Raw genomic sequence first — 67,483 nt, 5'->3', positions numbered from 1 at the left:
TCGTAATGCTGATGTCTTTTATTTCTAATCTTTGTAATTGTTATCAAGACATTTCTTTTTCATTTATACCAATACTGTTGTCATGTTATTGGGCGTGCTTTTAAACTGAGCCAAGTATTGCGAAAACGGGTCTTTGTCTTAGGAGTTCCGAGTTCCAACTTGTTCTCTTATTTTTCATAATCTTTGTAATGGATATCAAGACTTTTTTTCATTTATGCCAATACTTTCGTCATGTTATTGGACGTGCTTTTAAACTGAGCCACGTATTGCGAAAACGGGTCTTATGTCTTAGGAGATCCGACAAGCCTGCCATTCGACTTATGAAATTTAAAATTACACAACTTTGAAACTATAATTAATTTTGATGTTATTGTGTTATATATATGGGCACAAACTCTTAAATTGTATTGCATTATGGTCATTATGCTATGTATTATGGGCCGGAGGCCTTGATTTACTCCATTAACTGGTCTGTTCTGTTCTGTCAAGTCCTGAAGATCAAGGTCCAATGGTGTTTTTGCACTGTGACAAACCATAACTAATAAGTCCGAATCAACACCGGGGTTCAGTCCGCAAAATAACAACCACCATACATGGTCGGGATTTTAATAATACTTGGCGAGAGTAATCCCACAAGTGAATAATATGTCTCGTGAAAGACGCATGATGATACAGATAAACGTTGCTTTTGAACTTTGACAAAAATCGATGTAAAATTAAATGTCATCATCAGTGGTTTTGTCCACCATATAGCGTCGCTATACATGGTCGTATTTTAATCCTCCTTGATATAAATAACAACCACAGTAGTATTGTGTGTCGCATGTGATAATCGAGGTGCTGATATCAAGATAAAAAAAAGTATTTTTATAACGTTGACAATTCAATGAAAAAAAATTATTACAATGTTTTTGGTTCACGCAGTGATATCGTCATTCTTAACTTGATTTTCAAATTAACTTATGTTACGGGTGCCAGGCCCGTGTATCGTTTTTTTTTCATCTTAATGTAATTAATTGTGATATGTTGTATTTTCTGATCGCACTCATTCGCGAATCATCATACTCGCCCTGGGAGAGGCAACGTCGCACATTGCGTATAATTTTTACACTTACACACCTCTAGATTCAAACAAGCGTATTGCAATTATCAGCTTATTTTACAGAACAGTCCATGGAAAAGCACAAAAACGTAAAAACAGTATTAACAACTCTAGTAGTAGCAATGGACCAATCAAAGCGCCGAAGGCACTGAAATAGTTCGCTGTTGTCGTCCTTGATTAGCTTGTGCGCATTCCACAGGCTCATCAGTGTGCACAGGCTAATCTTGTTTACATGCATTAAGCACCGTTTTCCCTGAAAGCAGCCGATATGTACAGATTTCAATGGTAACCACTAGACTGGCCAATTACATCTTACAAAGCTGGTAAATACAGTCACTGCAGTTTAGTAGAACAGACGCTCCTTAGCATATGTCGTCTGCAGTGCAGATAGGCAGCTGTAATCGTTCCTAGCATAGTGAGTTGCGCTTCTTAGCGTTAGCTTAGCTTAGGCTTCCAAGCACATACTGATTGCAAAACATGGTCTGTAAATCATTCGGCCGCTAACGCGACCAACTAAAAGGAACAGAGATAGCTGCCAAAACAAGGGTATTGCCAAAAACAGGGTATTTCTGGTGGTCGACGATGAGTCACAAAGAGTGTAGTGAGGGAAATAGGCAGTGTTAATTGCAAAGTGAGTGACGCTATCCATGGTGCTCATTCCGTGTTATTCAGTGACCCTGTCATGGATAACTCGGTGTTCGCACCAAGTGCAGGAGAGGCCGAAATGGAACAGAGAGACGCATCATATCACAGGTCAGCCACCCACCAACTCTGTAATAAGAGTTTCATAGTATCCATGGAAAAGGCGATGAACATTTAATTTTCGGTCATAAACAAAAAGTAAGAAAATTAGAGAAACTTGAGAAAAGTAAATGGTGTAAGAGTCAGATCTGTGCAAACTTTGGAATGTTGTACCAGACACCAACACAATTCTGACTGAAAGCTGCATAAGAGCGCGGACAACGTTTTCGCTGCTTAACTCGCAGTGGTCAGAATCAACAGTAGCGCCATTCCAAACTAACAACATAATCAGAATTCACGCAGTCCTTAAAATTACATGCAGGCGCATCAATGCGGAACAATTTAAGTAGTCATCGGCATAAGTTACCCGTCCGTCTGAACACACCCGACGATACTTAACGAAACTTCGTTCTTTTATGCCTGAAAACCTACAAAAATTATTTGAGCATGGTAGGTATATAGTATATTATCATACTGGTTTTTGCGCGAGTACCTCGTATTGGCGGAACCGATCACATCACGTTCAATTGCGCCAAACTCTCACTAGTTCAATGACCGAGAAAACTGCGAAAATCTAGCCAGGAACCTTAGGGAAACCAATTACTATGTGAGTGAACAGTTTCCAAGGACGTTGCCGACCGACGCAGAAGCTTAATGCCTGCCTTCCGGAAAGCTCCGCGCTGATGGCAAGAAGATGCTTGTCTCAGCTATGACACCCTGTGCTAGACGGTGTTCCGGTGCGGCCTGACAGCGCAACAACGAATAATAGCAGCGGTAGCACCAAGTAGGGGCTTTCCGGAGGCTAACATAAAATTACTCTCTTGGAACGTTCAAGAACTTACAAATATTTAACTAGTGATGACGACTTTGTAAACTATATTCGTAATTTTATAATTATTTTATTGTTTGAAACATGGCCCAAATAACTATTCTTCTTATGACATCGTTGGTCATGAATGTTAACTTTTTAACAGGGAATTTCAGAAATAAAAAATCTAAACGATGTAGTGGCGGAATAGCAATTAATGTTTAGCAATCCTTTGCGAGGGAATTTCTTTTGTAAAAAGTTATCATGATGCTATTGCGTGGTTTAAATTAGATAGGTATTTTTTTAGTTTAACGGACGATATTTCCCTGGCTAGTGTGTACATCTGGCATTAGCTATTCCCTATTAATAATATTTGAAATGTTAATTTATTTGATATTTCACAAAAATATAAATCAATTTCAAACAAATGGCAAAGTTTTTTAGCCGGCGATTGGAACGCTCGAGTAGGAAATAAGCGAGATTTATTGTTTGGGACCTCACAATTAATCCCATAAATGACCAGTCTTACGCAAGTGACTCTCAACTTACCCGGAATTCAATGGAATCAAAAACTAATTATTTTGGAAAGAAGCTTGACATGTGCATATCGCTCTCATCGAGAATAGCTAACGGTAGGTTAAACAATGGTAGTTTAGGAGCTTTTAAGTTCATGGATCCACGTGGTTCTAGTGTCATTGAATACGTGTTACCACGTGAAGAAAACTTTAATCTGATAACACGTTTTAACGTTGACTCTTATTCAGTATGGTCAGATCATGGTCCACTGCTATTTAATATCAAGTGTAATACTGCATTATCGAGAAGTGTTAAATGAATCTAGTACAACACGTATTAGTGGTTGGATCAGAATCGTGACGAATTTCGACAAAATTAATCTCAAATTCACATAGGTTAAACAGTATTATCGATGATATCGATTGTAATAGCTTTGACAGTAATGATTATTGCGTGGCGAGATTCTCAAAAGTACTCAGCGAATCTGGTGAGCCTAGCATATGTCCGATACACCCTGTTCAGGAAATCCCAACTAGATTATGCACATTCTGTGCCTTTCACCCGTGCAATTGAAATAGTACTCCAAATAGATATTACACGTGCGTTGTTTTTGCGCCAAGGCGTGTTGTGTGAGTTATTTACAAGCCTTTAACTTTACAGTGGTAAATACTGGCAGAGAGCAAGACATCGTTGGACATCGAAGCAAAATATGTACATATGCATTGCCTTTGCACCATGGTTATATAATTCCAACTAGATATTGCACATTGCGCGCTATATATATCGCAACATATAACACCAAAAAGATGTTGCCCATATTCTGTTAATGCCCCGCAGCGTATTGTTGCACTCATTCACATGCCTCAGACTGCATGATGGTTTATACCCGCTCGTGGACAGACACCGTTGCGCGTTTGAGGATAAATAGAACTCAAAATAGATATAGCACTTTCTGTACTATGGAAAAAATCAAGTCCAATCCGATTAGAGCACAGGTGGTGTGAATGGTCCGAAATGAAATATTTTACGGAATCACACGCCTAGCATATGTCCGATACACCCTGGTCAGGAAATCCCAACTAGATTATGCACATTCTGTGCCATTCACCCGTGCAATTGAAAATAGTACTCCAAATAGATATTACACGTGCGTTGTTTTTGCGCCAAGGCGTGTTGTGTGAGTTATTTACAAGCCTTTAACTTTACAGTGGTAAATACTGGCAGAGAGCAAGACATCGTTGGACATCGAAGCAAAATATGTACATATGCATTGCCTTTGCACCATGGTTATATAATTCCAACTAGATATTGCACATTGCGCGCTATATATATCGCAACATATAACACCAAAAAGATGTTGCCCATATTCTGTTAATGCCCCGCAGCGTATTGTTGCACTCATTCACATGCCTCAGACTGCATGATGGTTTATACCCGCTCGTGGACAGACACCGTTGCGCGTTTGAGGATAAATAGAACTCAAAATAGATATAGCACTTTCTGTACTATGGAAAAAATCAAGTCCAATCCGATAGAGCACAGGTGGTGTGAATGGTCCGAAATGAAATATTTTACGGAATCACACGCCTAGCATATGTCCGATACACCCTGGTCAGGAAATCCCAACTAGATTATGCACATTCTGTGCCATTCACCCGTGCAATTGAAAATAGTACTCCAAATAGATATTACACGTGCGTTGTTTTTGCGCCAAGGCGTGTTGTGTGAGTTATTTACAAGCCTTTAACTTACAGTGGTAAATACTGGCAGAGAGCAAGACATCGTTGGACATCGAAGCAAAATATGTACATATGCATTGCCTTTGCACCATGGTTATATAATTCCAACTAGATATTGCACATTGCGCGCTATATATATCGCAACATATAACACCAAAAAGATGTTGCCCATATTCTGTTAATGCCCCGCAGCGTATTGTTGCACTCATTCACATGCCTCAGACTGCATGATGGTTTATACCCGCTCGTGGACAGACACCGTTGCGCGTTTGAGGATAAATAGAACTCAAAATAGATATAGCACTTTCTGTACTATGGAAAAAATCAAGTCCAATCCGATAGAGCACAGGTGGTGTGAATGGTCCGAAATGAAATATTTTACGGAATCACACGCCTAGCATATGTCCGATACACCCTGGTCAGGAAATCACAACTAGATTATGCACATTCTGTGCCATTCACCCGTGCAATTGAAAATAGTACTCCAAATAGATATTACACGTGCGTTGTTTTTGCGCCAAGGCGTGTTGTGTGAGTTATTTACAAGCCTTTAACTTTACAGTGGTAAATACTGGCAGAGAGCAAGACATCGTTGGACATCGAAGCAAAATATGTACATATGCATTGCCTTTGCACCATGGTTATATAATTCCAACTAGATATTGCACATTGCGCGCTATATATATCGCAACATATAACACCAAAAAGATGTTGCCCATATTCTGTTAATGCCCCGCAGCGTATTGTTGCACTCATTCACATGCCTCAGACTGCATGATGGTTTATACCCGCTCGTGGACAGACACCGTTGCGCGTTTGAGGATAATAGAACTCAAAATAGATATAGCACTTTCTGTACTATGGAAAAAATCAAGTCCAATTCGATAGAGCACAGGTGGTGTGAATGGTCCGAAATGAAATATTTTACGGAATCACACGCCTAGCATATGTCCGATACACCCTGGTCAGGAAATCCCAACTAGATTATGCACATTCTGTGCTATTCACCCGTGCAATTGAAAATAGTACTCAAAATAGATATAACACGTGCGTTGTTTTTGCGCCAAGGCGTGTTGTGTGAGTTATTTACAAGCCTTTAACTTTACAGTGGTAAATACTGGCAGAGAGCAAGACATCGTTGGACATCGAAGCAAAATGTGTACATATGCATTGCCTTTGCACCATGGTCATGTAATTCCAACTAGATATTGCACATTGCGCGCTATATATACCGCAACATATAACACCAAAAAAGATGCTGCCCATATTCTGTTAATGCCCCGCAGCGTATTGTTGCACTTATTCACATGCCTCAGACTGCACGATGGTTTATACCCGCTCGTGGACAGACACCGTTGCGCGTTTGAGGATAAATAGAACTCAAAATAGATATAGCACTTTCTGTACTATGGAAACAATCAAGTCCAATCCGATAGAGCACAGGTGATGTGAATGGTCCGAAAGGAAATATTTTACGGAATCACACGCCTAGCATATGTCCGATACACCCTGGTCAGGAAATCCCAACTATATTATGCACATTCTGTGCCATTCACCCGTGCAATTGAAAATAGTACTCCAAATAGATATTACACGTGCGTTGTTTTTGCGCCAAGGCGTGTTGTGTGAGTTATTTACAAGCCTTTAACTTTACAGTGGTAAATACTGGCAGAGAGCAAGACATCGTTGGACATCGAAGCAAAATATGTACATATGCATTGCCTTTGCACCATGGTTATATAATTCCAACTAGATATTGCACATTGCGCGCTATATATATCGCAACATATAACACCAAAAAGATGTTGCCCATATTCTGTTAATGCCCCGCAGCGTATTGTTGCACTCATTCACATGCCTCAGACAGCATGATGGTTTATACCCGCTCGTGGTAAGACACCGTTGCGCGTTTGAGGATAAATAGAACTCAAAATAGATATAGCACGTTCTGTACTATGGAAAAAATCAAGTCCAATCCGATAGAGCACAGGTGGTGTGAATGGTCCGAAATGAAATATTTTACGGAATCACACGCCTAGCATATGTCCGATACACCCTGGTCAGGAAATCCCAACTAGTTTATGCACATTCTGTGCCATTCACCCGTGCAATTGAAAATAGTACTCCAAATAGATATAACACGTGCGTTGTTTTTGCACCGAGGCGTGTTGTGTGAGTTATTTACAAGCCTTTAACTTAACAGTGGTAAATACTGGCAGAGAGCAAGACATCGTTGGACATCGAAGCAAAATGTGTACATATGCATTGCCTTTGCACCATGGTCATGTAATTCCAACTAGATATTGCACATTGCGCGCTATATATACCGCAACATATAACACCAAAAAAGATGCTGCCCATATTCTGTTAATGCCCCGCAGCGTATTGTTGCACTCATTCACATGCCTCAGACTGCATGATGGTTTATACCCGCTCGTGGACAGACACCGTTGCGCGTTTGAGGATAAAAAGAACTCAAAATAGATATAGCACTTTCTGTACTATGGAAAAAATCAAGTCCAATTCGATAGAGCACAGGTGGTGTGAATGGTCCGAAATGAAATATTTTACGGAATCACACGCCTAGCATATGTCCGATACACCCTGGTCAGGAAATCACAACTAGATTATGCACATTCTGTGCCATTCACCCGTGCAATTGAAAATAGTACTCCAAATAGATATAGCACGTGCGTTGTTTTTGCACCGAGGCGTGTTGTGTGAGTTATTTACAAGCCTTTTACTTAACAGTGGTAAATACTGGCAGAGAGCAAGACATCGTTGGACATCGAAGCAAAATGTGTACATATGCATTGCCTTTGCACCATGGTCATGTAATTCCAACTAGATATTGCACATTGCGCGCTATATATACCGCAACATATAACACCAAAAAAGATGCTGCCCATATTCTGTTAATGCCCCGCAGCGTATTGTTGCACTTATTCACATGCCTCAGACTGCACGATGGTTTATACCCGCTCGTGGACAGACACCGTTGCGCGTTTGAGGATAAATAGAACTCAAAATAGATATAGCACTTTCTGTACTATGGAAACAATCAAGTCCAATCCGATAGAGCACAGGTGATGTGAATGGTCCGAAAGGAAATATTTTACGGAATCACACGCCTAGCATATGTCCGATACACCCTGGTCAGGAAATCCCAACTATATTATGCACATTCTGTGCCATTATAAAGTGCCACCATGATCACGTAATTCCAACTAGATATTGCACATTGCGCGCTATATATACCTCAACATATAACACCAAAAAGATGTTGCCCATATTCTGTTAATGCCCCGCAGCGTATTGTTGCACTTATTCACATGCCTCAGACTGCACGATGGTTTATACCCGCTCGTGGACAGACACCGTTGCGCGTTTGAGGATAAATAGAACTCAAAATAGATATAGCACTTTCTGTACTATGGAAACAATCAAGTCCAATCCGATAGAGCACAGGTGGTGTGAATGGTCCGAAATGAAATATTTTACGGAATCACACGCCTAGTATATGTCCGATACACCCTGGTCAGGAAATCCCAACTAGATTATGCACATTCTGTGCCATTCACCCGTGCAATTGAAAATAGTACTCCAAATAGATATTACACGTGCGTTGTTTTTGCGCCAAGGCGTGTTGTGTGAGTTATTTACAAGCCTTTAACTTTACAGTGGTAAATGCTGGCAGAGAGCAAGACATCGTTGGACATCGAAGCAAAATGTGTACATATGCACTGCCTTTGCAGCATGGTCATGTCATTCCAACTAGATATTGCAGATTGCGCGCCATATATATAATGCAACATATAACACCAAAAAGATGTTGCCCATATTCTGTTAATGCCCCGCAGCGTATTGTTGCACTCATTCACGTGCCTCAGACTGCACGATGGTTTGTACCCGCTCGTGGACAGACACCGTTGCGCGTTTGAGGATAAATAGAACTCAAAATAGATATAGCACTTTCTGTACTATGGAAAAAATCAAGTCTAGTCCGATAGAGCACAGGTGGTGTGAATGGTCCGAAATGAAATATTTTACGGAATCACACGCCTAGCATATGTCCGATACACCCTGGTTAGGAAATCCCAACTAGATTATGCACATTCTGTGCCTTTCACCCGTGCAATTGAAAATAGTACTCCAAATAGATATTACACGTGCGTTGTTTTTGTGCCGAGGCGTGTTGTGTGAGTTATTTACAAGCCTTTAACTTTACAGTGGTAAATACTGGCAGAGGGTAAGACATCGTTGCACATCGTTGGTCATGTAACTCCAACTAGATATTGTACATTGCGCTATCGGAAAATATAACACCAAAAGATGTTGCACATATTCTGCTAATGCCCCGTTGTGTATTGTTGCACTCAATCACATGCCTCAGACTTGACAATGGATTATACCCGCTCGGGGACAGACAACGTTGCGCGTTTTAGTATAATTTATACACATATATTGCCATAAACGCTGTTCAATTATTTCCAAAAAGTGCACGATTCATGGTTTCGGCACATATAACTCCAAATAGACATGGCGCATGTGTTGTTTTTGCTCTGAAGCGCATTGTATAGCTCCTTCACATACCTTTAACTTTAACGGAAATCATATCCTTCTGCTAACGTTAACCGGTAATTAAGCGTCCATAGACCGTTTGTACCTGTGGCCTTCTCGACTCGTGTTTGAAGCAAACGCAAAATAGTTCCCGTAATAGATTAAAAACTTGAGATTTAAATTTTTAAACGCATACATATGGTAACTAATTTCATCATAATATCTGATTTTTAATAAGAATCCTTCATCCGTATACAATATCTTTGTAAACAATATTTATTGTATCAATCCTCATTTGATTGACGTGTAATATCTATTGGTACCGTTATTTGTGTCATATCTATATTGAATACAATGACACCCAAACACTTGTGGAATGTTCATCTATGTGAAACAGAGCTTGAAACAGAGTCTATTTCGATAAGGCGCTTTCGTAGACATGGTTACACACTACTATAACAAGTGTCATAGACCTTAATGTGTCACAACGCACACCTGACGTGTCTTTGGTAAGTTAATTTGATGAACTGTGCGAGATTAGATGCGGCAATCGGAATATTTAGTCAGAGAATAATTCGTTGCAATTCTGAAAACACGTATTTTGTATATAATTGAACACAGTTCAAGGGTGAAGGTTAATGATGCATTCGTTGGGTTCAGACGAGATTGTGATGGCTACTGTATGCAGAAAAGATTACGGGGTTTTATTGACACGTTTTTACAAGCGATATATTTGCATTCACGCGAGTCTTCAATTGTTCTATACACGAATTTATACTATCACCACTGTATAAACTCATTCCACTTTGTGCATGTGGACACAGGACTTTTGACTTCGATAACATAAAAAACGCACGCACAAAAGTTATCGAAGGGAAAATTTGTGGTCACGAAATTCGTATGGACGGTTTCACACACACACACACACGCACGCACGCACGCACGCACGCACGCACGCACGCACGCACACACGCACACACACACACACACACACACACACACACACACACACACACACACACACACACACACACACACACACACACACACACACACACACACACACACACACACACATAAACACAATTTCTCTGAACAAATCCATTCACTATCACGAACAGTACATAACCATTGTGTATGTTTATGTGTTTGAACGCTTCGAATGCTAAAATCTCTTTTCCATAACAGTGAGAAATAATATTCACATAACTATTTTTAGTCAATTAAATGTATATTGACTATGTAAGTCGTAATTAAATGCAAGCGTAGTAACACTCGTTATTTGTTTTCACATTCGCGTTGATTTCTACAGAACTCTGCGCATACAAACTATGTTTTTAACAATCGTTTATGGAAAATGTTTTAATATTGAAAACTAATAATTTTGAGTTGAAATAATTGTTAATGGGTCCCGTTATTTGAAGTAGTCGCAGTTGCTGTTTTCCTCGTTGCTCTATTATTTTTTATCTGAACAACCGGTGTGTTCATAAAGGTGAAAATTTGGTTATTGAATGGTCAATATCCGTGCATCCCCAAAACAAATTTCAATGGTGGCGACGGTATACCAAGTTTTGGGGTGTTTGAATATATAACGCCCTTCCATTCGCCATGTAGTAGTAGTAGTAGTAGTGGTAGTGGTTGTGGTAGTGGTAGTGGTAGTGGTAGCGGCAGTAGCAGTAGTAGTAGCATCAGCAGTAGCAGTAGTAGTAGTAGTAGTGAAAAAGAAGAAATCAAACTCATGACAGATTTTTATCTTCTACCTAAAATGCATCTATGCATATAACGGCTGTTCTTACCGAACATTTTGATGTACGAATCAATGTGCATAGTCAAGCGCGATATCGGGAATCTATGCATAACTTATTACAAACACACGTGAAACATAACCAAGGGCGTTGTTCGTTTTTAAAAATCACATTACTATTAATTCATACTATTAATATTATAATTGCATTTTTCTATAACATTAAAATGATTTTTTCTGAAGAAATATATTTTAAGTGACGGCCGGAAATAATTGTCTACATAGTGAACTAGTTTTTAAGTGGTAACTTGAGATTCAGAGAGATGAAAATACAACGGATTATGTTGATCAACACGATCGTGTTTAATGTTTCTTATAGCAGGGCTCTAAATAACGGAAGCGAAGGGGTCTTTAAGAGGCAAATACACCTTTGTTCTTCTTAAAATCCGATGTCGTTGGAGCTCATTAGAATCGCATCACCAAGACGATACTAATGCGTAGCCACACAATTAATAAGAGAATGAAAATCTACCTTTACAGGGGGGACATGCGTATACTGGAGCATACCGGCTTTAAATGAGGTTAGTTGGAATTTACTTCCAAGATGGCGTCGTTTTTGTGTTTTTCGTGAAGGATTAGCGGATATTTTCACCCGGTAGGCCACTTTGTATTTATATATATTTTATATGAATACGCCCTTTCGACTCTACGGTGTTTTTTGTTTCAAGATCGTAGACGTAGACGTCGAGATAAAGAGTTATTGAAGGAAATTAGATGTACAAATATCACGTTCTCTTATAATACACAATATTGACACACGTGAACAGTAAAATATAATTAAAATCACGATTTTTTTCATTTTCCCGTCGCCGTTTAATCTCTAATAATTAATTTATTGGCACAAATTATTGGTTTGACCCCCCTTTTCGAGCTGACTTCCTTTTAAGCACATTTTGGGTCCTGACTTCCAAATGGCAAACAGCTCTTTCATATGTTCAAGAGCTTGACAGGAAATACCTACCCATCTTTAAAGGGATCTTTTCAAGGTTTGGTAAATTGACAAAATTGAAAAAAGTTGTTTCAGATGCGCAATTTTTCGTTTTAGTTATGATATTTGTGAGGAAACAGTATTACTGAACATTTACCATAGTCCAATATAGCCATTATATGTATCTTTTGACGATTTGAAAACCTAAAAAATATAAAGCGTTGCAACGCGAAACGATTAAATAATTTGGACAGTTCTGTTGTTTTCGTTTAAATTTACGAAACTACGAAGATTGCTTATATAAGGTATAAACTACTTAAATTGTGTATACCTGGCGGAATAGCCGAGAGGGCGTATGCTTTTTTTACATAAGACTAACTCCAGGACTTCTGGGGTCACTGGTTCGAGCCCTGGTACCGGCTACTTTTTTTTCCTTTTTTTAATTTTATTCTTGATTTTTTACTGGAGCTTTTAAGATCCAATGTTTACATTTATCAATATAAAGCATTTAATGACAAACTTTAAAATATGCCAAAATCTGTGAAAAGACCCCTTTAATAAAGTGTATATGTGTACTTTAATATTATAGTTGTATAGGATGTTATGTGGTGCAATATAAGTGTTTTCTTAATCACGTTACTAACTGTAGAATTATATAAATGCTGTACGAAAAACCTGCCGACCAATTAAATCAATTCACCTATTTTCAAGAAGATGGGTTGTGGGGTAGCTGATGTACAAGACAATAGAACGTTTATCAGCCCTTTCAGTAATATTATAATTAATTTAATTAATGTATTTTATGGCGTGTCGACCTTATTCGGATATAAACTTTTGTTTAACCATTCTTTTACTGTCTTTTCAGATGATGCAGGTTAAAGGACGAAAAAGTGCATCTTTCGTTGCAGTATATGTAATGAGGAATTTTACATCAGGAGAGGATCGAGATACCATGCCTCATTCATGGACCACATGAGTTTAAATGTAGAATATGCAAGAAAGAATCCTTCAACAGAGCCGGACTAAAACAGCAAATAAAAAACACGAACCAAATAAAAACATGTACAGCTGATGTTTGTAGTGTGTTTTTATAAAGTCTACATAGACACGCCTGACATATAATTGCTATGAGTGCTACTTAATTGCACGTTTTGTTCCGTATATGTAATGATGCTAGTTTCTCACGTTGTTTTTTTTTAATTAAAGTAATTGTTAACCATTATATGTGTTACGTCATTTCTTCCCACGATGTCTCTGCATACATTTTAACGTGTATTCAGCACTTGTGTACATGATAAAAAACATTTGGGTCGGAATGAATTCGTTATACATTTGACATATTAACATGACTTTAGATTTGAAGGCACTGTTAGGAATAAACGAAATAAAGTGTCTAAGTGAACCAATACTTTATTTCCTCAACACAACAGTCTCACATAATATGTATTCACAAAAGAATAAAAGAGAAAAAAATATACATGATCACTTCTACTGAAATCATATCGTGTATTGCAATAATATATTCACCAACTCAGAACTTGTTTAAAAGAAGGTCGTCCAAAATGTGTCACATCAGTCACCTAAATATATCAGTAACGTTATGGAAAACTCGTCAAATATCATTGTATTAAAGAAACAGTTAATATTAAAAACATCCACTAATATGCATCTTCTAAGCAATTAGCGTCAGGTATTCCAAATTGCTTCAGGCATTCGAATCGCAATAATGGTAGTATTTGGTTACACCAACCTTATATTAGTATCGAACCGGCTTAAAGGGGCCTTTTCACAGATTTTGGCATTTTTTTTAACATATTCATTAAATGCTTTATATTGATAAATGTAAACATTGGATCGTAAAAGCTCCAGTAAAAAATCAAGAAAAAAAATTAAAAAAGGAAAAGAACATTGCCCGGAGCAGGTTTCGAACCAGTGACCCCTGGAGTCCTGCCAGAGTCCTGAAGTAAAAACGCTTTTGCCTACTGAGCTATTCCGCCGAGTACACATTCTTGATGTATTTTATACCTTATATAAGCAATCTTCGTAGTTTCACAAAATTTAACGACAAAAACAGAACTCTCCAAATTATTCAATCGTTTCGCGTTGCAACGCTTTATAATTTTTAGGTTTTAAAATCGTCAAAAGATGCATATAATGGCTATATTAGAGCATGGTTAATGTTCAGTATTACTGTTTCCTCACAAATATCATAACTAAAACGAAAACTTACGAATCTGAAACAACTTTTTTCAATTTTGTCAATTTACCAAAGCGTGAAAAGATCCCTTTAACCCTTTTCTGTTTTTCATTACACTAATATTGCATTTATATGTTATTGTTGTGTGTGTTTAATTGGCGTGGTACTTCGACGTAATCTTTTTTGTTTGATTAGTGGGTTTTCATGTTTCTTTCTCTTTCTAGAGCGGTACGCACTTCGTAACGCCTTCTTTTTATACGCCCGTTTTGAAAAAAACGGGACATATTATAGTTTCACCCTTGGCGGACGGGCGGGCGGGCGGTGGGCGGCGGGCGGCGGCGTCCACAGCAGTGTCCGCTCTCTAATTCAAATGGTTTTCATCCGATCTTAACCAAACTTGGTCAGAAGTTGTATCTAGACAATATATAGGTCAAGTTCGAATATGGGTTTTGCCGGGTCAAAAACTAGGTCACGGGGTCATAGTGCATTTCAAGGATTTAGCATGGTGTCCGCTCTCTAATTGAAGTAGTTTTCATCTGATCTTCACCAAATTTGGTCAGAAGTTGTATCTAGACAATATCTAGGTCAAGTTCAAATATGGGTCATGCCGGGTCAAAAACTAGGTCACGGGGTCACTTAGTGCATTTCAAGGATTTAGCATGGTGTCGGCTCTCTAACTGAAGTACCATATGGCCGTTTTCGACCGTTTTTACGCACAGTATATATGTTAAGCAGTGTGCTCGGACAATGGCTTTTAACCGAAGTCCCGAGGGTAAACAACCCCATTAGTTAGATAGTAATTGTAGTAGTTTTCATCCGATCTTCACCAAATTTGGTCAGAAGTTGTGTATAAATAATATCTAAGTCAAGTTCAAATATGGTTCATGCCGGGTCAAAAACTTTGTCACAGGGTCACTTTGTACATTTCAAGCATTTAGCATGGTGTCCGCTCTCTAATTGAAGTAATTTTCATCAGATCTTCACCAAATTTTGTCAGAAGTTGTATCTAGACAGTATCTAGGTCAAGTTCAAATATGGGTCATGTCCGGTCAAAAACTAGGTCACGGGGTCACTTAGTGCATTTCAAGGATTAAGCATGGTGTCCGCTCTCTAATTGAAGTAGTTTTCATCCGATCTTCACCAAATTGGGTCAGAAGTTGTGTCTAAATGATATCTAGGTCAAGTTCAGATATGGGTAATGCCGGGTCAAAAACTAGGTCACTAGGTCACTTAGTGCATTTCAAGCATTTAGCATGGTGTCCAAAACCTTCAAACGGGCTAATCTTGTGACAGTTTGGCACTCTTGTTTAATCTTGGCATCCTCAACGTCTTTAACTGGCGTCTTGATACCCGGAAATAGTAAGCATAGTATTCCGTGTAGTAAGTATAGTATATTCCGTTTGAGGCATATTCAAACGTAAGTATGTTCATATGTGTTAAAATAAACAGGTAAAAATTACACTATGTAAACAATACCGTCAAATGCCTTATATAACGCACACATAAGGTCTGTGTTTAGTTTATGAGAAAACATATAAAAAATAATAAATAATAATAGAATTCATACAAATATTAAAAAATGATAACTCTTGATCTCTAAAGAGAAAATATCCTCCAAAATATTCGCACCAAATCATTCACGACAGTTATTTCGTTTAAAACCTTCTAACATAGGAAAGAACTGTTTGTCATTTGGAAGTCAAGTCCCAAAATATGCTTTAAAGGAAGTCAGTTCTAAAAAGGGGGGTTAAACCGTTATAATTCGGCATGAAATGAATTAATACACTTAAAAAACGCGTCGAGATAATAACATAATCGTGATTTATGTTATATTTTACCGTAAACATGCACAAATACTTTTTATGAGAGAAACTGATATTCGAGCATCCAAAATATCGAAGGTCAAGAAATTAAACGACAAATTGGGACGGTTTTGCTTCAATAACTTTTTTATTCCGACGTCAACGGCATTGAAACAAAAAATCGAAGGGAGCACAAACACCGTAGAGCCGAAAGGGTGTGTGTGTTATAAGGATAACTCACAATTCCAGTTAATAACTGTCAAGGTGAGGGGTCATTTACAATATTATCACTAGTGAACAACTATCTGAGGAACACCACGAGTCAGAAAAGGTTGACGGCATTGGGGCTACTGTCTATTGAATGTCAAGTCCTCCGAGAGCTAGACTTCACACAGCTGATCGATGACATCGGCCAGCTGAAGTGTCGTAAAAGAGATGTATAGGCTGGAATCTGTTACATGTAACATGTGTTTTAAGTTTAGTTAACAAAATAGTTATAGATTGTTTAACTTTTTTTGGCTACAGTTATAATGTCATTGTCAACAGTGTATTAATACATGTTTTCTGATCAGTGTAGTTGTAGTATCAAGTATGATTCTCAGTAGGGGACCAGAGGTTATGGGGTCCCCGTTATATGTGCAGCTTTGGGCCCCAAAACAGCTTAATCCGGCCCTGACAACATATCAGAGTGCTTAATTTGTTAAAAGTCAACAGTATCCGACGTGTCCGTTCGTCGCGTCAATTCCAGACTCCCGTAAGTCATTTTTTCTCATTTCGAGAAAACTGAATTTGAAAAATTGGATTCGAATAACTTTTTTTCTGTAATAGCTACAGCGTTTGAATTTGGCATATGTAGTCAAACTACGATTAGCTTTAGGCAGTTAAATTTTCATGAACATATGTCTCTTAAGTAGTAAATGATAGGTGTTTATATTTTGGTTAGAAGTGTAGAAATTTATAAAATATAAGAAGTTATTTAAATCCAGACACCTGTAAGAAGTTACGTGGTTTTGATCATCAAAATCATGATCACATACCGACTTACGGGTTTTAGTTTTTTAATTGTGCAAACAAAAAGGTCAGATTATGAAGATTTTTCACGTTAAATAAATTAAATTAAAATGTTTTTATGCATTTAAAATAACACAAATATTAATAGAAGATTACTGTCGGCTTACTTCCCGAAAGTTCATGGTTTTAAGCGTCAGTGGCCAATTAGGTCTTACGATGATAAATCACTATTATTTTGATTAAACTCCTTTAGAACACTGTATACTATTCTTCTAAAGCTTTATTATCATACCGTCCATTTGGCTTCATTAGGCACTGAATATAATTATTAAACATGTTAAGAAGAAAAAGATAATTGAAAAAAAAATGAACATGTACCTTTCACTAAAATACTGATAATTGTAAAGTCCTAAACAAGTTTACTTCAGCAAAATTTGTCGTAATGTATAAGTACACTTAAAATGCTTACACGTCTGTTAAATTCCCTTCTTTTGACTGACGGAGATAACGATATATGCATTGATATTAATGTTCCAACGATGTTGCTTAAAATGTTCTCACAATGATCTATTTGTAATTGTACATAACAGGCATCCAAAATATTCAATGATTTTATATTACAAATGCATTTAAGTGTTTCTGATGATATGCTTGTGAAGCTTATATACAGTTTTTATAGTTTTGAAAAATCAACAAGAACTTTAAACACATTCAATTTTTATGGAATCAATTGACAACCTTTGTAGAGAAACAACAATTAAATGTTAAACTATCCCTCTTTGACATCAGTTTGGGAGTAAATACCTTCAAAATACAAGATGTAAATAATGCTGTGAATTACATAATTATATTAATGCAAATTTTATATTCAGCTTGAAAAACAGAAAACAACCCCCCTCAATGAACTGTTTTAATAATAATTTAAAACTGAAAATTCAAATTTAAAAAGAAATTGCCATAAACAATGATACACTTCATATATTTGAACAAAAATAGAAACACAAAAAATTTTGATAAACAAGTCCAGTATGCGTTTACCCACTTTATGCAACTCATCCTTATTCATAACTATTCTGTTGTTTTTCCTTTTTTTTAAACACCGATCACAAACAACCAAAGAAAAAAATACATATTTACCTTTTTTTAATCAAAAGAAACCACAAGGTCAAAAAAAAATATATAAGCATATCTTGTATAACATGTTTTTTAACACTACTGCTGCTACGTGGTATCACTTTGTTTTAAAATCGTATACATGTATACTTTATATGTGTTATATTGAATTAAAAAAAAGAACTTCAAAGTCTCTGTCACATAAGTTTGAACAGCCTGATTCATCAACCACTTTCAACCACTTTAAGATTTGTAGAACTGTGAATAAAACACAGCGTCGAAAGCGGGGCCTCTGCTATGTTTAAACAGGGAAGTAACTGTGAGCCAGTACACAATCTAATTCAAATGTTTACATCGACCAGATAGAGTACGGCAATAATAGTTTTTCCATGTTTCTGGATTTCTTCTTAATCGATTTTAATATAATTTCATCGAATATTACGATTTTAATACAGTTGAGTCAACGCGAACGAAATGGTTTAACTGTATATTTTTCCAAACTTTTAACGAGTTGTGTATAATGCAGAAACTGAGAGTTGACCCTGTAGGTTACTGTCAAAAGTTCATAGATTTCCAGGAGCGAGAACACGTACGGTCTCCAGTAGTTCAACAGGCAGATTGCATATCAAATACCTGTCGAACAGATTTTTGGTGTTGTTAGCAATTGATTATATTTTATGTCACCTTTTATGAGAGGAAGTTCCAATACTTAGTTGTCCTAATCATTTTTCCAGTTTGAAATTGTTTTCCGAAATAAATATTCGTATATATAATATTATATTCCTATCTGACATTCAAATGAATTCAACGTGTAATCTATTTGTGAAATCATTTTTGATGTAAACAGTGTACTGGATTAATAAATTATAGTTATTTTAATTGTATGCTAAAATGTCTTATCATTTCATCTATAAACTATTAATGTAATTGTCGGGAACTCGTTAGTATTCCTTTAAGACGAATGCTCATAATGGAATATATTGAGGATTGTTTAACAATATGAGTTTGTGCAGTACATTTCATTTACGGTCAATTTATAGTGGCCTTTAAATACTCTGTCCGAATTTTTTTATCCGATTATTAGATGTTACTACGAACACACAAAGGCGTATACATTTAGCAAAAGATACACACTTGATAATAATTAAAAAATAAATAAAAAGGCTCATTTCTGTTTGTATCGTTTCCACCAATATTGAAGCGGCATGTAAACCAAGCTGAGTGGTACACGTGGTCGATATGGTGAAATTTCATTGGCTATCTCGACTTACAGGATTTTGGAATTGAAAAATTTCAACGTTTAGAGACTTACAGGGTTTGAGAACTGTCAAATAAGGCATTTGCGCACAATATAAAACCACAATAGAAAGATCTTTTCAAAACGATTCCAACGATACCAAATACTCAATATGTCCAAAAATTGACTTACGAGAGTCTGGAATTGAAGCGACGCGTTATCAAAGTGTCTACAACATCACGCATACCACCTTTTAAAACATGCTCTGTCGTCGTCCATATTTCATGGAACATTATCAAAATTTCAGTATTTTAAACACAATAAGTAATCTCATTCTACATGCAGGAATAGCAAACACCTTGGTTAGAATAGCAACAATATAAATACACGCCTTTCATGTAGAAGAATAAACTCGGATATCAGAGTGCCCAATTCGTTGAGAGTCTCCGTTATCCGACGTGCCCTTTATCGGGAATCGGAGTGTCTTCAAAATCATGCATACCTCGTATTGAAATATGCTCTATCTTCGTTCATATGTCATTGAGTACTATCACAATTTCAGTATTTGAAGCACAATAATTACTCTATATGCTGGAATAGCAAACGCTGTATTGCAATATTTCTAAGTATGTTTATTTTGTTAAAATAGGTACTGATCTTTTGTTTTTCTCTGTCATTGAAGTGCCATACGTTATCCAAATGTCCGCATTACCATCGTGTAGGTAAGAAGATTAAGTAATAAAAAACAAATATGTGTATGGGATTATTTATTAATTACATTAAATACATTTGACGTGAATTATTGAACGGGTTGTCACGCCTTAATGGCTCTCCATTGGTTGTTTATGTTTACCGACGTCAAATTTTATTTCTGCTTTATCCATATAAGGTCAAAGATAAATTGTCGTTTGCTTCTATTCGGGTGACTTTATTTTGAATTATCTTTGATGACAAAAACACACACTTTTTTTTCAAAATTAAGTCAAACTTTTAATCTGAACATTAAGCATCTATAGTGCTGGGATAGTACATGTACATCTGTTTAATTTATGGTATCTTCGGTGTGTTTATCCTGTTGATTTCTTGTCTTAAAGATCAGTTATCTGTCGATGTGACTTCTAATGCATCACTTTTATCATTCTTATTTCTCAAAACGACTCCAAGAATTAACTTGAAATTTCGCACATAATTAAATTGAGATTAAGATTGATATGAACTGTTTAATGATTTTCATTGAAAATTAATATTTATAGATGTATTCCTCGTGCATTGATCATTCATCGAATAGTTGGTCACTTCAAATACAATATCTAGGATATGTTACAATAGTAGTTATAAGTTCATATTGGGTTGTTGTGGAACTCCTTTGATAAATAGTCGAAGAATTAATTAAGTTTTGCGTACGAAGTGCTTTTCAGTGTAGTGATGGTTGTAATAGTTATTATAAGAGTCACGTTTTGGGGAAACTAGGCGTAATGAATGTATGGAAAGTTTCGTCCCATGTGAGCCTGTGAAGTCCACACAGGCTAATCAGGGACAATCCTTACAGGATTTTCGTTAAGATGAGACTTCCGTTCAACAACAAAAATCCATAAAAGCGGGAAGTGTTGTCCCTGATTCGCCTGTGCAGTCTGCAAAGGCTGGTCTGGGTCGATTCTTTACGTACATGCATTAAGCCTTGTTTTCCTAGGACGATGCTTATGATAACCAAACAAATCAGTCTACCGGCCTTCAAGAAGATATACAGGGGAACATCAATTTGAATGATGCGTATTATGAAAGGACTATTTACGAATGCAGTGATGACGGACTGGGCTTTTTAAATACGGCTATTGACAGTCGATAAATGGCAAGTATCAACAAACATACATTCATATAAACCTGAGTATAATTAATTTCCTATTGATGAAGAATATATTCGTATACAGGTTAAATGAATCGATGACAAGCGTAAAATCTGATTGAGGAACGGCAAGCCTGTACTATGACTACTGTTTATCATTTTATGGATTATATTAAGAATGAGTTGCAGTTTAACATTTAAATGTGGAAGTTAAACACCGACGGACATGAAACGCATTTTTATATCGGAACTTACTGAAACGTTACGTTAATTTAGTATTGTTGTATATACATAAAAAGCATATTAATTTCATTGTATGTGAAAGTTCTGTGTGTATTTTTTATATAAAACAACATCTATTGCATTTGTTTTGACAATTTAACTCAACTTAAAGCAAAACCGTTTCATTTAACGTGTAAACTTTAAACATAGTATTGGTTTGACTAAGATAATATGTGTTTGTTACATCAGACTGTCGTGACCGTCAGACGTTGGTTATGCGTGACGTCATCATGCTTCATACTGTGTTGTTTATGCTGTGTATGCGTTACAGGTGAGCGAAATGACGTTATTATTCATGCTAATGTGTCGTCTGTACTGTTTACCCGTGTGAGGTGAGCATGTAGCGTTCTAGGCCGGGTAGGCTTCTAAGGTAAGCGTTGTGACGTGCTCGTGTCTGGTCTTGTGTTGTGTATACTACGTAGCGTTAAATGTTTGTGATATGACGTCATCACGCCTGGCCTTTTACTGCTGTATTGCACATTGGGTTGATATGACGCCATTATGCTTGGTAATGTGTTATGTAAACTTAGTAACGTTAAATGTCAGTGAAATCATAAGACGCAACCTTCCTAGCCTCAGATTGTCCGGCTGTGTGGTGTAAAGGAGGTTATGACGTCTTCGTGTCTGGTCATGCTATGCCTGCCCGGTGGACTTCACATGTTAATGCTATGAAGTCAGCATGAATGGCCTCGTTTTGGCTGTTTTGTGTAGCGTAACATGTGAGTGATATGACGTAATAATGTCAGGTACTGTTTGTGATTTGTTTACCTCATATGTGAGTGATTTGACGTCATATTGCAAGGTCCATTATTTTTTGTAACGTGGTAGCCTCACTAGTTAGTGACGTCAACATGTCAGGTCTCTTTTGGGTGTGCTGTGTATCGTCACATGTGAGTTATATGACGTCACAATGCAAGATCCCGTCTCAATATACATATGAACATTTATCAAAGAATCATTATTCATTAAGTTCAATTCTATCAACTTCAATTCAGTAAGTTTATTTGAGGGAATTTTCACATCTTTCTTCAATCTATCCTGATCATAAGCTTCTTTATATTAAGCGAAAAAAATACAGCCGTAAGACTTTTGGTAAGGCAGAAAAACAAGCTGATGTAACCAATGCTGCCTGTTTGTAGGTCAGGGTACTACAGGTCCTATCTGTACAGGACAGGTGCTGGGTGTGAGCGCTCCGTCCGTCCTCGGTACTGCAGGCGGACCAAACACAGGTACCAGTGACACGTGTTGAACATATGGACATATTGACATTATGCACCATAGTAACTTTTTAGCTTAAAATCATAGTCACATGTCTTTGAGAAAGTTCTCTCAATAATAGCAGCATTTTGTTCTGTATATTTATCGGGATAGTTGTTTTTGCGTAATTGAGTGTAACAGTGTCTACCAAATATGTTTTATAAGTCAATGTGCACACAACGTGCACAGTGTGAGTTTTTTAGGATCAATTTCAACCGTTTTTCTTCGTTGATCGTAAGCCGTCCGTCGTGCGTAAACTTCATTAAAACGTCCTCTCTCATTCTACTGTTCTGCTATTGCATTCTTCATTTTCCACTGTTCCATATATGACTCTGTCCATGGTTGCTATGGTTGCAGGCAGGTCCTACCTACTGCGAGACGCCAGTATGAAGGTGCCGTGTTGCGGGGTCGTGTCCGAGTGGCGCTTCGCTACCGCCGCCCCCGGGGACCTCGCCCTGCACGTGTGGAAACAGATGGCCGGAAACAGCTACAAGTTACAGGGAGAGAACGTCTACACGGGTATTTATATGGGGTATAGTGGTGAACTGGTTGTCAAAACATGTCTATTAACTCTATTTGTGTTTTAAAATACTTAAGCCACTTTTCGTAAGCCGCATATTATTTAAACGCTGAGCGCTTATGTGTTACATCTGAATTCTAAAACGCAAATGCAATAGGTCAACTCGAAATTGATTTCGAAACTTACGCGAAAATATTGGTACTGAATAAAACGTTGTAAGTGGTAAGAAAGGTTGTTGTTTTCTCCAATTCATCTATGGTTTATGTTGGCAAATAGCCGTTAGATATTTTATTGGACTGTTCTTAATGTGCGTGCATGTTATTATGTGAGTTATCATACACGCGATATAGTTACTACAGCTATACGCTAGGATTCTATGGAAATCGTAGGTCGAACACCACTGAACGAAAACATGCAGTTTTTTTACCTTTTACGAGAGCAATAATAATATGTAATAATATATGTATATAAATACGCAAACAACGCTGTAAGATTTACCATTTCTACACAACCCTAACACACTTACTCGTATTCTCTTGTCACTAACATATAATACATACTAGGTTAATTGTAGCCGGTTCTTCTCACAGGGCACTAAACGAGTCTGTACGGAATCTTGTTAAGCAGTATTGGATTTTGCATGTTGACCTCGGACAAAAACACGAAAATCAAAGCGACGCACGACAAGATATTCGACAATTTAAATAACAAGCGGAAAATATCAGGCGAAACGCGGCATTCGAATATTTGATTGTCGCATTGTCGCGATTATGTTTTTTTCCAAGAAAAAATGCAAAGTAAATTAAATGTCTTCTTTTAATTGTCGACTTTTGTCTTGCATCGCTTTGATTGTCGCGTGTCGACCTGAAAATGTCAAACACCGTGCACAGATGCTGACTTGTTCCGAACATAGCTCTATCCTAAACCTGTCGCCATTCTACAGCTTAGTTCCATGTCCTCTCATCACAGGCGCCACTGCTAACAGCACAACTCGCTTCTCCGTCGGCACCAGCGCACAGGTCTCGGTGGAGCTGAACGACGAGATAGGCTGGTACGCAGAACAATGTGCACGAAATGTTGAATCTGTTCCGTTATTATCGGTGATTTTGTATGGGAGTCCCATAGTATAAGTATTACGTTACTAGATTGCAGCGTTGATGGGTCCATTGTCGAGGTGCGGGATAGTGGTTACTGTAACATAGGAAATGCTGTCGAGATGCGATATACTAGTAACACATGATAGATTGTCGCGATAGGGGAAAGTAGTAGCACACATGATAGGTTCATCGTTGTGATGTGAGATAGTAATAACACAGGATAGGTTGTCGAGATGTGAGATACTAGTAACAAGAGATACGTTGTTGTGATGTGAGATAATGATAACACAGGATATATTGTTGTGATGTGAGATAGTAAATGACACAGGATAGGTTGTTGTGATGTGAGAAAGTAATGGCACAGGATAGGTTGTTGTGATGTGAGATAGTTAACACACAGGATAGGTTGTTGTGATGTGAGATAGTTAACACACAGGATAGGTTGTCGAGATGTGAGATAGTAATAACACAGGATAGGTTGTTGTGATGTGAGATAGTAATAACACATGATAGGTTGTTGTGATGTGAGATAGTAATGGCACAGGATAGGTTGTTGTGATGTGAGATAGTTAACACACAGGATAGGTTGTTGTGATGTGAGATAGTTAACACACAGGATAGGTTGTCGAGATGTGAGATAGTAATAACACAGGATAGGTTGTTGTGATGTGAGATAGTAATAACACATGATAGGTTGTTGTGATGTGAGATAGTAATAACACATGATAGGTTGCTGTAATGTGAGATAGTAATGGCACAGGATAGGCAGTTGTGATGTGAGAAAGTAATAACACAGGATAGGTTGTCGAGATGTGAGATAGTATTAACACAGGATAGGTTGCTGTGATGTGAGATAGTAATAACACAGGATAGGTTGTCGAGATGTGAAATAATAGTAACACGGGATAGGTTGATGTGATGTATGATAGTAATAACACAGGATAGGTTGTTGTTATGTGAGATAGTAATAACACAGGATAGGTTGTTGTGATGTGAGATAGTAATAACACAGGATAGGTTGTTGTGATGTGAGATAGTAATAACACAGGATAGGTTGTTGTGATGTGAGATAGTAATAACACACAGGATAGGTTGTTGTGATGTATGATAGTAATAACACAGGATAGGTTGTTGTGATGTGAAATAGTAATAACACAGGATAGGTTGTTGTGATGTGAGATGGTAAATGACACATGATAGGTTGTTGTGATGTGAGATAGTAATAACACAGGAAAGGTTGTTGTGATGTGAGTTAGTAATAACACATGATAGGTTGTTGTGATGTGAGATAGTAATAACACACAGGATAGGTTGTTGTGATGTGAGATAGTAATAACACAGGATAGGATGTTGTGATTTGAGATGGTAATAACACAGGATAGGTTGTTGTGATGTGAGATAGTAATAACACAGGAAAGATTGTTGTGATGTGAGATAGAAATAACACGGGATAGATTGTTGTGATGTGAGATAGTAATAACACAGGATAGGTTGTTGTGATGTGAGATAGTAATAACACAGGATAGGTTGTTGTTATGTGAGATAGTAATAACACGGGATAGATTGTTGTGATGTGAGATAGTGATAACACAGGATAGATTGTTGTTATGTGAGATAGTAGTAACACGGGATAAGTTTTTGTGATGTGAGATAGTAATAACACAGGATAGGTTGTTGTGATGTGAGATAGTAATAACACAGGATAGGTTGTTGTGATATGAGAAAGTAATGGCACAGGATAGGTTGTTGTGATGTGACAAAGTAATAAGACAGGATATGTTGCTGTGATGTGAGATAGTAATAACACAGGATAGATTGTTGTGATGTGAGATAGTAGTAACACGGGATAAGTTGTTGTGATGTGAGATAGTAATAAGACAGGATAGATTGTTGTGATGTGAGATAGTAATAACACAGGATAGGTTGTTGTGATGTGAGATAGTAATAACACTGGATAGAATGTCGCTATGCGGGATTGTAGTAATACTGGATAGAATGTCGCTATGCGGGATTGTAGCTATACTGGATAGAATGTCGCTATGCGGGATTGTAGCTATACTGGATAGAATGTCGCTATGCGGGATTGTAGCTATACTGGATAGAATGTCGCTATGCGGGATTGTAGTAATATTGGATAGAATGTCGCTATGCGGGATTGTAGCTATACTGGATAGAATGTCGCTATGCGGGATTGTAGCTATACTGGATAGAAGGTCGCTATGCGGGATTGTACTAATACTGGATAGAATGTCGCTATGCGGGATTGTAGCTATACTGGATAGAATGTCGCTATGCGGGATTGTAGCTATACTGGATAGAATGTCGCTATGCGGGATTGTAGCTATACTGGATAGGATGTCGCTATGCGGGATTGTAGTAATACTGGATAGAATGTCGCTATGCGGGATTGTAGCTATACTGGATAGAATGTCGCTATGCGGGATTGTAAAGCGGGATTGTAGTAACATAAGATAGGTTGTTGCGATGCGGTATCATTTATTGGTAACACAATGAAATATTATTGCTAAACGTAAAAAGCCGTATTTTGAACCAAGAATATAAAACATCGATATGTTCATTATTTTCTAGAATATGAATGCTTAATAATTTATCATGTGATATGATAATCGACTGATAATACAAATATAATATTTTCTTTGAACCACGTTTTTCAATAATTTACGTATACGATTGTTATTGCTTATTGGTTGAGAAATGTTCTACTGGGTGTACCTATTTAAGTAGTAGCATCCCATTATGTTTAGCGAAGAAATTTTCCCTGATTGATTGCTGTCACAAAATACAACTTGTCGTGTTGGGACTAATTTTACATGTATGATATTTATTTGTATGTTGCGTTTAAGGTCAAAGCGCAACTTATAATACCACTTCCACTGATTCCAACCCTGTGTAATTTGTATGTCTGTTATAACAAACAAAACAGTATTTCCACCCGTGTAATTGGTTAGTGAATATACATCGCTATACTCAAGAAAAGGCCAGAAAAGGCTTTGTTTATCAGTTAACTGTGTATGATATATGATTGTATAAATAATTGATATTATTTGTGTAACTTGTTTTACATTGCTTTAACTAATCCCAGTGTTACCGGAGAACGCTGGAGTAATTTCTCACTCGTCCCACACTTGCAATTCATGTATGCAGTAGAAGAGGGTTTTTAACGTTTACATTTATTTTAAAAACTAATACGAACACAATATATTATTAAGATATTGAAGCAACTTTCAAACTGTAGCAATTATCGCCGGTCCTTTTACATTGTACTGCGTATGTTAAATGTAAACATAAACAGTATTTTAGCTGTGTGGCCATGTAACGTAATGCTCCCCGCTGACTGCATGTGTTCTGTTTCCTGAAGGCATTCATCGGCGGCAGACATTGTGGCGGTGGAGGCCAACGCGGCATTCACGCAGGGCGCGGTAACGATAGGCGGCAAAACTGCTGTTGGCGGCACGTCGAGCTGGCCTAACACTTTGGTGAACGGGGAGCGCTGGATGATAGGCGCCGTCCTCTCGCCTAGTGCGTCATTTGACTAACCAGTAGTCAATAGTTGCAGTTTAATAATTTAACTTAACAACATTATTGCAGATTACAGATTGTTTCGCCTGTAAAAACATGTAAATGAAACATGATTTATTGGCTGTATAACGAATTACAAAATATATGGTGTAAAGAACGTATATAACGTATCGATTGGTGGCCAGATGTTAAATAACAGTTTTATGCTTTGACATTATTTTTAGCTAGTATCATCTTTATATTACCATACTCACAACGAAATTGTAAGGGAGGATGTACATTAGTCTAAGGGTGTCAGTCTCGCGTTCAGTCGTCGGATTTACTGTCCAGAACATATCTTGGGTATCGAATTTAAACTTGAAGTAATATAGATCTCGTTGCGCAGAAGTTCAGTATACACGTGCAAAGTGCACACAACTATTGCTTTCATATTTGAAGAGTTATTGTTCCTTGTTTTCTACCGTTAAAGCTTGTCCGGAGCATGTCTCGAAAACTAAAAGAAGTATCAACTTAAATGTCTTTGGTAGAACAATCGTATTGAGGAGAGATAGTGCAGTGGATATGAGCCATAATTTTTTTCCCCGATGTTATTTTGTATTATTTATTTTTTCCTGGCTTATATTTAGAAAACTAAAAGAATGATCATCTTGAAACTTTATAGGTATGTAAATGTCATTGAGGGGAAGTGTGGTGCAAAAGAGTAAAAAAACAACTTGCTTCCATCTTTTATAGTGTATATGTTAATTGTTTTACTTAAATTTTGTCAGGTTAATATCCTGAAAACGAATGGAATGTATAACTTGAAACTTAATACGTAGGTAGGTCTTATTTAGACGATATGCAGCACAAAAGAAGCTTGACTCTCGCTTTCATGATATAAATATTGGCCTTTGTTTGTATTTGTGTTTTAGTCTCGTCCGGAGCATACATTGAAATCTGTAAAACGTATCAACTTGAAAATTAAACGGCATATAGATCAGATTGAGGGGAAATGTATGCACAAGAATCATAGGTCTTCCTTCCACTGTTTTTTAAAGAGTTATTGCCTTCTGTTAATTATAAGTCCCATACCTGTTTAACATTTTGTTTTCTCCGTTCATCTTTCCGTCCGAATCAGGATACTGCAATATTTAAACTCAAATGTACTCAATCTATGTGTATGGATAGAAGGGTAATATAGGGAATATGCACATTGTTTTAGTGTTGTCGTCTTACACAAATTGTGGTCTCTATGGATATAGGAATATGTTAAAACTGTACGAATAATCCTGCGACAACTTCCGAAACACCAGGGCTAGGTCGATTAAACTCGGTGTGTTGAAAGAGGACCATATAGGACCAATGGTTTACACTTATTGCCTTTGTTAGTTTGTATTTGAAAAATTTGTCCGTAACAACGCTTAAAAACTATAAGAAGTATCAACTATAAGCTTCATGTATAGGTAGAACTATAAGAAGTATCAACTATAAGCTTCATATATAGGTAGATCGAATTGCGTGGATGTGCAGTGAACAAGAGCTTTTAGTAGTTGTATTGTTATTTCCCTTTGTTGATGTATTGCATTAAATATAAATTACCCTATGCATATCAAGCAAACTTTACCAGGTATCAACTTTTCATTTCATGGATAGAAGAATCTCCACGAATAAAAGTGCAGTTTACAAGAACTCCTCGTGCTTTTACAGTTATTGTTATTATGAATGTTTATGTCGACATGTTTTCCAAGGAAATACATAATGGGTGGTAAACAGATGAAACTTCATGTTTGAGTTTATAACGTTAGGAAACCAGTTCTCAAAACTGAACTTCAAATGAACTCGGACAAAGCGAGATGTGTGCGTATTTCACACATGACAATCACAAACCTAGTTATGTCAGAGTGAATTATTAATACCCAATACACATCGCGTATTATTGGTAAGTATTAGTTTAACATTACATGTGCTTGATATGTAAACACAAACAAACAATTATCTGACATTGTTTGCCGAACACATACATATATGTTCACATCTGCCTGGTGTACGTGTTTTTCACAGACTCGTTGCCGCACTTTGACGGCAGCCTGCCTGCCTCTGTGACGGCCAAGATGTCGTCTGCTGCTGGTACCAGTCTATACACCATCACAGTGGCAGACGACAACCCGGACGACGTGGCGGCCCTCACAGTCTCCATCCAGCCCGCAAGCGCGGAGTTCGAACTCGATGGTCGAAGTAAGTCGGCCGTCGGCACAGCGCTCGATGTTTCAAAGCAACTTAAAGTAGTATCAACATTATTGGTTATCATTAATTATGCATCTCCCTAATCTAGAAAGAGACATATTGTTTTTTTTACCTATGCGTCCGTCCGGCAGCCGGTTCGTCCGTACGTCCCTTAATCCGCCGACATACTATGTAAGCCTATGTAGGGCTTAAACATGAAAAACCATTGATGGTACAATAGTAGCAGTATAGTAGCATTTTACTCCTTAAAAACCTGCATCGCATGCAAATTATTTTTGCATATCACTTATAGTTAATATTTCAACCAGACGAATGGTTTCTAGATTTCTTATTCTCTAATTTAAACATATAATTAATACGTACACTTGTTTGTTTTATTTTTGTTGGGTTTTACTGTTTTCAGTCCTATCACGGCGGTCAGTAAACCAATGCCCACTTTGCCACTAAGTGCACATACTTACGGCGGTCAGTAAACCAATGCCCACTTTGCCACTAAGTGCACATACTTACGGCGGTCAGTAAACCAATGCCCACTTTCCCACTAAGTGCACATACTTTTACATGCAACTGACACTTCCCTACGTGAATCCTATCTGGGTGGCGAATGTCTATACCAATACCCCCCACGCAAGTTATGCTTGCCAGGGGATTGAACCAGCGATCCATGGAGTTGTAGTCGGGAATTATCATCTGAGCTAGCCGGCCCTACTCACACTTCTCAATGTGTAAATCCGATTCTGTGGGACGTTCAATTACAGTATTTTCACGCGCAAAAGATTTCGAATCCGAAAAAATATATCATTCAGATTATTCATGCGAAGAAAAATAGGAGCTGTCGTCTCCACGTGTTCTTTATTCACATTTCTGTTTATACAGGGTAAACCCATTGGTCAGTTTCTCGTTTTTCTACGGAATCTGGAAAACGCTTTGAAATCGACATACGCTTTCAATGTGACACACAATACTATCCCCGAAAATGAGAAACGACACGGCAATAATAATAATAATAATACTAATAATAATAATTCTCTTTTTTTACTTTTTAAAGGTAGCTCATTGAGACAACACATTTATAGCAAACTTATCATTTACATTGAAACAATGGTAATCTTATTTTCAATGAGGCCTTCAAACAAGGCATGATATATTGACCGGAAAACCAGACATGAACTAATAGCCGGACACGTATAATACAAAACAGTTAAGGTATCTAACGTAATTATATCTAATAAACTTAGACCAATGCTTCCAAGGGTATTTATACGTCATAAATGATGGTGGCGGTGGTGCTGATGCTGATGATGATGTGGATGATTTTCTTTGACTTTTTTTTAAACAACTTAAACAATTTCATAGAAATGCGAAGACATAATTCTTAGAAATAAGACACAGAACATAATAATTAACTATGTGAATAATCGTAATAAAGAGTACGCTGTAAAAACAAGATTAAAACAAATAAGTTAGGTGATAATACAATAAAATATATATATTAATTAACAATTAACAAAAACCATGTACAAAATAAATTAAAAAGTCCATTTAAGTATTTGAAATAAAATGTTTCTTAAAATATATTGTTAAAGTTTGTAAATTAACAGATTGTCGAATACAGGCTGGCAGGTTATTCCATATTTCCGTACCAGAATAAATAAACGTATTTTCCGGCAATGTGAATGAATGTTTTCGTGTTCTATCGCCATTTGCTATCCACATGTTGTTGCTCGCTGCAGACGTGCAGGTGAAGAGCGCCGGTCTGCCGCTCGGCGACCACAGGGTGGTTTTAGAGGTTGTGGACCACTGCTTCCAGACCGGAACTGCCACACTCACTATCACTGTCGTCGATGATGTAAGCGAGCATAGTTGTTTTGTTAAATATGGTGATTCACCACAATCAATGTACATGTCTAGTCAGTACTTGACCAAGTAAAATAACTAAAAATTCATAATTAACGTGTCGAAAATGGGCTTAAAAGGCGTTTATATGTTGTTCACATGATATGTGTTCTTCCCGTGGGAAAACTATTTCTCTATAATCTTGTCATTCTGAAAATGATAATTTTAATGATTCCTCCTTTGGTCAACCTAAACACTCATAACACCGTCTCGGTTGATGATTGTTAGAGTACGTTGACCACATTACTGCTATGATTGTCTGGTCTGTAGCGGCCCGAGATCACGAGTCTGTAGAGTACGTTGACCACATTTCTGCTATGATTGTCTGGTCTGTAGCGGCCCGAGATTACGAGTCTGTAGAGTACGTTGACCACATTACTGCTATAATTGTCTGGTCTGTAGCGGCCCGAGATCACGAGTCTGTAGAGTACGTTGACCACATTACTGCTATGATTGTCTGGTCTGTAGCGGCCCGAGATCACGAGTCTGTAGAGTACGTTGACCACATTACTGCTATGATTGTCTGGTCTGTAGCGGCCCGAGATCACGAGTCTGTAGAGTACGTTGACCACATTACTGCTATGATTGTCTGGTCTGTAGCGGCCCGAGATCACGAGTCTGCCGGTGGCGGCGGTGGCGCTGCGAGAGGACATGGCCACCAGCATGTCGCTACATCGGCTCATCTACACCGACGACGGGCCACTCTCTGACGTCACGTGTCGTATTAACAAAACCGAGCCAGCAGCATCCCCCCAGTTCTCCCTGCGGTACAAAGACGGCACTTCCGGTAAAAAGCAGTGTTTTTATTATTATTTCATCTCATCTTATCACTAAGTGCTTTAGTTGAGCTGTTGTGATGGTTTCGGCGTACGTCGGCGTGCGATGTGCAATGTGTGACGTCAGTGTTTAGCTCGTCACCACTCTAGGTGCCAGAGTTCTGGCTCTTGATGAAACTCGGTCAGAAACTCAATTTTTGTATTTAAAAAAAAAATCAAGGCCAAGTTCGAATATCGGTAAAGTGTGTGTGTGTGTGTGGGGGGGGGGGGGGTCAACACAAATCTCACTCAGCAAAATGTAGAAAAGACTGTTACCACCCTAGGCACCATACTTCTTATCAAATCTTGCTGAAACATGCATGGTAGGATGTTTGTCTTTACAATCACTAGGCCAAGTTTGAATTTTGGAAGGGTGGGTGGACAAGCTAGTTACCAGTTTAACCGTTGAAAAACATTATAAACACTTTTGAACATCAGCGTATAGTCCGTCGATATCTCAGAAACTAATAGCCCGAATTTAATGCGATTTTAAATAATATCTATATATTGTGAGGTCGTTCCGCTCCTATGAATTTTTATAGCTGGCAAGTAATTGCCGTGTGATTAATAATAGCAATACTAGACGTGTTCGTTTCTGCACAAAATACCACAGTAATTCAAATGTCATAAACCTTGTACATCTACTGGGACCTATTGGCTCATTTGTTTATTTCCACCTTATTAACAAGAAGTAATGGTAGTGCAAACTACTAATGCTTGTGGATTCGTGCATTTAAAACGTTTAACTGACGAAATCATTGAGAATATGCTGTCAAAAAAGCACTGCAGAAATTATTTGTATGTTGAAAGGGGTAAAAAAGTGTCATTGAAAAGACAATCGGCGTTGAAAAAATAGTTAATCATTTTTGCCAAAAAAGGTACAAGATTTGTCACGTGACATATCGGGTCCCACATTTTAAGAGAAACTTGAGAAAACTTGTTGATTCTTTTTATTGTGAGTTACATTCCTGTCGTTAATATCCGTACCAGAAATAAATGACACTGTACCTAGTCTTTTTCAGCAGATATAAGTGCCATATGTTTAATACAAGTTTTTGATAAAATAATCTTAATGAATTTGAAAGGCAAATTAAACAAAAATGGCTTTGAAATACAACCGGCGTTAAAAATAATGATGATGTCAATTGTGTCCGTGATTTGTTTGAGATTAATTCCATTATTATTAATATCTGTACCGTAAATAATGCGATTATAAAAAAGTTTATATTGTCGTAGGTGAAACTAACCTTAAAACTGCAATACGGTAAATTTGATATACGAATTGTCAGGCATATTTAGCAACATTTACATTAAACATTTTCAGAAATTAATAGCAAGAGTATGTGAACATAATGTTAAACCAGTCATATGAATTTAGGTCTGGTTCAACTGTATAGTATGTGCATCATACGTATTAAAACTTGTGTATTAAATTACAACAATGACATGCACATTTGTATGTCTGTGCATAAACAGCATCGCAACATTTATATAACAAAGCTGTCTTTCTGAAGTAGATTTTTTACTCGCCAGCTTGATAAGTTTGCCAGTTGGTAAAACAGTTTCAAAGTTCAAAACTGTTTTGTACACAATCGTGAAAGGAAAGCTTTAACTTGAGCACGTGTGTTATAAGCTTAGTTTAATATTTATTTGGGGGGAAAAGCCAAACAATCACGAATTTCATCATTGAGATAATTTTTATTACGTCGTTTTAAGGGGCTAAATAAAATGCATATTAGTTTCTGTAATTAAATATACCATTATGATTATTAGAATAGCATTCAATCATGAACGCGATTTATGCATGCATTAAGCCATCGTTTGCATTCCCTAAAACATAAAAGTTCATGTTACTTTACATGTAGACTACTGGATGTACTTGTTAGCTCTGTCCATGTATACTTTCCATGTAGACTACTGGGTGTACTACGACCCTGTCTCTGCGGCGCCGCTGTCCTATGACGAACAGGCCCTCTACTCACTCTTCATCGTCTGTAACGACGGCGTCTCGGACTCGGACGCAAAGGAGATCCAGGTGTCCATCACCCCCAACAGCCCCCCGGTCCCAGCTATAGACGGTAACATACACCAACGAGAACTTTCTAACACATCGCTTGATTTCTATATTATTCTATACTCGTAGTAGTGTTCCATGTAACTGCTGTATTGTCGTGAGCAGACTGTGATGCGATGTGTTTGCTACAGCGACTGTGACAGTGTCTGCCGCCACGACTAAGAACGGCTCCCTGGTGTACACTGCCGCCGCCACCGACCCCGAGGGCGACCCGCTCACCTTCACCATGCAGTGTACCTGCCCATTCAAGATGTACCCCAGTAAGTAAGCCGCACACGGAGCTCGTGCGCTGCGCACATTGCTCAGTTGTTCAAACATAAGTTTAATACTCATGTTCCGAAAGGCAACAGTATTGTGGTACAGGGTATTTAGAAATAGCACGCATTGGACATGCATATGGCCCCGTTGGAAATAAGTTTTGTACGATTTATCGTCAAAACTTTACGGGTAATCCAGTGCACTCATATTTCTATAATGAAATATAATGTAATATCGACCAATAAGTGTGATAAAATGTGAGTATGAAAAATATATATATGTGTGTATTATGATCTCTGATGGAAACTATCTGTGATATATCTGAATTGTTAAAATTATTGACTGTCGATTGTATTGCTATGTTATGTGCACAAATAAAATTATTATTATCATTTTTGTTTATTCATTACGTGATACTTTAACAAGGCGATAAAATGTCGCGATTTAACGTTTTGACATTTTATAAATTGTTAATGATAATTAATTATACAACCGAAAACGGAGTTTGGAAAGTTGTTAAATTATATAAATTTCTGATGATTATTAATTATACCCCCGAAGACGGAGTTTGGAACGAGGGAATACTGGGATTCGTGTGTCTGTCAGTCAGTCGGACGAGCGGGTGTTTTTTCCGTATATACTGTTTTAATGTTTGTGTAGCGAACTACTTTATATTTCTGAAACGAATACATTGAAACATCAAATATAAAATAGCATGCGCAATAGTAATGTGTAATGTCAGAAGCACTGAAGGGTGTAGATGTGCAAGACATTTTTGAACCCAAGTCATCGGTTCACGTTTTTACCTGAAACATAGATGACAGGCGATGCGGTGGGGGGGGGGGGGGCTCACGTGTGGGACAAAGCTCTACTTCACGATTGTACTGACATATTAAAAGAAACGCAATATTTACCTTGAGTTTTCAACACAATCAGTTAAATAAATAAAGTTCATTAAGTAAACATACGTTTCAAATGTGGTCAATATTTTGTTTGAACTTCTAGACGGTGAGATCCACGCGACAAAAGATCTGAATGACCACAGAACGACGCCTTACGTGGCGACCGTCAACGTCAGTGACCCCTATAACACCGTGGGACCGCAGACTATCACCATAAAAATTACTGGTGAGTAGAAGTGACCAGTCTCTTTAAAATGTGACCTTTCTGTGTTTATTTCTGATTCTTATAATTTAAGCTCGACTACATCGATCCTTATTCAGAGATATTCAAAAGTCTCTTTAACGGGTAGAGCTAGTACTTCATTTACTTGTAATATGTATAAAACGGTGTTTTATTGTCTATTAACGAGTAGTTGAAACAACTATAATAAACACGTATACTGATGTTTTGGATAAACTACGGGGCACAAGAGCGGGTGGCGGGAAATATTTATCCGGAACGAAATTTTGTCGAGCAGAGATTGACTTGAAAATAAAATGACAGGAATGACGAGTAATGTGACACGCCAGAACTGTGCGATCGGTCCAGGGTTTATGCCACAGTTCAAGAGTATCTGTCAAATAAAATAATACACCAAACCAGATCACGTGGCATTCGTGTAACTTTGTACAGCATGGATGGACTATTGAATACCTTAGTAGAATTGTCATGCATTGTCGGATGGAGTGTCATGACCTAAGTCTTTACATCAATTTTTATGTAATGAAGCACACCAGTTGATTTTTAGCTCACCTGAGCGATAGCTCATCTTTCCAAACTTGTAAGGATTTAGCATGGTTCAAACAAGGGAAACAACTACGGTTTATGCATGTTCTTTTTATTACAGATTTGCCTCCCTTTAATTCATTCAAAATCTCATTTTACAGCAGAGATTCCAAATCTGACTGTAATGAGCCCCATATTTACTGCCAGTGCTAGGTTAATTTTCCCATTTGATCATTCTTAAGTATTGGTCTTGTAATGCTGCTACTGCTTCTGTACTGCTACTGTACTCTACGACACTATGACTATACTACTACGACTACTACCTACTACTACGACTACTACACGACTACTACTACACACCACGAACGACGACTACCGACTACGACGACTACTACGACGACGACGACTGACGGACTACTACGACTACGACACAACGACTAACGACTACTACGACACTACTACTACTACTACTATACTACTACTTCTACTACTATACTACTACTACTACTACTACCACTACTACTACTACTACTACTACTACTACTACTACTACTACTACTACTACTACTACTACTACACCACCACCACCACCACCACCACCACCACCATTCACAGTGACAAAAAACGTATTCACACAATGGCTGCTACTACAACTTATAGCCCATATAGGGGGGCATGCATGTTTTACAAACAGCCCTTGTTTCTATGGGATTTTAACCACAACTGTTCATGTTTATCTCCGACACATATTTTTAGGTCACCTGTCATGAAGTGACACGGTGAGCTTATGTGATCGTGTGATGTCCGGCGTCCGTTGTGCGTGCCTGCGTTTGTCCGTGCGTCCGTCCGTCAACAATTTGTTTGTGTAGACAGTAGAGGTCACAGTTTGCATCCAATCTTGATGAAATTTGGTCAAAATGTTTATCTTGATGAAATCCGGTTTGGGATTGTATTTGGGTCATCTGGGGTCAAAAACTAGGTCACTAGGTCAAATAATAGAACAACCTTCTGTAGACAATAGAGGTCACAGTTTTCATCCAATCTTTATGAAATTTGGTCAAAATGTTTATCTTGATGAAATCTGGGTTGGGATTTTATTTGGGTCATCTGGGGTCAAAAATTAGGTCACTAGGTCAAATAATAGAAAAACCTTGTGTAGACATTAGAGATCACAGTTTTCATCCAACCTTTATGAAATTTGGTCAGAATTCTTGATGAAATCTGGGTGGGATTGTATTTGGGTCATCTGGGGTAAAAATCTAGGTCAAATAAATAGAAAAACCTTGTGTTGACAATAGAGGTCACAGTTTTCATCCAATATTTATGAACTGTGTTCAGAATGTTTATCTTGATGAAATCTGGATTGGGATTGTATTTGGGTCATCTAGAGTCAGGAACTAGGTCACTAGGTCAAATCATAGAAAAACATTGTGTAGACAATAGAGGTCATAGTTTTCATCTGATCTTAATGAGTCAGGTGAGCGATTCAGGGCCATCATGGCCCTCTTGTTAACTAAAGTTACAACCATATTTAGATGCTGCACACAATAATCTATGTCAATGTTAGATTTCAAGGCCAAAGGTTAAATAAGAGCAATTAATATAGGCTATGTATGATCTTAACCTTAACAACACTATATTGACGGGCGTATCTGTGTTACTATGCCTCTCTTCTTCAGACATCAATATCCCACCCCTACTGGTCCAACCTGTTACTATGCCTCCCTTGTTCAGACATCAATATCCCACCCGTACTGGTCCAACCCACCTGTGTTACTATGCCTCTCTTGTTCAGACATCAATAGCCCACCCGTACTGGTTCATACTATGTCACTCTTATTCAGACATCAATAGCCCACCCGTACTGGTCCAACCCACCTGTGTTACTATGTCACTCTTATTCAGACATCAATAGCCCACCTGTACTGGTCCATACTATGTCCACTCTTGTTTAGACATGAATAGCCCACCCGTACTGGTCCAACCCACCTGTGTTACTATGTCACTCTTGCTCAGACATCAATAGCCCACCCTTACTGGTCCAACCCACTTGTGTTACTATATAGCCCACCCGTACTGGTCCAACCTACCTGTATTACTATGCCTCTCTTGTTCAGACATCAATAGCCCACCCGTACTGGTCCATACTACGTCACTCTTATTCAGACATCAATAGCCCACCCGTACTGGTCCAACCCACCTGTGTTACTATGTCTCTCTTATTCAGACAGAAATAGCCCACCCGTACTGGTCCATACTATGTCACTCTCGTTTAGACATCAATAGTCCACCCGTACTGGTCCAACCCACCTGTGTTACCATGTCACTCTTGTTCAGACATCAATAGCCCACCCGTACTGGTCCAACCCACCTGTGTTACCATGTCACTCTTGTTCAGACATCAAAAACACACCCGTACTGGTCCAACCCACCTGTGTTACTATGTCACTCTTGCTCAGACATCAATAGCCCACCCGTACTGGTCCAACCTCTATTGTTCAGACATCAATAGCCCACCCGTACAGGTCCAACCCACCTGTGTTACTATGTCAGTCCAACTCAACTGTTTTACTATGTCACTTATTCAGACATCAATAGCCCACCCGTACTGGTCCAACCCACCTGTGTTACTATGTCAGTCTTGTTCAGACATCAATAGCCCACCCGTACTGGTCCAACCCACCTGTATTACTATGTCAGTCTTGTTCAGACATCAATAGCCCACCCGTACAGGTCCAGCCCACCTATGTTATTATGTCACTCTTGTTCAGACATCAATAGCCCACCCATTCTGGTTCAACCCAACTGTGTTACTATGTCACTCTTGTTCAGACATCACTAGCCCACCCGTACTGGTCCAACCCACATGTGTTACTATGTCAGTCTTGTCCAGACATCAATAACCCACCCGTACTGGTCTAACCCACCTGTATTACTATGTCAGTCTTGTTCAGACATCAATAACCCACTCGTACAGGTCCAATCCACCTGTGTTACTATGTCACTCTTGCTTAGACGTCAATAGCCCACCCGTACTGGTTTAACCCCCTGTGTAACAATGTCAGTCTTGTTCAGACATCAATAGCCCACCCGTACTGGTCCTACCCACCTGTGTTACTATGTCACTCTTGCTCAGACATCAATAGCCCACCCGTACTGGTCCTACCCACCTGTGTTACTATGTCACTCTTGCTCAGACATCAATAGCCCACCCGTACTGGTTCAACCCCCTGTGTAACTATGTCAGTCTTGTTCAGACATCAATAGCCCACCCGTACTGGTCCTACCCATCTGTGTTACTATGTCACTCTTGCTCAGACATCGAAAGCCCACCCGTACTGGTTCAACCCACCTGTGTTACTATGACACTCTTGTTCAGACATCAATAGCCCGCCCGTACTGGTCCAGCCCACGATATGCCTCTCTTGTTCAGACATCAATAGCCCAACCGTACTGGTCCAATCTCTATTGTTCAGACATCAATAGCCCACCCGTACTGGTCCAACATCGCTTGTTCAAACATCAATAGCCCACCTGTACTGGTCCAACCTCTATTGTTCAGACATCAATAGCCCACCCGTACTGGTCCAACCCCTCTTGTTCAGGCATTAATAGCCAACCCTGTACTGGTCCAACCTCTCTTGTTCAGACATCAATAGCCCACCCGTACTGGTCCAACCCACGAAGGTTTTGCCCGAGTTCGAGCGGGTCGACGTGGCGGAGCACACCGCTGAGGGCATCCCCAACCTCCTGGGCACAACCACATCAGTGTTCACCGCCGCAGCCACCGACGCCGACGGCGACACGGTCACGTGGAACATCCAGTTTGAAAACGGGAAAGGGGCGGACCTGTTCAACTTCAACCCCAACAGTAAGGGAATCAGGATATTCGGACTCGACCTATCGTTTTTTGTTAAATGTATTCACATTGTACGTGTTTGTTCGGTTTGGATGTAGGTATATAAACAGATTTACTGACCGAGAAAGGATTTAATGACACTCTTTTTCCTTAACGTTTTCTGTCATTTCCGCAAATACACGTTCAAGTATTGCAGCGGGGGCGATAACGACGGCGGCCGATCTGAACTACGAGGAGCTGTCTCGCCAGGGTCTGCTCACCACCACCGTCACCGTGCGCGCCTTCGACGGCCGCGAGTACTCCAGCAACAGGACGCTCCAGATCAGCGTCACTGACGTCAATGAGAAGCCGCAGTTCAACCAGCAGCGCTACGCCCTGGACACCGTGGAGGGCGCGGTAAGACGCCGAGAATCTAGTCTGGAAAGTACCATTTTGAATAGGATTCATTTGTTAAAACAAATGTCACTTCAGTTTTGTGACAAGTGTCGAACAATGATAATTATTTGGGATCGTACATAATAATTATGTATGTCGAATAATCAGAATCGACCAATTCACTTAAAAATTGCATCTTAAAATGTTTCTTTGTCAGACCAGTCCCCTCAATCTGGACTGCCCGCTGTTTGACGTCACAGATCCCGACAACTACGACACCCGTCGCTATGACATCAGATGTGGTGGAACAGCTGTGTTCCATATACCGAGCACTACCCAGCTCGCATGCGATGCCTTTATCCAGCAGACAGCCGAATATGATCTAGATAACCCTGGTAGGTCTCTATATAATTTAGATTACTTTGGTAGGTCTCTGTATGATCTAGATATCACTGGTAAGTCTCTATATGATCTAGATATCCCTGGTACTAGATATCCCTGGTAGGTCTCTATATGATCTAGATATCCATGTAAGGTCTCAATATGATCTAGATATCATTGGAAGGTCTATATATGATCTAGTTATCCCTGTTAGGTCTATATATTATCTAGATATCCCTGGTAGGTCTATATATTATCTAGATACCCCTGATAGGTCTCTATATGACATATATCACCATGATAGGTGTCTTCTAGCTCCGCTACAGATTGTTCTATATAAAATTATTTATGCCTGCTTTATATCACTGTTCTGATAATCCCATGTATAGTGTTTAAAGAATGAATAAAAAGAAAGAAGTCAAACACTTTATTCCGTGCTCAGGTGCAGCCTCTAGAGTTGTGACATGCACAATCACAGTGTATGACAAGGGGGACCTCACCGCCACTACAACGGTAAGTGGTACATGTGAGACCCCACCGCCACTACAACAGTAAGTGGTACATGTGAGACCTCACTGCCATTACAACTGGTAAGAAGTACATTGTAGACCTCACTGCCACTAAAATTCTAAGTGGTACATAGGAGACCTCATTGCCACCACAACAGTTAGTGGTACATTGTAGACCTCACTGCCACTAAAATTCTAAGTGGTACATAGGAGACCTCACTGCCACTACAACAGTAAGTGGTACATGCGAGACCTCACTGCAACTACAAATGTAAGTAGTTCATTCAGTTTGTGGTTCATTTGTCCCTTGTAAATTGACGATTTGTAGTTCATATGCCCCATGTAATCGTATGGTTTGTAATTTATAAGCCCCAAGTAATGTTGTGGTTTTAGGTTATATTGCCAATGTTATGGTACAGTTTTTTGTTCATATGCTCCAAGAAATGGTGCGGCTTGTGGTTCATATGGCCAATGTTATTGTACTATTTTTGGTTCATATGCCCCAAGTAATGGTGCGCTTTGTGGTTCATATGGCCAATGTTATTGTACTTTTTTTGGTTCATATGGCCCAGGTAATGGTGCGCTTTGTGGTTCATATGGTTAATTTTATGGTACGGTTTTTGGTTCATAGGCCCAATATAATAGTGCGATTTGTGGTTCATATGGTCAATGTTATTTTACATTTTTGGGTTCATATGCCACATGTAATGGTACGTTTTGTGGTTCATATGGCATATGTGATGGTACGGTTGGCGGTTCATATGTTCCAATGTGATGGTACAGGTCGTGGTTCATGTTCCCCATGTAATGGTAGGGCTTGTGGTTCATGTTTCCTATGTAATGGTGCGGTTTGTGGTTTAATGTGCCCATATACGGGTACTGTCTGTGTTTCATGCGTTCCACGGTAAAGTACAGTTTGTGGTTAATATGCCCCATATAATGGTACGGTTTTGATTATATGCCTCATGTAATTGTATGGTTTGTGGTTCATATGCCCCATGTTATGGTACGGTTTGTGGTTCATATGCCTCTTGTTATGGTACAGTTTGAAGTTGAAATGGCCCATGTAAAAATATTGTTTGTGGTTCCAATGCCCCATGGAATGGAATGGTTTGTGGTTCAGTTGGAGATCACGGTCCATGAGGAGGACGACAACCCGCCGTACCTGGACCAGACCTCATACAGCTACACCATCACCAATGACACCACCGCGGGCGCCAAGTTCGGCAACGTGGACGCCACGGATAGAGACTTCCTCCCCGAACACAGACGACTTACTTACCGAACGGACTCCAGGTAAGAACTAGTCCGCAGGCTTATAGGGCGTTTGCTCCTCTTACTCCCGGGTGGGTGGGAGATTTATGGGACGTACATGATTTTAAGGAACATGTTTTTGAAGTGTTCACTATTTATTCAATTTGCTGTTTAACCTTGACATGTTTTCATTGAGTTTGGGTAGGTAGCTAAATTGGTTATGCTTGAGGTTCGACAAAGTCTATCGGTTTCATTCATTCTTTAAATATGTGCATTCGTTTTACATCGCTGTTCATTTTACACAAGCTCTCAGTACTCATACTTTGTGAATTGGAAGGTTTTCGATAAGATTATAATGTACCTGTGTCCAATTTGTGTCTTCTTTTTCTCCCACCTTTAAACTGGTTTTAGACCAATAATAATTAATGTCATCCATAGCAGAAGTATCCTTCTGTAACCGAGGAAATATTTCGACCAAATTTAACTTTTAGCATTAAGAGGTTAATTTTCGACCTTTGACCTTAAAGTATGACCTTGATTTTAAAAAGCTGTGTATTGTTCCTTAGTGCACACATGGTCTGATGTAGGTTAAAATTTGAAATTCTGTAATGCATTTAGAAGTTATGTGTTAAACTAACCTTAAAGTGCTATCTGATAGACGATTGACCTTCATATATGACCTTTTCCAAATTACCAAACACAATTGAGCAGCCAAGTGACAGCAATGCCTTAGTCTGCAACATGCACAAGCCAAGGTCAGGTATTTTCATACACACATAGTCCCGTGAACTCCCGCCTTAGCGTGGGATGTGGTGCGGAGCAGTTTCTTATGTCAGCGCAACATCTAATAACTGTCTTCACACATTTTCAATTATCTTGATAACGTTGAATGGGCGAATTTCAGTCATTTTGTTTAAGATAGACAATAAATATTACGCTTTACAAACTGAGATACAAGTTGGTAGGACAATATTGAATTAGAACATTCACTCTTATTACGACGATTGCAGCGAATTTGGCGTGGACAACAATGGCGTGTTCGTGTCTCTGGTGGACTGGACCGGAGTGGCAGCTCCGACCAGCAGGGCCTTCAATGTCTACGTGACTGACGAGGCAGGTAATACTCTGTCGTACTTATATCGTACAGACAACACGATAATACATCATTGAGTAACCATCATAGCCACTTGCAGGCGATACTCCGGTTCAGTCACCATCATAGTCATTAGTCCGGTAATACACAAGTTGAGGCAGTGCGGTAATACTTTACTGCAGGTATATCGAATTGACAATGCGTTGCAAGTTACTGTAGTAATATCGTACTGACAATGTGGTTATAAATTACGGCAGGTACCTTATATTGTAATGACAATGTGGTAATACTTTTTTAAGAGTTATATCATACTGACAATGTGGTAATACGGAACTTCCGGTATATCGAACTGACAATGCGCTTAAACATCATTGTAGTTATATCGAATTGACAATGCGGTAATACATTACTCTAGTTATATCGTACTGAAAATGCAGTAATACATTACTGTAATACATTACTGTAGTTATATCGTACTTACAATGCGGTAATACATTACTGTAGTTTTATTGTACTGACAATGCAGTGATACATTACTGCAGTTATATCATACTGACAATGCGGGAATACATTACTGTAGATATATCATACTGGCAATGCGGGAATACATTACTGTAGTTATATTGTACTGAACAATGGCGGCAATACATTACTGTAGTTATATCGTACTGACAATGCGATGATAAAGTACTGTAGTTGTATCGTACTTACAATGTGGTAATAATTTACTGCATGTTTATCGTAATGATTATGCGCTAATACATTGTTGTAGTTATATTGTACTGACAATGAGGTTATATACGGAATACTGTTAGTGCCATTGTTGTTACACATGAAAATCCGGAGGGCGACAATGCGATAGTACGATGGCGACAATGCGATAGTACAATGGCGACAATAAGATAATTCGATGGCGACAATGAGACATTGCGATAGTACGTTGGCGACAATGCGATAGTACGATGGCGACAATGCGACAACGCTATATTACGATGGCGACATGCGATAGTCATATCGTGCTGTCGCCTTCGTACTATCACATTGGCGTCATCGTACTATCGCGTTGTTGTACTGTCGTCATCGTAATATCGCATAGTCGCCATCGTACTATCGCACTGTTGCCATCGTATTGTCGCACTGTCGTCATCGTATTATTGCACTATGGCATTGTCGCATTTTCGCCATCGTACTATCGCAATGTCGCTATCGTATTGTCGCATTGTCGTCATCGTATTGTTTATCGCACTATCGCATTTTCGCCATCGTACTATCGCAATGTCGCCATCGTATTGTCGCATTGTCGTCATCGTATTGTTCATCGCACTATCGCACTGCCGCCATGGTATTGTTGCACTGTCACCATCGTACTATCGCTTTGTCGCATTGTCGCCATCGTACTATCGCATTGTCGCCATCGTACTATCGCGTTGTCAACCTCGTACTATCGTATTGTCGCCATCGTACTATCGCATTGTCGCCATCGTACTATCGCGCTGTCGCCATCGTACTATCGCATGGTCGCCATCGTACTATCGCACTATCGCATTGTGTAACCACGTTTCCCCTTACGGTATTCCGTAGTTATACGTTACTGCTGTTATGCCGTACTGACTAGACCGGTAATATGCCTCTGCAGTAGTACTGAATTCGTGGTAAAAACAAATGTAGTTTTATTAAAGTGACATGCTATCCAGCAAGCGCAGTGGTTGGTACACTCGCTTCTCGCCTAGGCGACCCGGGTTCAATTCCCGTTCCCGGAAGTATGTGAGTTTGATTGGTGGTCACCATACCGGACATGGTTATTTCCACCGGGTAGTCCGGCTTCCCCCAACATCACAAGACCACAACAAAATTGAAAAAACTTTCAGTATCAAATACATAGCTAAAAATTGCAGCGATAATTTCAAATCTTCCCAACTTTCGTGAGTCTAGTAAATAAATTAGTTACATGTATTAGTGCTGGGAGACACTCCGGGTCCACACCTAATGTAGCCTCTGGCTCGGAAAGGGCCTCATAAACTTCGAAATACACACACATTATTGAACTGACCATATTGACTCTATCTGTGAAACAGCGAGGTATTTATATCACACTGACGCTTCAATGAAGTTTTGAAATATTGTTGAAAATATCGTCGATATAGTTTAGTTATATAGCACTTGCATAACCGACAATAAGTACGTGTGATATCTCACTGTCACTTGCAAATCAAATTGACCATGGTTGTTGCCAGCATGTTGTATTAGAAGTTTTGCAAGTTTAAATTTTAAATTTCGAATTCTTTCATCACTCTCGGAAAGCCTTTCATGTTTAGGCCACCAGGACGTCTCGCCGGTGAATATTGTGATCGTGGACGTTCCCCCGACAACGACGACGACGACGACCACGACGGTTCTGCCCTCTGTGTATGACAACATCGACTCGTTCCTCGGTGACTCAGGCAACCTGGCCTGGCTGATCCCGGCGGTGATCCTGGGCGCCCTGGCGGCGGGGCTCATGGGCTACATGATCTACAGGTGCTGCTCCACACCAGGGGCCTGCTCGAACATCACCAGGGGGTAAGCCGCAATTAAGTCCTATTGCCCAGCGTATTTTATATTACTGTTTTAATTTTAAAACGATACTTGTAAGCACGAACGTTGCTTTTGTCGTGCTTAAATACGACACGACCACGATTTCAATTCACTAGTTAAATTCAGGTGTTTTACGGGTGCTCGAAGAGGACCAATGCAACCGCGGACAGTGTTTAGGCAAGCTCAAACAAGTAGGACGGTCGTACGAAACCCCGCTGAAATCAAGCCCGTGCTGAGACAGACCCCTCCCCCGCGCACGGTGGTCAGGCGTGTCGTATCGCCACCACGGTCAGAAGCAGTGGAGAAATCGCCTGCCGAGAACAAGAGCAGCTTCTTCGATTGCTTTAAGAAGAACAGACCACCCCCAGAAGGTTTCTTAACATGTTATATTGTGGTTGATTATCGCGATGGGATTATACTTATTTAGCATGAAATCTTTTCATGTAAACGTTTAAATGCATTCATAATGAATATACCTTATGATTAAGTGTTTTATTTTGACAACTATTTTCCAGCGAAGACCGCTGATGGCACTAGAGTCTGGAATCTATGGAACCATACAGACTTTAAACAGCAAGAGTAAGTACTCACACATCAATACTTACATAAAATTTAAGGTAGAAAATGACATAACTTGTATTGTCGTTTTTTTGTGAAACTAACTCGGCAAGTAATGGAAAAATCTGTATATAGCAAAAATAAATATGAAAAAAAGATAATTTGTCAAAACAAATTCCAAAAAGGAGGATATATATATTTGGTGATTTACATCTTACATTCACATGAGTTCAAAACTGGTAACGCCAAGGGATCGCATGGGCATTTGAGATATTTTTTGCATTTCCTTCTTAAACTTTCAATATGAAAGGCTCGGATTTTATCAATTTGGTATTTAACATCGTTAGTTTGTAAATAAGTTTGTTCAAATCATACCCCTCTGGTGGAAACACGTCGGAGTCGGGGTCAAATGATTTATTATAGTCCACTATCGGCAACGTAGTTGGAATCCATATTGCAATCAAAGATCGGATATGTTTAGCACAAGAACATGTCTTCTGTGTTCATAGTCTAATTGCGCCCGGTATAGAGCTCTTAAGCGCCTAACACTTGTCCAAAGGAAAGATTGAAGTTCAGTTTCATAGATAGTAAATAGTTTGTGTCCGAAACAGAATCTCCTTACACATAGAGGGATGCTGCCATGACTTGGTACTTGTCAAACTATATGGCATAATGCGTCCGGTCGGCGTAGGTTCAAGGTTTCACTTTAAGTTCTATTCCTTTATGAATATTGAAGATTGATCAAGTACATGAGTCCCTACCACTTATATTTTCAAATATATAGAAACAAAAAACTGGCATAGCATATGGTTTAGATAATAATTGTACTGGTCTAGTTCATTTTGTTTTCATTGTGTGTGCATAGGTTGATATTTTCATCAATAAAGTATACTGTATGTTGAGTGCATGTGTTGCGTCTGTTTGATTTTGTCCGTAATGTAATGTAATCTAGCATCATTTGGAACTTAAATCATTGCATAGACATAAACAAAAATAGCGTATACGAAATAAGTATTTGACTGTCGACGACAGATTTAAATTAAAATATTAAATTTGGGTATTTCGTGATAATTTTTAATTACTTTCCATGTCCGTTTTCTTTTGTTGCAGTAAATGGGTCGGTTGATGAAATGCAACAACACGGGGCAAGAACGGTTACGTCAAGGAAATTCATTTAGTATCTACATTGCTTAAGAACATTAGTGTATACGTGTTCAGATTCCAAACAATAACAAATTCAAATGTGAATTATTCATTGATTTACTGTTATTTGGTACAGATTTGCGTGATCATAATCAGTTTTGTTCCCATATCGCACATTAGAAGATGCGATCAGTCAATATTAGCACGACTAAAATGTCGATACTTCTTTTATGAGGAAAACGTAAGGTGATTTACAAACTTTTGTTATCAAAGAAAATAATTAAAAATCAGGAATAAAAAGTTTTATGTATTCCATATTGTAATGCCGGTCCGCCCGGTTGCCGTCAGTAAACAGTTCAATGTATTCCATATTGTAATGCCTGTCCGCCCGGTGGCCGTCAGTAAACAGCTAAATGTATTCCATATTGTAATGCCGGTCCGCCTGATGGCCGTCAGTAAACAGATCAATGTATTCCATATTTTATTGCCGGTTCGCCTGATGGCCGTCAGTAAACAGTTTAATGTATTCCATATTGTAATGCTGGTCCGCCTGATGGCCGTCAGTAAACAGTTCAATGTATTCCATATTGTAATGCCGGTCCGCCCGATTGCCGTCAGTAAACAGTTCAATGTATTCCATATTGTAATGCCTGTCCGCTCGATGGCCGTCAGTAAACAGTTCAATGTATTCCATATTGTAATGCCTGTCCGCCTGATCGCCGTCAGTAAACAGTTCAATGCATTCCATATTTAATGCCGGTCCGCCCGATGGCCGACAGTAAACAGTTCAATGTCTTCCATATTGTAATGCCGGTCCGCCTGATGGCCGTCAGTAAACAGTTCAATGTGTTCCATATTGTAATGCCTGTCCGCCCGTTGGCCGTCAGTAAACAGTTCAATGTATTCCATATTGTAATGCCTGTCCGCCCGATGGCCGTCAGTAAACAGTTCAATGTATTCCATATTTTAATTCCGGTCCGCCTGATGGCCGTCAGTAAACAGTTCAATGTATTCCATATTGTAATGCCTGTCCGCCCGATGGCCGTCAGTAAACAGTTCAATGTAGAGTAACTCGCCCTTGAGTCGATTTCGCCCTTGAGTGGGACATTTTTATCTATGTAATTTTAAAAGATCAGTTTTGTTTAGCACGATTTGTGACGTCATAATGAATAATTTACCCTTCATTCTCAAAAAATAAATAACATTTCAAAATAAGACATTATCAAAAATTATCTCACCATGAATTTTGATTCGTTACAGTATTAATAATTTCTGGTGACGGAAAATTCAGAATTTTCAATTATCGATTATCTTTATACCATCGGCATTTTGGTAGAATACGCTTCAGCTCATTCACAAATGACTTAATATTGCAAACATAACCTTATTCTATAAAAATGAAATGTAATATTTTCAGTTGTTCGCTCAGTTGTATAGGTTTTATAGTAAACAATGAATTACAACTCAATTAGCCCTTGAGGCGAACGCAATTCGCCCTTATGGCGAACATGCGTTTATGTACTGGCAGAGGCATACGAATGAGAAATTAACAACAAATTCATTCAAATTAACATGACTCAATCTATAAAGAATCCAATAGCTCACAAACAACAAGGATCGCACAATGTTTTATCTTTGTATTTCTGTACTTTTCTTTGTTACCCCCAGTGCTACAAATGGTTCTGTTGTTGTAAAGGACGGATAGACACTTCAAGTGACCATGTCAATTTTCCTCTTTTTATAACATATTTTCGTCAACATGCTGACAAAATATTACACTTAAAAAATCAACACAGGACTGTTACTGTGCAATTTACACTTTAATATTGATAGGGAAAGGATAACCAAATAAATGCTAAATACAAATCTGTGTCCGTGTTAAGGGCGAATGTGATCGACTCATGGGCGAATTCAGTGGGTATTTTTCAATGAAAATAAGCTGGGAATCAAATAATTATTTGTAAAATAGACTCCCATGATATTATAGTTAAAGCCTGCAGAAGCTGAGTCCCGGTTTTGATCACAAAGCTTTGTATTATAGACTTATAACGTTAACCCGTCCGACTCAAGGGCGAGTTACCCTATTCCATATTGTAATGCCGGTCCGCCCGATGGCCGTCAGTAAACAGTTCAATGTATTCCATATTGTAATGCCGGTCCGCCTGATGGCCGTCAGTAAACAGTTCAATGTATTCCATATTGTAATGCCGGTCCGCCTGATAGCCGTCAGACGGTGCCAACACATCAAGCAAAAAGTAACTAACGCATAAAAATAACAAAGTTTACATTTATTTTAACATTTGAAGGTGTACTGCAGGATTTTTGTTTACACATTTCGTCAAATCAAGTCAATAATTTGTTTTAAGAATCCGTCACAGGTCCGAATCATTTATCAACAAATACAAACGTCTAATATATGTCTTCAATTTTATATTGGACGTTTCTCTTGACGTGTTCTGCTCATTTATCAAAGTTTCATTAAATTTTGTCAAATGAATTGCCTTGGAGTTAGTAAATTGCGACTCACAAAGCGATGATTAACATTTTAAGTTAATTAAAGGTCGCATCCAATGTTGATGGCGGCGCTCCCTCTGCATGTGCTAATATAACGTGTCGATCTTCGGAAATTTTCTTGAAATGCTCTGGTACACCCTTACATTTGGGGTCAAATAGGTCAAGGTCACTGATGCTAAACATAGAAAAAGAGTCTCCGCTCAATCAAAAAGTTTAGATAGAGGTATTGCGCTTTAATGTTGTAAGTAGGTAGCTTTCATACACGACCTAGGGTGGGAATGGATTAAGGCAAAGATGGGTCTAGGTCATTACCTACTAAAGTTATAAAGGGTTCTTGCTGACAACCTGTCATTTGAATGCTAATTGTGCTTCAATCGTGTTCACAGGTAGATGAGATTCAGACCTTGCTTAAAAGTTACATAAGTTTAACTTTATAAATTGCTAAAGGGTTGAAAAGTTTCATGGCAGGGCCACAAAACTTCTTACAATTCATAAATTGTATGCGTTAACTACATGTATATAACTATTACATACAGATTCAACATCGAATATATCTTTTTATTTTAAGCTTTCCGGTGGTTTATAGAGAAATATCGGTGAAATAAAACTGGTATTTCACTGTTTTAAACAGTGAAAAATAACTGTGAAAAATATTGATATATTTCACTGTTTTGCTGTTAAATGACGTCATTTTTTCGACGAAATGACGTCATAAATCCAGCGAAATTATCTGGTTAAACTCTTTAACAATGTAAATAAACGGTGAAAAAAGCAAAAAATAAAAAGAAAATTTGTTGGATTCGATGAAATATCGATTTTAATTAACTCGTGATCATAAAAAAATACGTATTTTCACTCGTGGCTGCGCCACTCGTGAAAATATTATTTTATATGATCACTCGTGAAATAAAATCGATATTTCATCGAATCCAACGAATATCCTCTATTTATTTTATGCTTTCCGGTGGTTTATAGAGAAATATCAGTGAAATAAAATTGGTATTCCACTGTTTTAAACAGTGAAAAATAACAGTGACAAATATCGATATTTTTCACTGTTTTACTGTGAAATGACGTCATTTTTTCAACGAAATGACGTCATTAATCCAGCGAAATTATCCAGTTAAACTCATTTACAATATAAATAAACGGTCAAAAAAGCATAAAATAAAAAGAAAATTTGTTGGATTCGATGGAATATCGATTTTATTTCACTGGTAATCATAGCAAATATATATTTTCACTCGTGGCTTCGCCACTCGTGAAAATATTGTTTTCTATGATCACTCGTGAAATAAATTCGATATTCCACCGAATCCAACAAATATCCTCTATGTTGTGATAATATCTGATTAAAATATGTAATGTGCTATCAAAGCAGATAAATATTCAAGCATACTGTATTCCGAAAGTTCTTGATAATATAATGATGGTAATAACATGATCGGGATGATGTTTGGATACATGATTTAAGGTCAAGGGGGAATATACATGTAATTGTTTTGCTATTTATACCGATCCATTTCTCTGATCAAAGCCAAGTAACTGTTAGTCTATCCTCGCAAAATGTGATTGCATTTTAAACTCGGCTTTTTAGAAAGCTATTCTACTCGCCCAAGCGTTGGATTTTGAACTATGTTTAAGCTTTTCGGTTAGCTAGTTTCACAGGAATTTCATTCAAGTTTAAAACATGTACTCTCCATATTCGAATGACTCCATTGAGCAAGATTGGTAACTCTAGTTTGAAATTTGTCACAATTATGAACCATTTTTAGACTTAGAAATGAACATTTACACTATGTAGTCATGTCAAGGTATTCGGCAAGCTTCATGAGTTATATATCATTAAAGCCGAGTGATATAAGTCAAACGCATGTGTTCGCCATATTGAATTGACCCTAAAAGCCGGTTCTGTTAGAATGTAACGGAAGTGTGATATTTGTGAAAATTAGGAGCCAATTTACACTTAGCACTATATGTGCAGATCAAGGTTTCGGAAGCTAGTTTCTCGGGAATGACATGAAAGATTTTATTCAAACTTTACATATATATGTATGCATTCTTAACATTTTCCCATCGATCTATGTTTTACAATGTGTGATACTGCTTGGAATGCCTGTTAAAGGTAAATGCTTTTTACTTTGTTTTGTGACTGTGCCTTAAACGAACAGTTAATGCAGTGTTAATGAATTTCATAAAGCATCACAGTTTACATAAGGCAACTACTGGAATTAATATATCTCACTAACTCATACGGATAATTCTCAGTTGATTTCTCAGGACTTTGAGAATAATATTAAGTATTGCTATAGATATATGTTATTTCCTTAAATAGTAAACGGATACATTTGTTAATATAGTTTTTGGCGTAGCCCCAAGGCCATAGTAATGGTTCAAATTTCTGAGCCTATCTGAATTGGCTCGCTGCCGCACTCCAAATTCCCAAAAGTCCGATTTACCACTTTATTTATGCGCAATAAAATTAGTTCTTCGCAGATCTCAATAACCCGCCTTGTAAATACAGAACATCACTATATAACATAACAGTGTTGCTAAGCATTGGCTTCGACAGTTTTTATTGTTTGCAAATTCATGCGTCTCTCACTTGACGGTCTAGGCCGAAAAGATACGAGTGTTAACGGGACAGTAAGAAGAATTTTTTTCTGAGACATTTTTAAAGACATAATATTTGGTATTTATAAACATATTTTAAAATATTGTTATTTTATTTTGCGTTTACAAGACATTTCAGAAAAAAGAAAATGAAAAAAAAAAATCACGATCATTCTCGGAAATAGACGAAGGTACCGGATAAGGTATTTCACTGCGCAGATCGAGCGCGCAAATCGAGCGCGAAAAGTCCTACGTGAGACAAATTACACAATCTGCACACCGTTCTTTAGCAGAGTAAGAGGATTTTCCTTTGTATACACATTACAGAGGAAGTTTGAATGTTTTCCTGATCTGTTAAATGTGTAATAAAACGCTATATTAGGCTATTGCAATTGATTTATTTGACGCCAACAGTAACAGTTTTTTGCGACCATGTTGTTGTTGTTTATCTTCACCGCCAATGTAGACGAACCTCTACTTGATCCCTTAGAGTTGAGCAAAGGTTATCGTTCCCAACACCAGTATCGTGTAGTCCTACACCGTCTTTATACACTATAGTATATACACATATATTGTATTTTCTTACAGTCTCTGAGCTTCTGCACTAAACCGCTAGGGTCAATCCGTATAAATTCGGACAAAGGGAGAAATTCGGACAATACTTCTTCCCATGCACACTTAATCTAGCCCCAGGCCTTCAGCGCCTAAAGCGCTTTGATTATGTTATGCACGGTAATTTTAGCTTGATTTTATCCGTCTGTAGCTCACATGTAGTGTTCATAGTGAGCTATTTTGGTCTGGTCACCCTATGTCCTATGTCGTGCGTCGTGTGTTGTGCGTCGCCAACTTTTAGCTTGTTAACAGTATGAAGGCAACATTGTTCATCCAATATTGATGAAAGTTGAAAATAACGTTTTTCTTGACACTATCTAGAACGGTTTGAATCTGGTGCATCCAAAACCTAGGTAGCACGGTCAAATCTTAATTTAAAACGTATTATTCCACTAGAAAGAAGCAACATGTATGCCTAAATCTCAAAGATACTTAATCTTTATAATATATAGGGCAATTTTTAATCTCGGTCAAGTGCGTCAAAAACCTAGGGCGGATCTTAAAAATGAGCAACAGTTATGACTAAATTATGATGAAACTTGGTAAGAGTGTTTATCTTGATAATATCTTGGGCGAGTTTGAATATGGTTCCGTAGCGTGTAAACCCAAAGTAACAAATTCAAATCCTGTAACTGCTCTAGATGCTTTATGTTGACTGAGTCTTAGTGAAACTTAGCAAGACTGTTTATAATATCAACTAGAACCAAACCCGTCCCGAACTTCACACATAATGTATTTCTCCTGAATGAAAACCTACAATTCGCTACTGTAAGTAGCACATATTCTATTTATTTATTTTGTATTTGTTTACATTTTGTTCAGTTAATATATTGATTCCTTTCCGAGTTTCTTTGCTATTTAATTAAATAATGAAGATACGATACCGGATCCAAATTAAAGTGCGTCGCAGTGCCTCAAACAATCACTTCTAGGACTTCACATCAAGTTGCACACTTGATCGTAAACTCTGCCCTTTTTTTCAAAAGGCTGTCCCCCCCCCCACCCCCGTGACCATCAATTTGAAAGGGTACTTGGAGATTTTTATAGCTTCCGATAACCGAGGGATTTAAAAAATATTTAAAACTTAAGATAAAAGCGGTTAGTACATAAGTGTACATATGTTGAAGGATGTTTACTAAGTCAATGACATTAACTTTTTTCCTCAAATTACGCCGTTTAGACCACCAGGAGGGTCGGAACATTAAGAAGTCTCTATTGTTAATAGTTTACAATAACAAAAACTGCAAAATAACAACATCCCCCCCCCATCTTGAAAATGATCGAAACCTCGGATGACCATGTTGGAATATCAAATGTGTGTGCAAAGTGCCCGTCTTATAGTCCGCACAAGCTAATCGGTGACGAATCTTTCCGCTTTTATGGATTTACGTTTAAAGGATATCTATTTGGTAAGGAAATACGAAGATCGTCGGCTAAAGATGATTTTTGTTGAGTATATTCTTGCTTAAAACGAAAAATAACATACACGCGGAATGTGTCGTCCCTGATAAGCCTCTGCGGACTGCTCAGCATAATATGGGATGACACTTTACATATATGCATTAAGCCCGTTTTTCCAAGAACGCGACTCAATTTTTGGTGGTACTCGAAAACACATTCAGTGGTAGTAGCGACATGTGAAGAAAGACAACGCCAGAGATGTTTGCATTTTCCTTGCGATAGTGTTGTCTATCGGTCAGTAAAGAACAGAGCTATTATGCGTAGGATTTAAATTTAAGTCTAAGGTGTTTAATTGCCACGCATGTTTACGTGATCACCTAACCAAAATGAACGGGCCTCGTATCCCCGTTATGTTGGGCACTACTGGTGGTTTAAGCGCCAATCAGCGGGAGACATTGAGTGTTGTACCAATCCATCCGATCGTCTGGCATTTAGTTTGTCTGTCCGACCTGATTTGACAGAATTATGACGTTTTGTCTGTCTCTTTTTTGCAACTATATTATATATACTTTACGTACATGCATTTAGTCAAGTTTTTCCACAGCGCGGATCATATTGCACCAAGTGCGCCAATAATGGGCATTACACGTAAAAGGGAAAACAAACATCAACTAATTTTCAACATCGAATACTTGCAAAATATTGATCAGGGAAGAGTGCAACAACATATTATGTAGCACTTACCCAAACATTGGTCTTCAACACCTATATACGCTCGAGGTGGCGTATTGATATGGTGTCCGCCTTACGGCGCCTGGTTCGATACCTATTCAGTCCAATCAACATGGGAGGGTTCCAAAGAGTTCATCGAAAGACAGCGAGTATTGCTTCTATACAGAAAACTGACTCGATGGGAGTGTCTCCATAAGAGTTCGAACCAAGGGCTTTTCGATAGAATATAGCTAAAACAAATTAGCCGCTCTCTGGGAAAACAGGGCTTGTTGCATGTGCGGAAATGGTCGTCAATGATTAGCCTGCGCAGAAACTTATCAGGGACGACACTTTCCGTTTATATATCATATTTCGTATAACGGAAGCCTCTTCTTAGCGATAATCCAGCTAAGGCGGAAAGTGTCGCCACTAAGAAGCCTTTGCGGTATGCACAAGTAGATCTGGGACGACATTTTACGTACATGCATTTAAGCTACGTTTTCAAAGATCGTGGTTCAAATAGTTTAAACTTTACTAAGTACGGTCTTTTGGTGTTGAACACCAAGACAAGACAACAAGACAAACATTTTATTCGAGATCGGTACAGAGTACATAATCTAGAAAATAATGTGATTAAATACAATAAATCAGTGGTCAGTTTGTTTAGGTAATGTTTAAGGTAATGATTTTAACAAAAAAATAATATTGATTCAAATACAGTACACAGACTACGTAACATTCACGTGGAGAGTGATGTAAATGTATTACACGGTAACAGTTTGTCTGATATCTAGTGCATATTTGATATAGTTTGCAATATTTTAAAGAACAGATGCGTTAACAGATCCCATTAACAAATTGAATTTATATACTGAAGGTCTAACGTAAACTTTTCTATCAAGGAATCTTCTCCTTACAGTAATGTACCATGGACAAATACATATAAAATGGTACACGTCTTCTAGATCTCGACTACCACAATACAAACAATATCTTTCGTTTCTTGGTATATTACTAGAGCCATAACGGCCCGTATGAATTCTTAATGAGTGTGCACAAATCCTAAAGCGTGTAACAAATGGCCTCAGGTTAACAGGCAATATATCAAGGTATTTTTCATAGGCAAAAGTAGTTTTGTAATGAGCGTAATTTGTTAAAACTGGACTACGCAGTAATAACCCTTGCCATTCTTGAATAAAATTACTTATAACCCGCTCCTTAAATATGAAAGGAGAAGAACTACATACATTTTCTGGGTTTAAAAATACGCCTGAAAACCCAAAATCATCTACAAGTTTCTTAACACAGGACACCCAGTTAGAGTGACCTAGTTTACAATCTTCTAAAGCTCTATGATACAAAGATGTAATAATTATATTATCGCTCTGCAAAATCTTACACCAATACGATATGATCCTCGTATACCTGGATATATATAAAGAGTATCGCCCCAAGTCGCCGTATACTCCTACAGATGCAGTTGATTTCCTGACATTTAGTATTGCTTTACAAAATTTTAAATGCACACGTTCAATATCTTTTGACTTGGTAAAACCCCAAACTTCGGACGCATAATTAAGTGTAGAACCTACAAAAGCATCGAACAATTCACAACATGACTTTGGACTGAAAGGATATTTTTTTAGATTATGTAACAAATAAAGCTTTTAAAGATTTACCAATTAAGAACTCATTATTTGATGCAAAATTCCCAGTATATTTAAAAACACAGCCGATATAATTAAATTGATCAACAATTTCGATTGGTTCGTTCTTATACGACCATCGCTCGTTCTCACGTAGTGCACCACGTTTTGTGAATACCATAATTTTAGTTTTTAAACTATTGACTTCTAAACTCCACTTATCGCAATAAATTGCTAAATTATTTAAGTGTGCTTGTAATTCTTGGGGCGTTTTGCCTAAAATCACCATATCATCAGCAAAAAGTAAAACCAGCATAACAATATCATTCAACTCAATATCAGCATTTGCATTATTTTGTTAAAACATTTCTAAGTCCTCTAAAAATAGAGACACTTGCAAAGGGGAGACAACATCGCCTTGCCTTAAGCCGACAGAATATTCGAAGTATTCAGAAAGACTATTACAATGTTAACACGTGATTTGACATGTGAATACATATTTTTAATAATAAGCAAAACTTTACCACGTATATCAGCATTGTATAATTTATACCAAAGTGCATTTCGATATATACTGTCAAACATTTTTTAAGATCAATAAATGTAACATATAGCCGTTTGTTGTTATTCAAATAATGTTGGACAACAGACAATAAGGAAAATATGGCACCCGTAGTGGACAAACCTTTACGAAAACCAAACTGTGCATCGGAATTGAGGTTATATTTTTCACAAAATGACGATATTCTAACATTCAATATAGTTGTAAATAACTTTGAAAAACAACTTAATAAAGTGATACCTCTGTAATTTGCAACAGAACAACGATCGCCTTTTTTGAACAGTGGAATAATAATTCCATCCGCCCAACTTTCCGAAAAAAACACCCGACACTAATATTGCATTAAATATTTTACAAATATATGGCGAGAGAATATCACTACATTCAATAAAATACTCATTTAGTAAACAGTCTATACCATATGCCTTATTTCGTTTTAATCTTTTGAATGCTTTCTTAACTTCATCAGTCGATATAGTAAAATCTAATTCGTCATTATAATCGGCATCTGCATTAAAATCGTGATTCGTACAAAAAGTGTCTACAGTTTCGTTGGGCAACTGAAAAATATCTTGTTCTAAGTTTGAAAAGAATCTATAAAAAATCGTCCAAACATATAGCGGCATCGACATTATCACCGAAGTGCGATGCTACAAAAAAACTATATTTACGTTTATTTTATGGATCACATTGCAAAATGTAATTCTTGTTTAAATTCAATCTTAAATAATTTTCAAAACTTTGGAACTGTCAACAAATAAACAACTGGTGTTATATCACTGTTCAACCTGCTTAATCATAATTAGTTTCAATTTAATCTTTAATCATTTTCAAAATTTTGGAAACCGTCAACAATAAACAACTTGTTGTGAATCCCTGTTAAACCTGCGTTAAATGGGTGCCCTTTGTTAAGTGAGTAATGTAGGATTACAGAGGAAGAACGCGAAAAAGCTATATGGCATTGTAGTTATTGTTATTTGAACCTTCAATGAAAAGTTCGTTAACCTAACATAACCACACTGGTTGGATGTGAATCCCCGCATATCATCGTGTAAAAGTCAAGATTAACATGCAATCCGTTAAAATGTGTCTGTTTTGTAATGTTTGGGCAATCGGTCACTTGCCTTAAGTAAAGGACCAACTAATTGTTTATAATGAGAATTCAATACTGCTTCAGCAGCTGGAGTTTCACTTCTTCATATTTCATAGTTAGTGCTCCGATAAGCCTAGTTGAACTGCTCATACAAAGTAACATATAAGTAACGTGTTTCACGGGATGGATTTATCGAATGAGGGTTGTGTTTCAAATATCAGATGCTCGTCTCATTAAAAATCGTGCGATAAATTTCAGCCTTGTTATTGGAAAAAAGGTCTCAACACATGTGCATTAAGTGTTGTCATATTATTAAAACGTTCTCGAGTCCGATTCGGGGTAAACCGGTACTTTGTGTCTTTTAAACCATTTCAAGAACGCTCGCACGGAGGAGATCGAACCCGTTTCCTCTTGGTCGCTAGGCGGATACCATATCCATATCATCACGGAGACCTTTTTGAAACTTGTTTTATTAACCGAAGTCCTTCCTTATAGTAGATATAAGATATTTGTTGTTTTGTTAGATAGTCGATTATTGTCCACGAGTGATCAGTGAAATTAATAGTTTTGCCAAGTTTCGCTGTCTTGAGTGAAACCATTCAGTGAATTATTTAAGTTTTGGTTATGGGGGACCATACGTGAGTTAATGTTTACATTATTTGTTAATTAAGTTTGCATGTTTACATTAATTTTCCTACATTTTAAAGTAGTATATTGTGACTTATGGCCATTTATTGAAGAGAATAGATTATCTAATGAAAACAGTAACATACGTTTTAGCTTATGTTTTTTCAATAAAATACGTTTTAAAAGAGTTTAGCTGGAGAAATGCACGCGAATACTAACTTTATAATGACGTAGGTTTCAGTAAGAAATTATTGAAATTGTATAAAATTATATAATCTCTGTTTGAAACATTGAATTAGCAGTTGCTAATCACTGACATTTTCCCATTAAACACATAAAATCATACAATAAATCAAATTTATCTGTAACTGGCACTAGTTTTTATGGACGTCACTGACATTTCTTCGATTCAAAACTGATCATTTTTAACACAGTACAGTTGGGAACGCATGGTACAAACTAACACTACACTTGTATGAGTTGCGGAGGCATATTTTAATGCTATATAAGGACTCTTTGATGTCCTATACATGATTTAATCATATTTAAAACACGGAATGCAGTTTGGTACATGTCTATTTTTGCCGACCGTTTTGCATTCGATGACGTAAGATCCCCGTTTCATATTCGGTGTCATATTCGTCAAATGGCATAAACGTAAACATTTTACCATTTTACGAATGAAAAAACAGAGTGGTTAAGTTTCGCGGAATGCAATCAAACGTAGAAATGTAATAAATATGAATATGTGTTAGAATGTTGTTTATTTTCAGATGTGGTTAAAGCGTGTCAACTGATTCAACATCTGTAACGAAACATTGCTTTTCAACTGACAGACTTCGGGTCCCATTACCTATTACTGAGCATCAAGCCGCGCTCTGGGAAAACGAAGCTTAATGCATGTGCGTGAAGTGTCGTCCCATATTAGTCTGTGAAGTCTGCACATTTTAATCATTGATGACACTTCCCACTTATGCATTAAACACAGGATTGCATAGGCAAATCTGGGGCAACACTTTTCGCCTGAACTAGATTTTCGTTAAGAAGAGGCGTTTTTGTAGCAAACAATATCATCAGAGCCGACCGTGTTGTCCCTGATTAGAATATACCAACTGTACAGAATGATCTGGTACGACATTTAACACACAGGTATTAAAGGGATCTTTTTACGCTTTGGAAAATTGACAAAATTGAAAAAAGTTGTTTCAGATTCGCAAATTTTCGTTTTAGTTATGGTATTTGTGAGGAAACAGTAATACTGAACATTTACCATGGTCTAATATAGCCATTATATGCATCTTTTGACGATTTTAAAACCTAAAAATTATAAAGCGTTGCAACGCGAAACGATTGAATAATTTGGAGAGTTCTGTTTTTGTCGTTAAATATTGTGAAACTACGAAGATTGCTTATATAAGGTATAAAATATAACAAGTATGTGTAATCGGCGGAATAGCTCAGTAGGCTAAAGCGTTTTTACTTCAGGACTCTGGCAGGACTCCAGGGGTCACTGGTTCGAAACCTGGTCCGGGCAATGTTCTTTTCCTTTTTTAAATTTTATTCTTGATTTTTTACTGGAGCTTTTACGATCCAATGTTTACATTTATCGATATAAAGCATTTAATGAATAAGTTAAAAAATGCCAAAATCTGTGAAAAGGCCCCTTTAAGTCCTGTTTTCCAGAGCAAGCCTCCATTTATTCACAGAATCAGCATCTGTTATAATATTCGTAAAGACATTTTTGTACCAGTATTTTATTGACTATATGCACACTCCAAGTACACGACTTAAAATTAAAAACAAATGGTAAGAAATATGACATATTTAACTGGGATGACAAACGTAAGAATAATACATTATTAATTTACATAAAATGTACATTTATATTGATTCAAAACGACATAAAAGACGACTATGCAATGTGCGTAAGGTACGTGCATTTATAAAATAGAAATTTAAGTCTTTTTAAGTATTGTTTCCTGTGAAATCCGCATATTTTAATCAGTGATTAAACTTCACGCTAATGCATTTAACACTGGACTGCATAGGCTATTCTGTGACGACACTTTCCGCCCTTTTTTAAAGTACCATAAGAGCAGACAGTGTCGTCATTGATTATTTTATGCCGACTGTACAGAATGATTTCATACGACACTTAACACACATGTATCCCGTAAGGTTCAATTGATTTAAATAATCAGCATCTGTAAAGTCGTAAAGACATATGTACGTACCAGTATTTTATTGACTAGATGCACACTCAAAGAACATGACTTAACAGTAAACACATTTTACGAAATATGAAATATTCACCGGAGTTGACAAACATGGATATAATACAATATTAATATACATAAAAAAATACATTTAAAATGACTCAAAACGACATATGTAATTTGTGTATGGTACGTGCATTTAAAAAATAGAAAAATAAAGTATGTATTTCCGGTTGTTGGCTTTTTCTATACTTTTGTGGAATGAGATGTCGCTTATATCGTCAAGAGAGTGTTTTGAAATTCAATCAAACCAACACCTTTATGGATATACTTACACATTTAACGAACTGAAACAAATCAGATGAGTTTTGGGAAAACTGGGCTTTCTGAATGTGCTTTAAGTGTCTTCCCAGATTAACCTGTGCAGTTCGCCACGAACGAAAAGGGACGACACTTTTCGCCTTTACTGGGTTTTCGCTAAGAAGAGACTTCCTTGAACGGAACATACTATGCAAGCGGATAATCCTCTTTGATTAGCCTGTGAGAACATCGCAGGCTTATCTGGGATGACATGTTACAAACTTTTATTAAGCCCATTTTCCCAGACCGAGGTTTAAATCTGCCATTGGACGTTGCCAACCAAGAAGGAAATCATTTGCAAACTAAATTCAAATGTAGAATGTATTTCAGAACATCCACAGACTACAGCGTGTAAACATGTATTTATTGGAAAGTAAAACAATGTATTCTGCTTATATCTTATTGAATAAATATTTACGGGAATTATTTACAAATAATTGAAACACTAAAAAATAACTGCTAGCCTTATGCTCAAGAGTAAAAACGTGCATTGGGAAAAAATGCTTATTAGCCCAAAAAGAGCTACGAAAAGATTTATACAATTAAAAAAGGATCGTTCCTTAATGAAATGCACATAAGGAGAGTAACTAAGGCTAATGCAATTGTACTAACATCAGATACACTATTCGTCGTGGAATCCCCGCAAGCCCAGGCACGCGAAAAAGTTTAAAGTGTTGGCAAACGAGTTTGCAAAAAAAAACAACAACACCAGCCTCGCCGGCAAGCAATCCCACAGACGGATTGTGTCATTTCCGGTGCGGCGGCCGCTTAACGCTGCCAAAGGCTGTACATCCTCTGCATCTCATCGCACGTGTAGGAGGCGTAGCTTGGTACGCAGTACCCGTAACGGTCGCTCAGGAGGACATTTTCGCCGCCGGAAAGCCTGATGCAGCAAAGCGACGCGTTCGATCCGTACTCCGTATCGCGCGCGCAGCAGGAGTCTCGGTAGAAGCCGCAGATCTGTCCTAGCTTGAAGCAGTTTTTGTTATGGAAGTCGCGGTCAGCAAGAGCCGCCTCCGATTCTTTGCCTTGTAATAGTGACCGCTCATTTTCCATGCCGACTCGTTCGAGATTTACTTCCGCCTTCCGGTTCGCCGGACTTCCGTTGCGCTGGTGTTTTATCTTCACGACGTCTCGGATGTTGATCAACTTCTCGAGGGTTTCTACGAGATTTTTATTGGTGTCGCCACTAGCCAGGATGTTCTCGACTATGCGTATCGCTTCGTCGAGAGCAGCTGTATCCGGCCCACTGCCACCGCCGGAAATGGAACCAGGGAAGGCTCTGGCCATACCGTCGGCATGAAGGGAACTTCCGTCTCTCAGCGAACTGCAATACATATATACTTGTTGAAAAGGGTCTGTTCCTCATTCTTGGAGCGTGTTTTTGAAAGAAATGGACAAAACGTGTTTTTCTTTAAAATTCAAGTATGCATATATTAATTGAAACTGTTCTGTTTTATACGACAAAAATGATTTAAAATAATTGTAAAAACGTCCTTAATGTTGAAAATGTGACGAAATCGTGTCGTTTTTTCTTGTAATAACAATTTGATGACCAATTTGCTTGTTATACAAAGAATTATATTAACACAATGTCAATTGATGATAAAATGTCAACTTAAATCTCCCTACTCTATATACGGGGAAATTTCGCTTTAATTATTTTACACAATATCTAATTTTATTACTATGTTTACTAGAAATATTGAAATATTTGACTTAATGTTTACAATTCAAGACACGAGTTACAAGGAATATAATGATCCTCGTTCTGTGAAACCTTGGTGACATGCATATGCGTGAATCGTCGTTCCAGTGCAGCTCGTACCAGCGCGTGCAGTGTGCACAGGCTAGTACGAGACAACACTTTTCACCTTCAGTTTTTTTTTTTATAGAAAAGACCTATTTGAAACGAAACACTCCTTCAAAGCAGATAATGTTGTGTCTGACTAGCCTGTGCGGACCGCAAAGGCTCATCTTGAATGACACTTTGCCCACATGCATTAAGCACAGTATTTCTAGAACGCGGCTCTAATGTACCTTGTCAGTGACTTCAAGAGAGATTTCAGACTTTCCTCGGAGTCTTTATCCGCAGAAACATCGCCTAAACATAACACAATACATGTAATTTAATCACACACATTTATTAGGCAATTGTAGTTTAGGAATGCCTTAGAATATAAAACTTTTTAAGACATTTTTTTTATCTTTAATGTATTTTATTGAGTGGAGACAGATGTTTTGTGTTAATTCAGTTTTAGAACAAAAATGTTATATTTATTTCTTGTTTGTAAAAATCTCTTCAACTTTGTCTCAATTTATTCGAATGATGTATACTACAGTAGATATGACGATCTGCACACAGTGTTTTTTTCCATATTAAAAAAAAACAATTGTAAAATTATAAATGTAATTTACAACAACAACAAACAAACAACAAAATAATAAAAGGTAAAAACTGGACTCGAACCACTGACCCTACGAGTAAACGTCAAACGCTTAATCCACTCGACCATCCCTGCTAATAAAGCAAGGGTATGTTATATTTTAGTATGTCATATTTTATATTATCTGTCCTCGCAGTGTCATATAATTCAACGATACTGACAGAACTCTCCAAATTTGTCAATAGTTCACGTTTGTAACGCTTTATAATTATCATGTTTTTTAAAACGTCAAAAGAAACATAAATGGATATTTTAGAGCATGGTAAATGTCCAGCATAACTGTTTTCTCGCAAATGCAATGAACATTTGCGAATCTGAAACTCTTTTTGTATTTTTTTTCAATTTTGTCAATTTACCAAAACGTGGAAAGGTCCCTTTAAAGTATAACTTCACTGTTTAAGGTTGAAAAAAAAATGAAATAAAAAATAAAACCTTACCTCCGAACAACATAAACGTTATTATCAACACAAAGCACGCGCTCCTGGACTGTGAAAACATGGTTCGTTGCTTCTTGATATACAAGTTATTTCTATTTGATTTGACTCAAAATCTCTTTACTTAACATCATATATCTGTTAAATACTGTGTTTTATAGTAATGGCTAATCAACAATTCGCTCGATTATCGAGTATGTGTCGTTTGATTGCTTGTTCGTGCGCAAATGTGATAAGACTCGTGTACATGACCAGAAGGCGAAATGTATTTTAATTTGCTTTGCAAATATTATTGTAATATATTCGTCACCGAAAAATAGACAAATCTCGTTTTGAGTCGTGCCTTTATTCATTGCACACTATACAACATTCTATACATAGATGGTGACGTCACTACGTTATTGTCAGTAAGACCGGTGTGTACACAATGCACTATACAATAATCAATGTTTTTTTATACGTTTGAAGGTCCAAAATGCGACATACAAAACAATCAACTTCGCAGTGAGTCTGAAAATTTTCAAATGTCTGATAAAATTGTTTGATTGATATTCTTAAGGATACTTGTTAGTTTTTTGTAACCTCCATTTCTGTTGTCAATTGGGAAGTCGACTGCATTCATAACTCTTTTTATTATATACCTGTTCAATGCTTTTAACAAAATACAGGTTGTATCAATCGTTGAAATAAAAAATACCGTATTACGCTACTCGCTGTTTCCAATTCCGTATTACCATACTAGCCGGAATACTTCGACCCATTTAATGACGTCACATTACGCGCACCGAAAATAGAAATATTTAATATTACGAAATATATTAGGTGGTACATCGTGCGACGTCATTTCTACGACTAAACACAATATTTTTATCTAAACTCTATAGAATTTAAGGACCTGTCGGACGTGGTGTTTTTTATCAGTAAACTATTTGTTAAAAACATCGAACGAATTCAAAACGTATTTTGGAGTGTGTGTTTATCATGCATAAATGTATAAGAATACAATAAAATAGTGTGGTTTAAACTAAGTTTCGATAAAGACATGGAAGATAGAAGTGGAAGTTCATATTGTTTCAACGTTTTTGTTATAAACATCGGATTAAAGTTGTCAACTTAATTGCTGTTTATAAACATTGGATTAACGATTGCATTACGGTAAGCGTGTCGGAAACCTGTGTTTTCCCGGTTCGAATGTTTACACGTTAATTTACATAAACGTATTCATACGCGTCTTAAATAAAGTATGGCGTACCGTTATAGTCATTGTTTTGTCAGTTTTGTTAAAGTAAAAACAACAATTGTTAACTGTTTTCGTTAGATGTTGTATATAATAAAAGGAATATTACGCTAGTCAATTGTTCCGAGAGTTTGTATCACTCTCGTGGCTTGTGCTATTTCGCATCACACTCGAGGCTCCGCCTCTCGTGTGATACGTCATCACACAAGCCACTCGAGTGATACAAACTCTTG

At 37.8% G+C, this 67,483-nt stretch overlaps 2 protein-coding genes across 3 annotated transcripts; one reads left to right on the top strand and one right to left on the bottom strand.

The window, feature by feature from the left end:
• The first annotated feature begins 21,787 nt into the window (after nucleotides 1-21,787).
• On the top strand, nucleotides 21,788-49,141 carry LOC127864574 (protocadherin-15-like). 2 transcript variants are annotated; one of them, XM_052404307.1, is made up of 21 exons: nucleotides 21,788-21,954; nucleotides 22,823-22,912; nucleotides 23,298-23,459; nucleotides 24,430-24,511; nucleotides 27,937-28,097; nucleotides 30,138-30,311; nucleotides 32,054-32,169; nucleotides 32,817-33,003; nucleotides 34,945-35,109; nucleotides 35,237-35,365; nucleotides 36,369-36,491; nucleotides 40,681-40,902; nucleotides 41,087-41,286; nucleotides 41,483-41,660; nucleotides 42,089-42,159; nucleotides 43,279-43,451; nucleotides 44,420-44,526; nucleotides 46,818-47,061; nucleotides 47,203-47,447; nucleotides 47,592-47,655; nucleotides 48,745-49,141. In XM_052404307.1, exons 1-21 carry the CDS (start codon nucleotides 21,855-21,857, stop codon nucleotides 48,758-48,760), a joined length of 3,009 nt encoding a protein of 1,002 aa, XP_052260267.1. In that variant the 5' UTR covers nucleotides 21,788-21,854; the 3' UTR covers nucleotides 48,761-49,141. The 2 variants fall into 2 exon arrangements, with proteins under 2 accessions (XP_052260267.1, XP_052260269.1); XM_052404309.1 differs by lacking the exon at nucleotides 21,788-21,954 and adding an exon at nucleotides 22,617-22,677.
• A 14,411-nt stretch (nucleotides 49,142-63,552) lies between these two features.
• LOC127868068 (uncharacterized) lies at nucleotides 63,553-65,215 on the bottom strand. Its single transcript, XM_052409663.1, has 2 exons — nucleotides 65,173-65,215; nucleotides 63,553-64,459 (listed from the first exon to the last, which is right to left on the bottom strand). Exon 2 carries the CDS (start codon nucleotides 64,420-64,422, stop codon nucleotides 63,901-63,903), a length of 522 nt encoding a protein of 173 aa, XP_052265623.1. The 5' UTR covers nucleotides 64,423-64,459; nucleotides 65,173-65,215; the 3' UTR covers nucleotides 63,553-63,900.
• Between the last annotated feature and the right edge of the window lie 2,268 nt (nucleotides 65,216-67,483).

The sequence above is a fragment of the Dreissena polymorpha genome, chromosome 1, assembly GCF_020536995.1.
Source record: "Dreissena polymorpha isolate Duluth1 chromosome 1, UMN_Dpol_1.0, whole genome shotgun sequence".
In the NCBI taxonomy this organism is placed as follows: domain Eukaryota; kingdom Metazoa; phylum Mollusca; class Bivalvia; order Myida; family Dreissenidae; genus Dreissena; species Dreissena polymorpha.
Note: the sequence above shows the minus strand (reverse complement) of the source record. Positions and strands in the feature narration are given on the sequence as shown.

Bases quoted from the DNA above. Each gene is read 5' to 3' on its own strand.
- LOC127868068 (XM_052409663.1), bottom strand. From the start codon at position 64,422: ATGGCCAGAGCCTTCCCTGGTTCCATTTCCGGCGGTGGCAGTGGGCCG.
- LOC127864574 (XM_052404307.1), top strand. From the start codon at position 21,855: ATGTGTTTGTTACATCAGACTGTCGTGACCGTCAGACGTTGGTTATGC. The intron at 42,160-43,278 runs GTAAGTGGTACA...TTTGTGGTTCAG, and splicing joins ACCTCACCGCCACTACAACG to TTGGAGATCACGGTCCATGA. The intron at 44,527-46,817 runs GTAATACTCTGT...TTTCATGTTTAG, and splicing joins CTACGTGACTGACGAGGCAG to GCCACCAGGACGTCTCGCCG.